The sequence below is a fragment of the Phodopus roborovskii genome, unplaced genomic scaffold (assembly GCF_943737965.1).
Source record: "Phodopus roborovskii unplaced genomic scaffold, PHOROB, whole genome shotgun sequence".
NCBI lineage: Eukaryota > Metazoa > Chordata > Mammalia > Rodentia > Cricetidae > Phodopus > Phodopus roborovskii.
In genome coordinates, this window is record NW_026126410.1 from 2,066,600 (window position 1) to 2,138,688 (window position 72,089).

Sequence of the window (72,089 nt, forward strand, 5' to 3'; positions counted from 1 at the left end):
GGAGGTCCAGCTCTGACAAGTAACTCCTGCTTCGTGGCTTTCCCTACTGCTAAAGGTGATTGGATGGCCACCTGTGAGGGTTTTTATATACACTTTTCCATGAATTTCTAATACGTTCACCATATGGCATCAAGCCTTCCATCTGTTTCCGAAACACTGCTGTCTTATACTGTGCTTCTCCCAGGACCACTGGACAGAGTTTGCAATGGCTTTTCTCTTTTCGTCCTGCTGTTGATGAGCTTTCCCTATGGAAATTCTCTTTTTGGTTTCTTTTCTTCCTTTTTCTTTTTGGTTTTTTTAAGACAGAGTCTTACGTAATCCAGATAAACCTCAAACTCAATATATATAGTTCCCTGCCCCTGCTCCTCCTTTACCCACCTCTCGAGTGCTTACGTCATAGGTACTATCATTTTATATTACTTATTATGATATTGTATATGCAAGTATAAAGTGTATGGGTTGGGCCACAGTGCATGTGTGGTGGTCAGGGGACAACTTTATATATTCAGTTCTTTCCTTCCATCTTTATAGGGGTCTCAGGAATTCAACTGACTTATGTCAAGCTTGCATAACGAACGCACTTAACCCACTGAGCTGTCTCAGCCATCCAAGGAATGTAGATGTTATTAGGTTTGGACATTCTGTTTATGAAAAATAATGAGTGTAGTTGGCAGGAGCAGATCTGTTGCACCGGTGATAGTTAATGGAGCGTTGGTCATGGGTAAACTGCTTGGACTGTCTGTATGCTGCTGTTGTTACCCAGAAGTCAGACTGAGTCATCTCTTAACAAATCAAAGTCCACTGGGCTTATGACTGTGAAAAACAGAAAGGTCAAGGTTGGATAGGTGCAAGTGGGAAGGCCTTTGTCAGCAGTGGGCCCTCTACAAAATCCCAAGGGAGCTCAGGGAATTTCATGGTAAGACAGGAAGCTGGCAAACTTGAGTCTCTTCCCACTTTCATAAGGTTCCTAGTATCCCACACTCATGGTCTCATGTAAGGGAGATGTATTACTTCCCAAGGCCTCACCTCCACACACCACAGACAGAACTTTGAGGATTAAACTTCACTTCTTTTTTTTTAATTTTTATTTTTAGTGCTGGGGGTTGAGTCCCGGTTTCATGCATGTTAGGTAGGTGCTTTATTGCTGAACTCCACCCCAGCCCTCTCTTTACGTCTCACTTCAAGGAAGGTTTCACTAAGCTGCCCAGGCTGTCCTTGAACTCAAGATCCTCCTATGTCAGCTTCCTCAATAACTGTACGACAAAGCCTTGTTTGAGGATTAAATTTCAATATACATTTTGGAGGGAATACCGAGACCAAAGCAATTGTTCAGACCACCACACACAGCTATGGTGTTCAGATTTGATTTGCTTGTCACAGAACTTTAGCAAACCATGGCTTACAGCCAGCAAGGCCCACTGTGTTTGCGGGGTACCCCATTACTGACTTCATGAGGCCCTTGAGCTCATTATGGTTTTTAACCTTCTAAAATGACCAGCTGGGTGGTGGTTGTGCATGCCTTTAGTCCCAGCACTCAGGAAGCAGAGACAGGCAGATCTCTGTGAGTTTGAGGCTCTGGTCTACAGAGCAAGTTCCAGGGCAACCAAGGCTGCATATAGAAAAAACAAAATAAATATGTAAATGAACAAACAAACAACTAAATAAATGAACGACTAAAACGAAGGCCTGGGAAGACAGCTCAGTGGGTAAGAGGACTTGCTTTACCAACCTGAGAGCCTTAATCTGAACCCTCATCAACCATGTAAAGGCTCAGCATGGCTGTGGATACCTATAACCGCAGCACTGGGATGAGACAGGAGAGCTCACTGGCCAGTTATCCTAGCCAAAACGCCCAGCTTCTAACTCACTTCAACATGCTGTGTCAAAGCAATTCGGTAGCGAGCAATAAAGATCTTTTATATCCTGCTATGGCCTCTGCATGCACTTGCTGAGGCAGCCACCTGCACACACACACACACACACACACACACACACACACACTGACTAAAATGAAAATAACAATATTTTAGACATGTGAACATCGTATAGAATTCACATTTCAGTATCCATAAACATGTTCTCCTGGACACAACAGTCTTTTTTTTTTTTTTTTTTTTTTTCCTTTACTACTGTCACATGTCACCAGCTGGCCTGACATTTATATGGCCCTAATACCTGTTACTTTCTGTGACTCCTCCCTCCCTGGTCCTCCATCTGCAGTGTGTCAACTCTTGACTTAAGGCAGGAGTTGTGGGTACTGGAAAGGATTCCTACAACACAATTGTGAGGATTACTCAACACTAGAAACAGAGAGTAGGGCTCAGCCTGGAATGTACCTGTGCTTCTGGGCTTGAACTTTCTCACCTTTCCTAAAACGGTTTTGGAGCACAGCACAGAGATGACAGCACTAAATGGACTTTGTTCTACGAGGACTGCCGTGAAGTAATGAGCCTCCCGGCAACAATGTTCAGGGATCTCTTCAAACCCAGACCCTTTCCCGTTGATTTGATACGTCCCTGGTATGCAGTACAGAACAGCTGAGTTCAATAACTGATACCTGGCAACGACATCCTCAGAAAACCCCGGGTTTACTCATCAGTGGCTCCCATGGATCCAGGTGATGAAAAGGCAGAGGGAATTGTCTCTCCTTTCTCTCTGTGTGTCTCTGTCTCTCTTTCACGCAGCTAAATTCTGAATCCTCTTCTGAAGTGACTTTTGTACCCAGGATCATCCTGTGTTCAACTGGCCACTAGAGAGCAGTTTGAGACCTAACAAAGCCTGGGCTGTGTGCCCAGGCCTCCGCTTGTACCCAGAGGCAGCCACCATCCTTGTGATGGGGGTGGGAGGCGCATTTCCTCTCTGCACCGCCATCTAGCTACCAGCAGTGGCTCACAAATGGCCATCAAGGCTGATGGATGCACTCTGTGAAGCTTAGTGACCTGTGGTAGTGATAATGAAGTATTCTGATGCGCAGATACATTTTACTCTGTCACTATGGTTTTTCGCCTCTGGTGACATCACCTAATTTGTACTCCTTTACGGCATCTTTGGAAGGCAAGCATTTTCACCAGGGTCCCAGTCCCCTTATTGCTCCTATTCTTTTCTGTCAGATTGAATTTCTCTCAGAGAGAAAATATTGCGTGATATTGATTCCAGCGCACAAGATAATTTCAGGTTCTCACTCGGCAGTTCAGCCAAAGCCCTGTTTAAAATCTCGAAGAGGTTTTCCAAGGCTAAGAGGCACAGTTCAAAAGAACAGTTCTTGAAATGTGTTTAAAAGACCCTTGGCTACATTTTCTGATAGTTTCATCAGCAGTTTGCACTGATACACTTTCCATTGTTATCACAACTGAACCGTATCACAGGGAGCTATACCAGCAAGACCATCAAGCTTTCTTAAAAAGCTATAAAGCTTTGATGTTTTCTGGCCTATTTCTTACTGTGCTCTTAAAATGTTTAGCTTCTGCTGAGCCAAATGTGTGCTTGCAAAGGCAAACGCAGTGAAAAACTCTTCAAGCATCCTGGGCACCGCTGTAATATCTAAGCGAGCAGCGGGAGGATGAATCTCCGATAGGATGAGGTGGCGGGGTGTGGGGGTCGTCTTTGTGCTATGCATCGGGAATGACTAATACTGACCTTCAGCCGGTCAGTGCAGGGGCCTAGCTGTGGACACAGTGATGAATCTGCTTTGCCGATCAGTGCTTATGCACATATCCCAAAGTCATTCCATCTTAGCGTTAGTGTTTGCATCAGAAAGAAATCTGACTCCTCCACAGATGGAGGCATTTGGAAGGCTAGGTTTTCAGGGAGGTTTCTTTGATGTTAAAAAAAAAGAAAGAAAGAAAAAGAAAATCCTAAATAATTTTCCCTCTTTTGAATATCACTTGACTCTCAAGAAAAGAATATTTCTGCATGTGAAATGTCAGCTCCATCTAATAATAACCCACTTAAAATCTGCCACGAAAAATCACTAATAGAATTTCCCACCATTTTATAAAATGAAATTCTTTCCTCCTTACTGGTACCTGACTCATAGAAGCTTCTAGAATGGCAGCTATTACAAACACATCTTTGAGATGAAGTCACACTCTGAGATGTAAACTTGCTATCTCTCCTGTTACCAACATGTGTCATTCGTGCTGTGACTTGAGAATAGCAAGGGGGTGAATTGGCAAATAGGTGATTAAAGAAGACTTTCAGGAAAAACTCTCCTCTGGGTTTCTCCCGGAGCCATGAATACGAAAACATGAGATAAGAGTTACTTATTGTAAAGATGTTCTTGGTTTTCAGCAGTCAGCCTTCATTTTTAGCAATTAGTCTCTAAGTCATATACAGCCACTTTCTTCTTCAAATCTGACGGGTGGGCTACTATATGCTCTTGTTTCTCTATTTCATGGGATGTGTTTTGTGTGGGTGACAAGACAGTAGTCATTTATTTAAAGGTAATGTTAGCTCTGGAGTTTCAACAAGGCAGGAATGAGACAATGTGTGTGTGTGTGTATGTGTGTGTGTGTGTGTGTGTGTGTGTGTGTGTGTGTGCGCGCGCACGTGCATGCATGTGCTTGCTTGCTAGCTTGCTTGCCCGGATCTGATAGGGGATGTTATTCTGTATATATATTTCTCTTACTGGTTGATGAATAAAACACTGATTGGCCAGTAGAGGCAGAAAGATAGGCCAGGCTAGGAAACGAGGAAAATGCTGGGGAGAGAGGCAGAGGGGCTGCAAGGAGACACCATGTAGAGATCAGGAAGATAGGATACACCAGGTATTCTCTGGTAAGATAAGGCCATGTAGAAATACATAGATTAGTAGTTATGGGTTAATAAGACAGAGCTAGTCAATAAGCCCTAGCCATTGGCCAAATGTTTTTGTATTAATATAGCATCCATGTTTATTTGGGGCAAAGCAGCTGTGGGACCAGGAAGGATAGAAACCTCCATCTTCGGGGATCTCTATGGTTCTTAGGAGCCCTGAATATGTTAAACACTTACCGAGGTTTCCTCTTTAGATAATGCAGAGATGGTACATGCAGCTCTTCGTCTGGGGTTTGTTCCAGAAACAAATACAGCTCTCTGCCAACGGAAACCCTTTTCCTGAGTTATGCAGGCACTCAGTAGGACAACTTTTTCTTTCAATTATTTTTATTTGTCCTTTTTCTTCTGAAACATGGTCTTTCTATGTAACCTAGGCTGGCTTTAAATGAATTAAATAGCCCAGGGTGGCTTTGAACTCATGATCCTCCTGCTTCAGCCTCTTGAAATTATAGATATGAGCCATCATGGTTAAAAAGCAAACGCTCTGTATGTCTGCTCAGGCTCCTATCCTTTGTGTCTTGTATATTTTATACATACCCGCTCCCCTCCAATGAAGGTGGCCTATGTACTGGTTCAGATATTGAGGAGAAGTGATACTGAATGGAGTAGGGACAGCCCTGTGCTCACAGCCTACTATATAGGTAGGCAGTAGGGGCTTTATTTTTAAGGCAGAAGACACCTGGACCTCCAAATAATCCTGCTGTTTTTTTTGGGGGGGGGTACAGTTCTTTTACTGTTGTTTTACATTGTTACTTAGTCATTAATATTGCAAACACATTACATAGTTTTTCTCTTAGACAAAGAGAGAGTGAGAGAGAAGCTGATGTGACCTTCTGTTCCTCTAAGTCGTCCCGTGATGTTTTTCAGTGAAGGGCTGTAGTTTGATTCTTAGATTCTACGGGAGAGTGTGTGGTGGAGGAAAAAAATCTTGCCAGATCAGTTGAGTGGTCTGCAGCAAGCCAAGCGATCTTCCAGGGCCAGTATTTCCTCATCTGTAAAAAGAAGGGGCTGGACTCAGTGATTGCTAAGGTTACTTCCAGCTCTGTAAATTCTATGCTTTTAAAAAGCGCCAGGTTCCTGAAAGGAGAGCATCTTCGGTTTCTGGACAATGGAGCCCAGGGTGTATTTATGTTTGACCTCCTACCACATTCTGACTCTCTACTCTAATGAATCTGGGTTTATTCTTCGCTAAAATGGCTCAGCTCCAGGAGCCCTTGGTGTGATTCTAACCCTGTGTAGATATTGATTTTTCTTGCAGGATAGTGGTTACTGTAACCACCACACTATTACATTTCCACTCGTTTTCGTTTTTGTAGGGATGATTCCACAAGAGCCTTGTCACTGCCTTTGGTTGATATTTAACTCTCAAATATGGCGCTCATTTGAAGGCAGCATCACTGGGATCATAGTATCTTAAAAAGCTTTGTGGCTGACAGCTTTTCACCTTGCACCATCTTAGAGTTACCTATCAAACGCTGCAGCAGTCAGAGGTGACCATAGATAGGACCCAGGCTCTGTTGGCTATGTTCTCTGTCCCCTTCTGTGTCAGAGCTTAGCACTTCTCACTGTGAACAGGATCAACAATTATTCAAGTAGAACAGGCTCCTTTACCATTTTGTTTGTGTCTTTTCAACCCCATCCCGCCATGGCATTAGTTACCTATTGTTCTTAGGGCAGGGTCACAAATGTCCCTCTCAACATAAACCTCTATGGGGAGCCATGACACTGAAATATGGATTTGACTTCTGCCTTTCTATTTGAGAAGTTTACCCCCAGTGAGGTCTCCAGTGACTTAAGAAAAGGCACAATGGCCTTCTAATTGAGACACCCTACCGGACCTCTGACAGTGGAACCAGGATGTATTCCTGGTGCACGAAAAGACTTTGGGAGCACATTCCCCATGGAGGGATGCTCCCTTAGCCTAGAGGAAGGAGGGAGGGCCTAGGCTCTACTCCAAATGACTTGACAGATTTTGATGATCCCTTTTGGAAGGCCTCACCCTCCTTGGGGAGTGGATGGAGAATGGGATGGGAGGGAGGGTCGAGGGCATGGGGGATGGGAGGGAGAGGGAACTGGGATTGATATGTAAAATAAGAAAATAATAATAATAATGATAATAATAATAATAAAATAAATTGCATGTAAATTAAGACACTGAAATGAGAGAGAGAGCTAAAAGACACGGCACAATGGGAGAAGAGGTTATACTGGCCATGTAAGCACTAAGTCAAATTTAACAGGGATTTCACCCACAATAATTTTTAGGCTTTTGCTTTGTTATTCCAGATAAAACACACAACCCATGATGTAAGTGGTGAGTACAATGTCTGTAATGAACTGTATGTCTGGAACCATATACCTTAACTATTACCTTTCAGGAGATTCCACAGTGACCCCAGAGTAGAGGGTGTATTTAATGGGATTGTGGGATTGTTAATATTTCTATAAAACCAGCAATCTGATCAATTCTCATCAGGAAAGGGACTTCTACAGACGCAGCCTAAGTGGCGGGTTCCACACGAAGCATTATCTTTTCTAGGTATGACACCAAAAGCTGGCATGCTGCTTGACAAATCTGAATTTTAAAAAGTGGAATGATTGGCACTCAGTAACTTACACAGAAGTACAAAGTGCTACAAGAAAATTGCCCATTTCTTTTAGATTTACATTTTCTGTATTTTTTTTTTTCCTTTAAGAAGAGATAAGACATGTAATTTCCCTCAGCTTCAATCAGTCATGTATGAACGAGGCTACAGGTTTAGGTCTGTAGAGAAAAAGTAAGTAAGCCACCAGGAGAACTGGCATCATACAAGAAGGCAGACAGCCTTCATGGCTGCCTTCACTTCTGGGGCTACAAATGGCCAGTTTGGGGCCAAGAACAAAACTTCAGATTGGATTTTTTTTGTCTTGCAAACAATTCTGTTTACCCTTTGTTGCCTGTCCCCCCCCAGCCCCAAAGTCTCATCTGCCTAATGTCCCTCCATGTGCCAAATTACCCCCCCCCCGTTACACACAGAAAAGAGAGGAATAACTAAAGCTTGCAAAGTTTACTTTATGTGTTGGAGACTCCATGTTGTTTGGCATAAAACAATTCTTTTCTACTGATTTATTTAGTCAGCCAATACTTACTGATCAATATTTCCTGATACACACACAAAAAGAACAAAGTGGATGCCTAATAACTGTTGTAAATGAAATCCCCTATTAAATTTTCTTTAGGAGTTAAATGGCTAGTGCAGCCTTTTGCTGCAACAGGAGTAAACAACCCAGAGACTGACACTGGGGTTCAGACTTCAAGCTGAAGGTCTGAAAAGCCAAGTAACGGGTAGCTCTCACCACTACCTCAGGCTGATCCTGTTGCCTCTCAGTGTGGCTGGAGAACCCTGAGACTGAATGTCTTCCCCTCCTCAAGGTGGCTGGAGAATGAATGCATGCCTCCTACTGAATACTGAAGAGCCCGCTTCTATCTTTCATACACCCCCCACCCCCTCCACACACACAGTGCTGGGATTAAAGGTGTGCTATCTGTTACTCTTTTAGCCTGATTCAATCTTGTGTATCCCTGGGTGGCCTTGATCTCAGAGAGATCTGTCTACCTCTTAATTCTGAGTCCTAGGATTAAAGGTGTGTACCATCACCTCCTATTGGCTGCTGGGATTAAAGAAAGGTGTGTGCCTGACTTCTCTGGCTTATAGCTGATTTTGCGTTCTGAATCCTCAGGCAAGCTTTAAATAATATATTATTTAATATAAATAATAAATAACATATTAGCACATCTTGTCACATTGTACCTTTCCTTAACTCATTGGAAAGACCTAACAGAATTATATACCCTATGTACAGGATATATTGTATATACTTATTATATAATATATTGTATATTATACATATTATATTGTATATAATATATATATATATAGAGAGAGAGAGCGAGAGCAAGTTAATCTTTCTCCACTGACCATCATGGTAATTATGAAACAGTAAAAGTAATTGGCAACCTAGAACTCAGTTTATTTAAGGTTTTTATTTCCGATAGGAATATTCTGATAAATACATATGTATATTTCTGAGATCATATACTGAGTTGATATATTATCATCATGTAGTTGTTTTTTTCTTTAACTCTTGGAGGCCTGCGACCAAGTTATTGGCTGTTCAGCTCTTTATTAGTCCAATCAGGTGTTTTAGATGGGCAAAGTAACACAGCTTTACAGAGTTAGACAAATACAACATAAAAGAATGCAACACATCTAATACATCTTAAACTAATATTCCACAACATCATCAACCTTCTTGTCACATAGGAGATAACACAGTCTTCCCTTACGTAAGGTTTAAACAACCTATTGTAGTTTGAACTGCAGCATGGACACATAAAATAACTAATCATTCGAAAAACAGTAACACTAGTACTTCTATCCACAACCATGGAACCGTGAATGTAGTTCAGTTGGTGGAGTGCTCATGTGATTACATACCTGTATTCCAAGCACTGGGAAGGCAGAGGCAGGAAGATCAGAAGTTCAAAGTCATCTCAGTAAATTAGAGGCCAGCCTGGATACCCAAGACCCTTTTTCAAAGTACATAAATAGAGATGGTTGGATAAGGTGGTTAAGTAGTTAAGTAGATAGATACATAGATAGATGGATACATAGATACATAGATATATAGGTACATTACATACATACATACATACATAGATACATAGGCATATTACATACATACATACATACATAGGTACATTACATACATACATTCATCATGATAGATACATAAGATACATAGATAGGCCAATAGACTCCAGTAAAGACAAGGATATCCCAATAGGCTATGTAAAAACAGCATTTACATGTTAAATGGGCCAGCAGAAAGATTCATTTATTCTTCATTCACTGGGTAGTAACAAGAATTGGTTTGTTGTGATTTTTGTAACACTAGTATGAAGTAGATTTTTTTTAAAAAAATATGATTAGATGCATATTGTTAACTCAACAGAAGCTCAAGTAAGTATTTTGAAGGTCACTAGGGTAATATGAAGTAATTCATAGTTTGGCTGACTAAAGCCTATATCCTTGTAATCATAACAAACTTTATGCATATACTGACTGCTTCCCATACTCCTGTCTCTGGTTCTTCAGTTAAAAAGAATTTTCCTTCTTGGCAAACAAAAAGGAGAATTATTAGGTGGTATTTTGGTAAGGCAAATATCTATGAATCAAAGTCCTTTCCAGAATAGCCTCAGCAGAGTTTTGACTGGCCTTTTAATCTGCCCCCTCCACCACACACACACACACACACTTCTGAAATACATTCTAAGTAATATAATACACACAGATAACCTGACGTCCCATAAGCATCAGAGTGAGCCAAAATCTGACAGGAGCCCTTGCAACCATGCTGATGCTGTCCATCCCTTATGACATCTCCTCACATTGCCTAGGGAGGTGAAATCTAGACATGGCTGAAAGTATAGCAAACCCCCAAGCAAAAGCCTGGCTATAAGCCAAAATGAAAAGTATTAGTAAGAGATTTAACACTTAACAGTCACACTTGGAGTTACAAGGTGTTAATAAACAAGGCATGCATTTTTCTCATGTGGCTGTCTGGTTTTACTGATGGTGCAGAAAATTTGAAACCTCTAGTTGTGAAAGTATGAGTCAGGAGTGTTTCTTTATCATGAATGATACCATCTCTCTAAGATGAGAGGCATTCAGGGGAAATACAGGAACAGTGGGGGTAACTGTTTTGGGCAAGCAGGATCCTCAATTTATTGCACTGGGGAGTGTGTGTGAGCTAACCAGATTGATGAGAAGTAAGTAAATTATGTATGACAGTCTTTACACGGCAGAGGAGGGAAGAGAGCTTTAACGATGTTGTGGTTGAAGGGCCAGCAGCAACTGGTGATGTATTAGTTGTATGTTGGTAAGAAGAGAAATTACTCCAACAAGACCCAAGGACTATAGATGAGGGTGATGGAGACCAAGCAGTGGGTGGGGGAGAAAACACTTGCTCAGGACATAATGAATTTTAGTGACGACATGATAGTCAACCAAAGTTAACTCGACATTAAAAATCATCACTTTAATCTATGTGGCTCTTTCAAGCCTGAGTTTTATCATGGCAATAAATAAATAAATAAATAATCTATAGTTTACAGTGAAATATTTCCCCCCTTTGCTTTCCTGGCATCCACCAAGAGCAGTACATAATTTAATTATGGAATCTACAGGCTGGATCATGGAAATAAAGAATGATGTGTCGGCACGAGTGAGGAATTAGGTAGAACCAACTATTTATTCTCATCATTCTTCTTCGTCTGTGAGACAAATTAATACAGTTAACAAGCTTTTGTTTGGATTAGCAGTTGAGATACGGGATGTGCAGGTCAGAACTCATATGATTACAATAGCTTTTATTTATGGAGCGAGTGTATAGAGTGTGGGTAGTAGCCAAAAGCTCTGTTAGTAAGACAGACACGTTTGTCATTCTGTGCTGGAAGAAAAAAGTTCCTCCAGACATAAGGGTCTAACATCTGAGTCCAGTAAACTATGTGCCAGGAATCAGATGTAGTTCCTTGGGGGATATGACCTCCATAAATGTTACCAGGGGTCTGTCAAGCAAGCATGTATGTATCCTGACTACCTGGAAAAGACTTTAGCTTGCATTTCAGGGCCTTGCACAGGCCTGGAGTAGAAATTCTAAACCTGGTCAACCAAAAAGCCAATGCAAATGAAGTTTCGAAGTATAGGCCTCAGGGCACAGCTGCATGCTCTATACCCTTCCTATATGAAGCCAAAAAGCCATTGCTGGCTAGGAGGACACAGCCTGTAGGGCTTATTATAGAAACACAGCAGAAGTTTATTATAGAAACGCGAACCAGGTCCCTTCGTTCCTTGTCCCTGGCATCTAGAATCTTTGGAACTTTCGGTCACCTTTCTGTATTTATAGTAACTGCTTAAGGGAGTTGGTGACGGATTCAGAGGACTGGGAGGGTCACTCATCATCAACAACAAAAGGGCCAAGCTCTCAGGCACGCCTGTCCCTTCCTGAGCCCACGCCGGCACCACCAGTGCAAAAAAGCCCAGGGCAAACCGTAAAGGTAAGCGCAACGCTGGGTCCCCGCTGCCACAGCGGGACAGACGCTGGCTTCACGCGTGCCCAGGCAAACTGAGGACCCACTGTGCACCAAGGACCTCACAGCCCTGCTCGCCGGGGATCGCGGCGCGCTCGTCCCCGCCTACTCTTCCGCCGCGCGCGGGCCCCGCCTTCCTCCCGACTTCCTTCTCGCGCGGCGGCGGCGGCGGGAATCGGACCGTACGAGCGTGGTCTGCACCCTGGTGGAGCAGACAGCTGGGGTGTCGCCTGGTGGAGGACCCGGCTCACCCTGCGCGCCGCCTGCACGTGCGTGGCCACTCGTGGGCGGGCTCGCCGCGTTGGAGGGAGGGTGCTCCCGGAGTCTCTGCTGGCGCCTACGTGGTCGGGAGGATGGAGGCTTTAGAACCGGGAGCAGAGTTGGAGGAGACTTGCTAGGACTGTTCTTTCTGGGCTAGGTGGGACGGTTTCTCCCTGGACTGCTGACATCTCAGCCTCAGTTTCCTTGTTCTCAAGCTGCTCGTGGGTGGGTACAGAGCCCCAGGGAGTTTTCAAGCAAGCACAGGCCGCCAGGGGTGGAGGAATGTGTCCCCTTTCGCTGCCCTCCCATCCCCCTTCCAAACCGTAAATTAGGCGGGAAGCTCCAATCAGCAAGTCTCCCTGTTGAGCAGGGTTGCAGGGGCGGCTGAGCCATTGGCTGTTATTTGTGCTTCCTTATATTTACCTTTTCACTGCTAGATATTGTCCTGTAGTCCGAAGGGGAAGTTTGAGAAATTCCCACCTTAAGATTTCTCAATTGCCGTCCTTCCCCGGTTTATTTTTGAGAGGATTCTCTTAGCTGAAGTTCTGTGCCTCCCCCCACCACCCCCAATCCTCTCAACCTCTTCCTCCATTGTAGAGACCATCAAGTCCTGGCCCCGAAGCCCATGTTACAAAACCTGGTTTAAGTTTTGGCATTTTATTTTTTTTCCCCATTCCTCAAGAGTTGATTAATCGATTTATTTGGAGGAATGAAAGGGACAGATCACCTGGTTAGTTCCCGAACTGACGCCATTTCAAATGTTATTTATTTATTTATTTTATTTTATTTTTTATTTATTTACACTGGGCTTTGAGGGCAAATTTCCTGATTTCTGGGGCTGTAAGATGTCATGCTAATGCCTGCTTTAGCTAGAAGTGAGGCTCTTGAGTGGGTAGGACTCATGTGATTTCTTCATAAGTCCAGATGACATTGTCCTGGGTTTGGGGGCTGATGGCATTTCCTTGGGAAGCAGACTGACAATTGTCCTCCATGTTTAGTGGCATTTGACTTCTAGACCCAACATGAGTGACAATTCCTGCAAGAAACGAGATGACTATCTGGAATGGCCTGAATATTTCATGGCGGTGGCCTTCTTATCAGCCCAAAGAAGCAAGGATCCAAGTTCCCAGGTAAATCGGTTTTGTAGGCGGATGTTCAGATACTGGCAGAGATAAATGCAATGAACAGGTTAGGAAACAGACGCCCAGCAATTTAAGAAAATGCAGAGGTAATCTGCCTCCCTTTGTGTGGTATTCCCCTATGCTTCTGTGCAACCTCCCCAGGGCACCAAACCTTTGGGCAATGTTTCTTTTCTAGGTTGGAGCCTGCATTGTGAATACGGAAAACAAGATCGTTGGGATTGGGTACAATGGAATGCCAAATGGGTGCAGTGATGACCTGTTGCCTTGGAGGAGAACAGCAGAAAACAAGCTGGATACTAAATATCCCTATGGTAAAGTATTCTCAGATTGCATCCTGTCGTAATTGAATGCTTCATTGAAAAACTTAGTCTTCCCTTTTAGTCATCAGCAGATGGAAATGTAAGAAAAATTGTCATGAACTACCCTTCCTGATTCCTCCTCTTTTAAACAACATTTTAATTACTCCTTTGATAATTTTACCTCCTTTTAAGATTTATGTGTTTATTTTTATGTACATGTATTGTGCCTGTATACTGAGTCTTTCTCTATCTTGCCAGCCGGCTCCCAAATCATGACACAGAGACTTATTATTTATGAAGTCTCAGCCAATAGCTTAGGCTTGTTTTTAACTAGCTCTTATAACTCAAATTAACCCTTGTCATTTAACCTTTGTTCTTTTATATGGCTTGGTTACCTTTACGTTGTAAAGTCCATGGTGTTTGCTCTGCCTCCCTGATGTGTCTTTGAAACTCTGCCCACCTTGCCAGCATCCTCTCTGCCCTGAAGATTCCGCCTAGCTAATGGCCGTTCGGATTTTTATTAAACCAATACAGTGACGTATCTTTACACAGTGTAATCAAATATCTCGCAATACATAGATAGGTACAAGTGACTGCAGAGGCCAGAAGGGGGTGTCAGGTCCCTTATAAACTGGAGTTATAGGCATTTGTGGGCTGCCTGGTGTGGGTGCTAGGAACCAAATCTGGGTCTACCTCAGGAGCCGCAGTGCGTGCTGGTAAGAGCTGAGGCAACCTCTACAGCACCATCTCTTAAGTGTCAAAGAGAGGCACTAATAGAAACATGATCATTGTTATACAGGCTGGTCCTGAGATCCTGGCCCTTGCTGCCTTTGTGAATCTGGTGATCTTCCCAGTGGCCCGAGAGCCTATAGACAGCAGCAGACAATGAAGGCTACAGCCCTCTGCGAAGAGAACAGGGGTACCCGTGAGGTGACTCTCTAGGTTGTTCCTTTTCTTTGGGAAAGTAGAGGCAGCTTGCCAAGTGGAGCTTCTGCTAATCAAGCAGTGATCCCCTTGCTCTGCTGAGAGATAAAATACGTTTGGCCTCATGAGTCAAGTTCATCTCTGGGAAGCTGGTGCCAGACCAAGCTGGCCATCAGAAAGTGGAGGGCGTGGATCCTCTTCCTGTTGCTTGGGTCTGTCTTCCCACCATGGAACGTGTTCAAAACCAAAGGCAGCAGTATAGAAATGAAGGCCTTGACTTGGCTCTTTGGCTGTTTACCCTAAAATTAAGAGAGGGTGCTGTTGCTGTGACCAAACTTACAGAAATGACTTATGGGAAGAAAGTGTTTTTTTGTTCTTTTTGGGTTTTGGAGACAGGTTTTCTCTGTGTGTAGCCTTGTTCTAGAACTAGCTCTGTAGACCAGGCTGGCCTTGAACTCACAAATCTGCCTGCCTCTGCCTCCCGAGTACACTACCAGGAAAGGTGTGCTGGGAGTACAGGTTTACTGGGTCTCTCAGTTTGAGAGTGGCTTGAGTCTATCATGGCAGTGGGGGTGGCTCTGTCCTTGGCCCTGGAAGTGTAAGGTAGTTAGTGTCTGTTCCCATCTGGTGGACTAGAAGCCAACTTCTGCAGAACTGTGGGGGAGGTATGACCTTTAAAGGCCCACCCTCAGTGAATCATTTTGCTCGGTGAACCTCATTTGTTAAAAAGCTGTACACCGTTGACAACAGCTTCACAAGCTGTGGTGGACCCCAGTGCTCAAAACACAAAGCCTTATGGGACATTCTGGATGGAAACCGCCTAGCCTAGCCCCAAGGGGAATCCCTCCAGAGGTGATGTGGAGGAGAGCCAGCTTTGCTTTTCCTTTTATTTTTCTGCCTGGCTTTTTGTAACATTACACCTGGCTTTTATTTCTTAGGATGAACAGATTGACTCTGTTGGAAGCAAAGTAGATTAAGGTCATCTAAATGGGAAGGATTGTGCCTTCCGGAAATCACATTCACGGCATCCATGTTAGACCTGTCTTATTTGTTGACTCTGCTGGTAGGCTTTACCTCTGGGTATTCCTCGTGAGGAAGTCCATGTCTGCCTTTAGTCAAATTTATGTATTCTTTACTGATGTTCTTGGATCTTCATCATCTTAAGTATGCCCTAGAAGTTTCTTTATAAACTCCTTAAGGGCAAATCCTGAGTGTTTGAACGGAAAAGAAGAGAGTCACCTGGAAGTGAGTAAAAGGATAGAGAAAATTGTAAAACATATAGGATTTTGAAGGGCTTGTGGTGGTGAGTTACGTGAAGAATATGCTAGCATATTTTAAAAACTGTCACACTGGTTTTGATTCTGTGAGCCTCTGATGGGAAGAAGGGGAAATGATTAGTTGTTTTGAGGTCTATGCAAAAATAATTTTTCACGGTACAGTTCGATGTCTCATTAAAAAAAAAAGGGTCAAAGCGAAAAGGTCGATATGTTGAAGATCTACACTGAAATGTATGACTTAACTCCAGTCAATATTTCATTGCATCGGGACAGTGACGTATTGGTTCTTGCTCCAAGCTCTGGGAAGGAGGAGTTCTTCTACAGAATGTCAGTCTGGGATACTCAGGCTGGTTGCTAAAGATACCAGTGGATATAGAGCGCAGCTTTGAGGGTCCCCAGTGGTCACTGGGCACTTGTCAGAGTGGGGTCTGTGCCTTCAGTCACGGAGAACTTCGGGTACATGTTTGCAGTGATGCTCTAGAAACTAGTGACAGAATTACATTCACACACACCCCTCCCCACTGCCTGATGCTCTGTAGCCTCACAGTGACTGGCTTTATTCTTAAGCTGTGGCCTTTTGTCAAGCGTGGGCAGAGTACCTTTGGAGCGGCTTCCCAGGAGGAATTAGACCCCCACAGGCATTTGTCCAACCTCCCTGATTGTGCTTTACTGAAGAGCTGCTGGGTTTCTGAGCACTGGCTGTCTGTCTGCATTATTTTTTATCATCCATATGATACCTCTAAGTTTTCAGAGCTCTTTGCCCTCGCTTATCAATTATTCATTTTATGTGTAGCTGTGTTAGAATGAAGACAATTTTCTTCCACGAGAATAACCTAGTAATTTGATGTACCATAAAAACTGTAGAAGGTATTAAATGGTTTTTAAAAGGCATTTAGTATTACTACCATCATAATATACGTAACACTGGGCTTTAAGTCTAAATAATGATGGCTGTGTGTATGCTGTGTGCTCATTCCTGCCTTTCCAGGCCTTTCAAAGCCGCTGAGAAGTGAATGTTCCAATTGCCTGGGATCTAGGAGGATGTTAGGAGGTATTTTTTAAAACTTCTGTTTTAAGCTTAAAATTTTAATTAAAAAAAAAAAAAGGTAAGTCCATAACTGGATGTTATTAACTCTTTTCTTTCCTCACCTATGTTAATGTTGACCAAGCTTCTCCACAAGAAAGGACAGATACATGGTTCAGTGGTTCTCAACTGCTGAGCCACCGGGTCCCTAAAGACAAATTTCTGTTGTCACCTTGTTGGATTAAGAAAGGTCAGGAATGGCAGTGAGGCCCCCCCCCTTGGGTGTGTCCGTGAGGGAGGCTCTAGAAAGGACTAACTGAAAGGGTTAGGCCTGGCCTAGAATTTGGGTGGTACCTTCTCATGGATGGAACAGACACACACACAGACTGAGCACCAGATCTGCCATGATATAAACCAGAGGTTCCAGTTTCTACAACCCTGCCTCCATTCCTTTCCCCAGGGTGGCAGGATGATTCTGTCGGGTATGCTGTTACAGTAATTGGGAAAGCATCCAGTACAAAGACCTTCCTTCCTTTCAGTGATCAGGTGGCATTTGCACTTGCTTGGCAAGAGTTCTTGGACCACACCTGGTCCTTTCTAGTATATTCCACAGTACCACTGGCTTTTAAATCTCCAGCATCTGCTCCTGCCCCTTTCAAAGTACCTTCTATGGTGTTCCACGTGTAGGGTGGCATCTGATTGCTGGGCAGGGTCTGTGTGTGTGTCTCGTATGTCTTCTTCTTGAACAATTTCATGCATATAAACAATGCATTTTGATCATAGACACCTCAGTGAGGCCTCCTACTCCCTCCAGTCACCCTAAAATCCTTCCTTCATTTTCTCTCTCCTGCATCCCTCCTTCATTTTCTCTCTTATTTTTGGCAACCCACCAAGGACAGTTGGTGCTACCGGTTGGGTGATCTCATTGATTGGTCCTGTGTAGGTAGCCACAGCCGCGGTGAGGTCATGAGCGCAGCAGTCATACCATGTCCTGAAGACACTTTCCATAGCACACATCCCCATCTTTCATTCTTCCCACCACCTCTTCTGAGACAGATGCCTGCTGAGCCTTGGAGAGTGTTCCCTTTAGGGCTGAGTATCCAATAGCCACCTATTCGCCATATAGTGGTCAGTTACAAGAAGTTTCCATGGCCAAGGTTAAAGGCAGCGTTCATCTACGTGTATAAACACAAATGTTTAGAATATAGTTTGACAACATGGCTGTTTAGCAAGGCAGTAGTAGTAGGATCCTCTCTAGGGTCGTCATCTCCCTTACCAAGAGCTTTTGTCCAGGCTTCCCGTATCAGGCATGAATCCCATCCTGTGGAGCTGACCTCAAATCCACTCAAGAATGGTTGGTTATCTCCATAACCTCATGCCACTGTTTACCAGTGATACATCTGGACTGTCAGGTTGGTACAGCATGAGGGAGTTTCCCTCAGTGGGTGGCCTGTCAAAAGCTGTCTTTGCAGAGCCAGCTGAGCAGCCCGAGGATCGTGCCTGAGGGGGAGTGTGGACTAAAGAAAGGCTAGCTAAAGAGGGTAAAGGAAAAGACACAGGATAGTGTTGGGAGGGCAGATTCAGTCAATACTGAATGCCATGGGTTTATTTTTTTTACCACTGTTAATATACCTTAACCAAAAAGGGGAACCTTGTATCATGTATACAGGACAAACAGACTTTTTGTCCTCTTTTCTCCGAGGATTCAGTAACCACACTTCAGATTCAACTTCTTGTTACCTGGCCTTGAGGGTCAGGAGTAACCACATCTCAGACCAGGTCTGTTGTTATTTAGAATAAGACACCTAAGGCCACGATGGAACATCCCACTGTAGCTACACCTTTGACCTTTAGGTGTTATGACTTATTCAGGACAGTTTTCAACTCTCTGCCCTTGAGCCAAGATGGAGTAGAGTCATCTTATGGGTACTGACAGTGGCCTGCATAGAACCTTCTGGCACGGTGAATCTAGCTAGCAGGGAGGAAGTTTTTCGGTGAGTTCCATTTTGGTTTCTCTTTCTGCAACCAGGGCATGTTGTATCTTCAGCAATAAGAGTTCTAGTTTTGATGAACAGCTGAAAGCAATGACAACAGTCTGTGTTCTTTTGGGAGTCTTTTACGGGGCACTCTCCTTGTCTGTGGGATTCAGTTTCTTTAGGGTGTTGATTATCTTTTTTTTTTTTTCTTCTTCTTCTTCTTCTTTCTTTTTTGCAGTTGAGCAGATTAAAGCTTAGACACAGTTACTCCTCAGATCCAGTGTCGGGGGAGTGGTGGCCTGGCCCATCGGGAAGCTGAAAGCCACTTGCGTATGGCATATATTATCATTTTCTTCAGAGGAGTGCAGTGAGCTGTTTCTGTCTCTTCTAGAACTCATAAGTTGGCAGCCTAACTCCAAAGTGATGGTATTTGGAGGGACAGCTGGTGGGAGGTGATTAAGCCTTGAAGGTCCAGCTCTCCTGTACTGTCATCAAGGGCGAGTAAACCCTTATAAAGGGACCCCAGAGAGGGCTTGGTTTTCACCCTTTAAGAAGATGGTAGCTTGTAAACCTGGACAATGGCCTTCATCGGAAGTCAACATGTTCTTGATACTCAGTTTCCAGTCATTGGAACAATAAAAATTAAACATAGTATTTTGTCATAGCAACCCAAAGTGACTAAGCTAGGGAGCCTGAAAATCATGTAAATCTGCATTTACCAATAATAATGCAACTCAATTCTCCTTTATTCATTCTGCTAGCTCAAAGTCATCAGCTTTGATTGACACTTTGTGGGGGAGGAGGGAAACTCGCAATGCTTGTAACATAGTAGAAAGACAACCTTTTCTGGGCTGTCTCTCTAGAGAGGCGTTTTGAAAGGGTGTTTTTGTTCTCCCAGCCCTAGGATCAAAACTTCATGAAACTGTTTGATTATGGTTAAATTTTACTATGGAAAATGAAAATCCCCCTGCTAAGGAAACTGCTCTTCCATTCATTCCCTCCCCACCCCTGAAAAATCCAAAAGCTAGTGTGATGCCTGTGCCAGTCAGTGGCAGGAACAAGGCAGGCTTGTTCAAGCGAGCACTTTCCGGATGAGCAGCCATTAAAAAACCAGGAAGCAGCAAATTTATCTAATTCACTATATAAAAAGGCTCTGGAAGATTTTGATTTTCATGAGGAGGAGGTGGGTTGCTAAATTCATGATGAAGTGTTCAGCTGACGTTTTTTGGTAAAATCTGTTACAGTGAACTGCATCTCATCATGATACCGATTTTATAACATGGAGTTAAAATACTCTTGGTAATTCAGATATTGCTTATTCCTTAGGGTTTTGTAGCAAGTTTGGATGACTTTGTGGCTGTAGTAGAGTCACATTCTTTGTCTGGTTAAGCTTCGGGGAATTTTACCCAATGGTTGTTATTTTTCATGATGCTTTGCATTTGAAGCCTCTCTGTATACCGTTGGTGAAGGACTTAGTGAATAAGCATGCCTCTGCGTCGGTCAGGAAGCAGGATTGCTATGTTGGCCATGTCACGTGATGTCCTATTAGGGACCCCAGTTCTGATGTCCCTAGGAGTCGGTGGCACCTTTACTCTGAACGCATTGGGTAGAAATGGAGTTGTGGACTTCTAGCAAGCAGTATTTCCAGAGGAATACTCAGAAAAGGAATACGGTGCTGCTGAGGTTGGGGAATGAATGGCACAGTATGTAAGAATGCTTGCTGCACAGTCATGAGGCTATGAGTCCAAATGCCTGGTACCCACAGGGGAAAAAAAGAGGCAGGATGTAACAGCATACCCCTGCAATCCCCTTTCTGTGAAGGATGCATACAGGAGGTTATGGGGGGCTTGCCAGCCACCAGCCTAGCCTAGCCCCAGGTTTAATGAGATACCTTGTTTCACATGAATTAAAGCAGGGAGTGATAAATATAGCAAGAAACCCAGTGTCCTTCTCTGGCCTCCGTGTATGCACAGGCACACATACCCACACAGGCATGAGCATAGGAATGGACTCCCTTGCACCCAGAGAAAATGGTTCAGGGAGTGAAATGTTGGAAAATCAGGAATGAATTATGGTGACAGATCCACATGGCAACTTTCACCACTTTTGCCAGCATGTGGCAAAGCTTCTTTAAATTCTATATTTAAATTTAATCTTTATTTTTCACGTTTAGCATATTGTTAAGCATGCAGAGATGTCACTTTAGTGATTACGTAGCCGTTTGCCTTACCCCCTTGAACACTGACATTTTCCTGACTGCCATGCATGTGATGTATTTCTTTGGCATCCAAAAGGTTAGTTTTGAGAAACTAATTTATCAAGAAGTTAGGAAGCTGATCCTCCTTAGGCTGTGCCTTCCTCGACACTTGCAAGAGCATCTTAGTAATTAAGATGAGATTTGTCCTTCTGGTTGAAACCAAATACCCTCCGGTTTTGTTAGGCAGATCTGTGGATTTGATGACTTGCAGTCTCTCTTCTTGCAGGATTTCATTTTGTGTATAGCTTCCTGCCATTTCTCCCCTGCCTGGCTGTCCAGGAGTTGTGACCTGATAGCAGGTCTAATTGGGGGATTTTGTGCAAGTAAGTAACTACTGTAACCAATGAAAAAACTGTTGAACACTTGTGAAGGAAGGAAATCAGGGAGATTGTTTTTGTGAATTAATGGGCAGGCTACCATGCTGTGGGAACTCAGGGATGTGTTAGGATCTTTTCCTCACCACCTTATATTACCCAGCTTGAGATAAGACTAATTACACCTTTAGGTATAATTCTTCGTAAGTTGCCTTCAGAAAGGCACAAATAATTTTATTGATGTACTTGGTTTCTATCAAATAAAGTACGTATTTTTATTGGCACAGGGTCAGGTATATTTAAAGCATCAGTGACCATTTCATTATAAATATCTAGAAAGGATGGACAGTAACAAAATTATCTCTGTTCTAAAGAGCAGATGTAGGAAAAGCTAGATAAATGCCTGACTGTGATGATTAGACCTTGCCATAAAAACACCCATAATGTCTCCATATTACAAAGAGTGATTTTGAAGCCGGCTTGCCTCAGAGAAGCTGGAAATAGTAGTAGCTCTCTAGCTGATGCCCACAAGTGTGCTAAGAGGAGTTTGATACTCTGCCTTGAAATAAAAGGTTTGCAGAAAAGTTAATATCTTCAAAAGAGTTGGTTAACTGCTTAACATTCATACCACCATTGTGCCAATGGGCACGTTTTGCCAGGTTGTTTGTTATTGTCACTCAGGAGGTTCATAGCTGGGTGAGACCATTGGTGACACTGCTCCTCACTCCCAGAAGCCTTCAAAGTGCCTTCCTGCTCTGTGAAAGCTACCCTGCTGGGAGGAGGGCTGGTCAGTACCAGCTCGATTCCCCATGTCCTGTGATGTAAGGTGGCTTCAGCACTAGTCTTACCAAGTTCAAGTGGGTAGCCAAGAACAGTAGAAATAGCCTGTGTTATTTTGGGGATTTATGAGACTCCCCAACAGTGGCTCGAAGGGAGGTATTCTATACCTGGCACTGGGCATTGTGTTTTATAATCTATGGTGTCTAGGAGAAGCATTATCTCCTCCACACTTCCTCTCTCCTGAATACATGCATGTGGTGTGTGTGTGTGTGTGAGAGAGAGAGAGAGAGAGAGAGAGAGAGAGAGAGAGAGAGAGAGAGAGAGAGAACGCTTATAAAATAGGTTTCCATTTGGCCCTTTCAAAACATTTTTTGGTGTTATCCCTTGCCTCTGCCCTGCCTTCCCATCCCCCTCACCACTATCCCCCATTCTTCTCTTTGCTCCCCGCTTCATATCACCTGTGTTCTAGTCCCTCTTTAGCCCCTCCCCAACCCCAAGTAGCCCCCTTTCTAGTGTCCCAGCTTCTGTAGGTATTCCCCATGTGAGAGAGGACATGCGGCATTTGTCTCTCTGGTATAATTTTCCCAGTTCCATTATAAATGGATATTTCTGATGATAATAATTACAGCCACCCACCTCACCCCAAGAGGCAAAGTCTTGCTATGTAGCCAGTGTTAGCCTCTGGGCAACTTATGGCAGCTCTCCCGTCTCAGCCTTCAGAGTGTTGCTCAGCCTACTTTCTTGTTTTACCAGACCAGGGATGCCCCACCCATCATGGGCTGGGCCTTCCCCATCAATCACTAATTAAGACAATGCCTTACTGCTTGCCTTCAGCCTGATCTTCTAGAGGTATTTCCTCAGCACACATACATTGATCGTTCCCAGAAATATGCAGGAAAACCTGGTTCTCAGAGGGTTTTGTGTTTATGTTGCCCTTTATCTTTTACATCTCTGGGTGAGATTGTGCATGTCTGTAATGTCAGCTAAGTAAATGCCAGTTTTACTGAAAACTGACCAAATTCTAGTGAAAAGAACCTGGGCCAGCCATCAAGGAGCCCGGTGGTGGTGGGGTTTTCAGACACAGTGCTTGGCGTGTACTTCTTAGTCTCTCTGTCTCTCTCTCTGTCTCTCGCCCCTTCCCGCCCCCCCCCAGTTAAAGCCCCCACCACCCCCCCCACCCCCCCACCCCCCCCACCCCCGCCTCTGTGTGTGCGCTTGTGTGCTTTTGTGAACCGCTGGTTGATTCTCCTGTCTCCACCCCAGTAAAGCACTTACCCTGAGAATGCTGGGATTACAGGTGTCCATAAAACTGCATCTGGCTTTTTGCATCTTTTGGGTGGTTTTATGTGGGCTCTTGGGTTGAACTCAGGTTGACAGGCTGAGACTTTTCACCTCCCCGACCTCTCAGTTTTTTTTTGGAACAGATCATTGCTGAAGACTCTGCCAGTTCTATAATTTCAAGGAAAAATACTAACAATGTAACCGATTGCATGTGGTTAGTGTTGCTCTGTTTGCTGAATTCTGAAGGCCTTCTTGGTCAAGGCTGTAGGCTATGAGAGTTGTTTGTGAGTGACAAGGAGGATAGAATCAGGCTTCCTACCTGTTGGCATTACACCAGCCTGCCCTTGGGGACCTAGCAGGACATGTCACCAGCAGCAGCCAAGATGTGACACTACTGTAGCCACAGACTGCCCGACTCTCCCTGAGTGCACTGTATCCCTTATAAAATGCAAGCCCATCTCTCCCCTCCACTCTGGCCCAGAGGCTGCCTCTGAACCCCCCCCCCCAAACTTCCCATGTGAACCTTGTGGTTCAACACACCAAAGGGCACCATTAAACTACCTCCCTTCCCTTTTGCTTTAGCTTTGATCCCATTTGGGGATTCTGGGGCTTGAACCCAGGGCCTTGTGCATGCTGGGCAAGTATTCTGTTACTGGGCTGCTCTCCAGCCTTGCAATTCTAAGGTAAATATAAAACAACTAGAGAGAGGGTTTGTGAGGAAGAAGGAGTGGCTAAGGGGTAAGAGCTACCCACTAAATGTGGAGATTAAAAGGTATTAAGAAAAAAAAAAAAAAAAAAAAAGGTTGGGAAATGGCCTTAGAATAGAGGATCTGTATACAAGTGAGAGAGAATGTATTTAACTACATGAGACCTGCTTAGAGTTGTGTGGAGAACAGAGACCAGTCTAAGACCAGGTGGGAAGGACTTGAGAAACCACGCAGTGATTGTCTTCATTTGAACAGAGATGCACACTGGGCATTGGCAAACACCAGTAGTGAATGCTGACTGTGGTGAGAGCAAAGGCTAGCACAGTGGCACCCTAAGGCTAGCACACTGCTGCCCTGCATCTGAAGGGCCGGCGCAATCTTCTTTCAAATGATAGATGCCATCGTAAATTTAAAATATTGAATATGATAACTGAGTATGAATTTTTAAATTCTGCAATTAAAAGACTTTGTTGAAATGCCATTAATTTTCAGTTTAGGTGAATAGAGGGAAGCAGAACTCTGACTTTTTTTTTTAACTCCCTGCAAATAAGTTATCCCGTTTTAGAAGTTTAGATAAATACCGATGAATCATCTCTTCTTTTACCACCCTGAGATTGTCAGCTAATGAAGAGGTTATCCTCTCAAGCCGTGTTGCTTCAGTTTTGGAAATTTATCAGCCATTGCATTTTGGCAGAGTACTCTCCCATGTATCCGTTTACCCACTACACTGGGTCATCTTGCCTGTATGTTACATGTCAGGGTCTGTGCCAGTGGTAAAGAGAACACACACACACTGGTCTATTTTCCCAGCATTTGCAGGGTGAGAGTGGAGGAGGTAATGTTAATGAAATAAACTGACATTATTGACTGCCCTTTTCTGAGAGGGAGATCTGAAGGGTCAGATGGGGGCCACCAGGGAAAATGGGCAGGTTGGTGTTTGGGGCTGAGAGAGGCATCCCAGTAGGGACTGCCTGGGTTAAGCTTCCTGGTGGCATGGTGTGTGCCAAGAAAAGAAGTAGCCCAGGCTTTGAGAGCCAAGGGTGGGCTAAGGAGTTTGCATTTAAGTGGATTATTGTTTTGTGCTTTGGGTTGGTTGTGTTAAGGGGTTGGTTGATCAAGAGGGCAGAGCCTTTGGTTTGTACACTTATAAAGGGTGTTCAGTGAGGGGCTGGGGGGGGGTGTGGTTCAGGGGCTGAAGTGTGGCATGAAGGCCTGACTTTGGAACCCCGGAACCCACATAAAACCAGGTGTGGTGGTGCACATCTATCACCTCAGTGCTGAGGGTCAGAGACAAGAGCATCCTGGGCATCTTAGCCAGTTGTCTAGCTGAATCCACAAATTCCAGTTTGAGCGAGAGACTGTCTCAAAATCATTGTTACAGAAGTGATTATGGACAAGTTCCCAGTGTCAGCTTCTGGCTTCCACATACTTGAACACATGTAGGCCACACAAATTGACATACAGGCCAAGTAGAGTTAGCCATCTGAGGACCCAAGGAGAAGGTTCTGTCTATAGCCCAGGCAGGGGACCGTCTCCAGACACCGTATCTCCTGGTGCCTTGACCTTGGATTTCCCAGCATCCAGATCTGTCTGATGTTAAGTGTCTGTTGATTGGGATTTAATGGTTTGTTACAGCAGCCCACATAGACTAAGGTGGGTTTTGAGTGTGAAATGGGTGTTTGGGGCAAGAGTGACAGCAGGAGCCCAGCTGTGAGGCAGTTGCAGATGGAGGGTGCTGGAGCAAGGAGGAACAGGTGAATACACAATGTGGATAATTTGGAGAGAGCATCAAGCAGATGGCTGGATGTTGATGCGGAGTTGGAGAGGAAGAATCACTCCTCCCCAGCAGTTCCAGGCTGCAGCATGCTTCTCAGAGCCCACAGGAGGACGAGCAAGGTTTGGAGGAGGTGAAGAAAGTGGGTGGCTGTGCAGGCTCCTGGCAAACTGCATGTACACTGAGGGTAGGGAAAGGGGTCTGGGTTAGTGATGCCCTCCCTGGGGGGTTGGGCTTTGAGTGTCTCCGTGGGTCGGGTGAGAGGGGAGCGTGTGTCACCACAGGAGGGGCTTTTAGCCTGTGAGAAAGAACTCCAGCACTTGGAGGTGGGATAAGAGGAAGGGCCTGCTTAAGAGTAGTGTGCCTGTAGGGAGGGCCACAGAGCTGTGTAAAAGAGGGGTCGGGGTAGGAATGGGAATGAAGCCTTGCACTGTGCCCAGCTCTGCTCTACAGTGTCTGGTTTGTCGAGATGTTGGTGTTGCCAATAAGTAGCACTTTGAACATTGATAGGCTTCAGAGCCAAACTGGAGTAGAAGGGAGGATGGAAGAATAAGAGCGCAGCCATACGACAGAGTAGGACAAGAGCCTGCAGTGTCGTTTGTGAGATGGGAGGTCTTATTTTTAGTTTCTTGGTTTTGTTGTTTTGTGTCTGGCATGTGTTAGTTGATCAAATCTCCAGGAAGAGGAGAAAGAGGTGAGGTGTTTGAGGCCCCGGGGGCAGGGATGGCTTCCCAAGGGTCCTGTTTAGTGAGGAAGAGGGGACACCCAGGGCAGAGAGGGGCCAGGTGACAGTGGCCACAGGAGTTCTGGAGCTGCACTGGAATGTGATTTACATCAGTTCTAATGAGGGCCAGGGAGGTGGCTGGAAGCTGGAGCAGGAGCTGGCTTGAAGGGTGGGAGAAACATGCTGAGGCCTGGGGGCAGCTGCTGGAGGACCATCCTAGGAATATAGGGCAGTTTCAGAACCTGCAAGGATTGGAGAATCCGGAGTTAGAGTTAGGTCAGCTGATCCCACTCTCAGCCTGGCTGAGGCAGGGTCAGCTGGATGCCTGAAGCGGGCCTCATGGAGCTGGAATTAATGAGCTCCAGAGCATGGGGTGGATCCTGACTCTCCATGAACTACCAGTTTACCCTTTAAAAGCCGGGAGTCCAAGAGGCAAGGTTGGAAGCCTGGCTGTGTGTGTTTACGTGACGGACTGTCAGAGGCCGGTTGGCCCTTTGTTGCTCCCGGTACCTTTTAGTCATTGCACGTGTGTTTCATGTGAGCAGTAGGAAGGGAGTTGGCCTGGCTTAGCCATGGATGAAATGCAGTCATTCTACACCTCCCCCTCCTGACCTGATTGTGTGCCCGTAGCACATAGGCAAGCAATGTAATTAGAGTTCTGGGGGCTTTATTATCAATAATGGAAACACCACAGTCAGAAATGTCTTTAGCCCTAAGCACTACCATTGGGTCTAACTGGCTCCCCTGGGTGCCTTGGGTTGTTACCAGCAGCTCTATTGAGAGGCAGAGGAAGGGGGTAGGGGATGGGATGGGAACAGAGCAGCAGAGAGGGGAAAAATCATATATTCCTGTGGCCCAGGCTAAGTGTGCCACCCAGGGCTACCTGATTAGTCCTGGCTGCCCACAGGGTAGGAAGCAACACTAACCTTAGTTACCAGGTGGGTCTTGTGCACAGTGTCCTTACTGGACCCTGACCTCTGTAGGGTTCCTGGGGGGATGGGGTGGGGGAATTTTTCTCAGTTTCAATGGTCAGGAGGAGGAAGCTTATACCTGCTGATGTCCTTCAGAGTCCTGAACCAAGGAGATGGTGGGTGATGGACAGCAAATTGGCCAACATGAGGAGGATGTATAGCGGACAGGCAGAGCCAGCAGCAGCCTCCGTGAGAACTGGGGGATGCCGTTCCAAGAGTGGCCCCAGAAAGTTGCTGCAGAAAGTAGACCTTATGTAGTTCATGGATACTACACAGGTTCGAGCCTTGCTCAGAACCTGGGGGATTTGGCTGCTTTTGAGAGAATAGCTTGTGCCTTCTTTTTCTAATCCTGGATTCCTTTGCTCCATCATTTTCTAGACCTGTTCCCTGTGTACAGGTTGAGGATAGGAAATTAATAGACATTTTTCTAGCCTAGGGCTGGTTTCTCTGAATTATCTCAGTTTGCTGCTTTCCTTTCTGTATCATCATTCCTTATGCAGAATTGTGTGTGTCCTTGACGCCAGAAGGCTGTGAGTTTGAAGCCCATGATCTCCTGGAGAGAAAGGTCACTGGCTGAACGTGGGGAACATAGGGAAGGGGAAAAGCATTGGTTGGCCAGGCAAAAGTGCTGTCCTCTTGTCACCTCTGTTCATCTCTGCCATGAGGGAAGACCTTGGTGTCTATCTCCCAGGAGTCCTCACCATCGTTGGGAATCTTCTAGGGTTGAAGTCATTCTTTCTCTGTAAAGTTCTGACTAGTGGTAACAAAGGCTGCATTAGCATAATTTTTTCCTGTTGCAAGGTTTCTCCTCCCGCTTCCTGGGGTGCTCCCCAGTAGCTGCACAGAGGAAGAATAGTATCCTTAAGAAGGGCTGGGGCTTCAGATCCTTGGAAAACTCTTATAATTAATCAGCACGCTACTTTACAGTTATAAACCTTTTGCTTTAGAAGACCAGGTGTGTGGGTGGGGTCCCTGCAAGTGTCACAGCCAGCAGAGAAATGATCCAGGTGAGGTAAAAATGAAACTCAGGACAGCAGGTCTTAGCTGGTCCTGGGTTAAAACAAAACAAAACAAAACAAACAAACAAACAAAAAAAAAAAAACAAAAAAACTTCTAGAGCGGTATTCTCAACCTGTAAGTCACAACCCCTTTGGGGATTGAACACCCATTTCACAGAGCTCACCTAAGACCATTGGAAAACACAGATATTTATGTTACCATTCATAACAGTAGCAAAATTATGCTTATGAAATAGCAATGAAAATAAATTTATGGTTGAGGGTCACCACAACATGAGGAACTAGCTATATTAAAGGGTCACAGCGATAGGAAGGTGGAGAACTATTGCTGTAGAGGCTAACACCAGGTGGTTTATTGTAAACACATTTAAACACAGTACTATTTGGGAGAAAAAAGTTTCCTGATGCAATGCAGTTCCCAGTGTACTGGGAGGATTAAGGTGTGACTTCATCAAAGCTCCTTTGCAAAATTCGTATGACGGTGAATATGGGTTGTATGGCTTAAGGGTCTAGTGTGGTTTCTGACAGATAGCACGGAGGTCAGCAGGCTGTGAAGTACTTGTGACTTCAAGGATGGGGTCTATTGACTGAGAAAGAAACACAGCTAAAGGTTTGGGGAAGGAGAGTCTGGGCTGAGCATTCTGGGGGACTTGGGCGAGGCCTGGCTCTACAGATAGCAAAGGTCACCTGGTCATCAACAGCATCCACGCCCAACCTTCAGGGTGGAAACACATTCACTTCCTCTTTTGAGAGCCAGCCCTGTGTGATTAACATTCCTGGTATCCCTATCAGTCTGTGAGCACTGACACCTGCTGCTACACAGGTGTGATATTGTTTGGGAACAGTTTTGGGAGGTAGCCATAAAACGTAAGCCTTTGGCTGGGCAGTGCCCTGGATAGTGGAGGTTGTGGCGTTTTACTTCAGAGGCTTGTCTGTTGTTAATTATTGACTCGAAGGAGAGATACATGAAAGGCTGGCAGTGACATATGAGACCTTGTCAGGGTATCTTTCAATAATTAAGAAACAAGTAGTTGGAACTCCATTTTAGTTCTGGACCCGTGGAGCATTTCCTTAGATGGGTCTCTGAGAAGCAGGGTCCTCTGGCTAGGACGTTTCCATCAGGCATCCATCCTCACATTAGTGAGGGCAGAGGTGGACATGGCCGTGCTCCTAGAGATGTGCCCAGACTTAGTGACTCTGACACTCTGGTACCTCAGGAGTAAACTCACTTAGATTCTAATTTGCAGAATGGTGGCAAGAGTGTGGTTATCAGAACAGAGGTGAGACAGCTTGTTAATAATGTATATAAGTCAGCCTTAAATTGGGGTACCCCATTTCATGTCAGTTACTAATTGCAGGGTGAAGGCCAAGAGAAGAGAAACGAGGCGCCATTGTTTGTCCTCACGTCTCAGCAGGAGACTAAGGTCACTGTGGGTGACACTGACAGCAGGTTTCATGTTCAGTACTTAGAATTTGTTTAGCATCATACAAATGGGTTTTTTCTTCTTTTTCTATTTTCCTTTTCTACTTGAGTAGCTATAATAGCACTTGTGTCTAAAATAGATATTGTATTAGTCTTACATCAAATGCGATGGAAGTCAAATCTATAAAATGTTGAATCTCTTAAATCTAACAAGGATGGAGTACATCCTGTTAATTTGTCAAACTTCCAGAGAACCGCCTACGTGAGACAGTGAGGATTAATCAAGCCCCAGTGAGAGAGAATTTGAAAAATATAGTTTTCTAATTATACAATCTCTTCTCAGTGGGCCAAGGTTAATGTAGTTCTGAATTCTGACAGTTAGTAATAGAAAAAAGAAAGACAGACAAGACCGGAGTGTATGAATTGTCTCCTAATCACCTGAAGCAGGCTCTGTTCTGATCATCACACTTTCTGTGCATTAATCTGGTATTTTCAGCACTTGTTCTTTTCTTTTTACATGATGTTGGGAATAACTAGGGGTTTTTTGTCACTCTTTGTGCTTATCGGGTATCTGTGTTATTTGGGGACTTAAGTTTTTGCTTAGTGTCAGAAATGGCTAACAATGGGAAAATTCATTTTTTCTTTTTTGACACGATTAGGCTGCCTTATGAATATTTGTTAAGCGTTGTGCATCTTAAGTTCTTTGTCCTGTGCTAGAATGAGTATAAAACCTCACATACTAGGCTGGACCAGGCATGGTTGGTTTTGAGACATGGGCATGCTGTGGGCTTTGCTTCAGGTTTTAGGTGTCCCCAAGACTGTCAAGCAACTAAAACCTGATACTAAATTCATTTAACTGATTTGTGACTTGCTGGTTTGGTTGTGCATGCTTGTCATCCCAGGACTCAGGCTGAAGAAAGGATTGCCTGGAGTTGGAGACCAGCTCAGGTTACACGGTGCGTGCCAGTCCAGGTAGGACTTTATAGCAAGACGGTGCCTCAAAAACCAAAAGTACCACAGACAGACAGACAGACCACACATACACACACACGCATGCACGCACACACGCACGTACACATGCCTGCAGGTGTGGGTGGAGATGAGAGAGAAGGAAGGGTGTTAGAGACCAGGACTCCCGATCAGGAAGAGAAGAGAAAGGAGGGGGAAGTAGGAGTGGAGTTGGGGGTGGTGGCGGGGGTGTAAATACAGGGAGTGGATGTGACTAAATGCATGTATGAAAAGGGCACAGTGAAACCTATTATTCTGTATAATTAATATGCCCTAACCTCCCCCCCAAAATGGATAGAAGAAAACTAGAGGTTATATCTGCATTACAATGAGACAGTTATTTTTAAAGTTAGACTAGCAGTCGTTGAAATGATTTCTTCTTGAAAAGAAAGTTGAGTGTCTGACCTCTGCTTAAAGAATGAGGACTGTGTACGTGTTGAAGGGGGAAGGAAGCCGAGAAAGGGAAGCCCAGCACTCCACATTGGGAGTGAGGGCTGCAGCCTTGGGCTTGGCCAAGAGAGGAGCCCCTGTTTTGCTTGTGAGAGTTTGTGCTGGAGGATGGAGCAACGAACCAGAACATTAGGGAAAAGCCAAAAGCTGATGTACTTGATAGTTTAAAGATTGCCTTTATTTCCAGGCAGTAGTGGCACATGCCTTTAATCCCAGCACTCAGGAGGCAGAGGCAGAGGCAGGAGGATCTCTGTGAGTTCCAGGCTACCTTGGTCTACAAGTGAGTTCCAGGACTGCTAAGGCTGTTGTTACACAGAGAAACCCTGTCTCTGGGGGAGGGGGGATGGCCTTTACCATTTACTATTATCATTATTATTATTCCTTCTTTATATGTGTGTGTGTGTGTCTGTCTGTCTGTCTGTCTGTCTGTCTGGGTGTGTGTATTGTGTGTTATGGTTTATATGTGAAGATCTGGGGACACCCTTAGGTATGCATCTAAAGGCACTTCCTACCTCATTAGCTTATACCTCAACTGCATAGGCCAGCCTTGCTGCAGAGGGCTTCTAGAGATCTGCTTACCCCCTGTGTCACAGTGTTTGTGATTATAGGCATTGCATTGCGTCCATCATTTTGTTTTGTTTTTCCAGACAGGTTTTCTATGTGTGATAGCCTTGGGTATCCAAGAACTCACTCTGTAAGCCAGGCTGGCATTGAACTCAGAGATCCACCTGCTTCTGCCTCCTGAGTGCTGGGATACAGGCATACGCCACCACCAGCCAGCCCGTGTCCAGCTTTTATGTGGATCCTAGACATCTGAACTCACACCCTCACTTTATCAACTACTTTTATTTTGTTTTGCTTTTCATTCAAATATACTTTCCCAGAGCTGGTATTAATCATGCAAACAGAATACCCACCTTATTGAAGGCTCACAGGCCTTCTAATGGCAGGTGTGCCATTGCCTGCCAAAAACCCATTCTCCATTCTATCTGCTTTAGGTAAGACTAGCTAGTTTTGGGAGAGACATTTTGATTTCCTATCAAGGACCAGGACAAGTAGTGCCCGGCCTCTGGGTGTTAAGCAAGCTTTCTGGCCTGGAGTAGCTTTCCAGGTTTCTTGCTCTTGATACATGTAGGTGGCTGAGAAATAGGCCCCAAGCATTCCACTTGGCTGCACACTTAGCCGGCCAAGTGGACCTTTATCAAGTTGGTCTGTTGTCCCTCCTTAAGGACAGTGTGGGGCTCTAGGCCTGAGGCCCAGCCTGAGTGGTTTTCCACAGACGGATGAAACAGTGATACAGAGGCTGTGGAGACTCCGCCCTCCACCTGAGAGTCAAGTGTTAGGCCAGAAAGGCCCAGGGCAGATTTGAGGTCCTGAATGGAGGGAGTATGGGGAATTTCAAGGTGGGGGTGAGGTGGGCAGGTCCCTTGTGAGGATGTTCTCCAAGGTTGGGGCTTCTCTGGACCCCTTATGACCCAGGAGGCTAGTATTAGTCAAGTGGGCCTTGGTAGGGAAGAGGTTCTCTGGGAAAGTGTGTTGTGGTTGCTGAAGTTAAAAGGGGTGCAGGACTGAGCACAGCAGTTAGAGTTGGGTCTGTCATCTCAGAGCCCACGGTTTCCTTTTTTGTTGTTATGTCATTTGACTGTGAATGTGTAAGCCTGTGGGCTGTAAGATGGCTTGTATTTTGAGTTGTTCGTGTCACACAGACGACCTCATCTTCTCTTAATACACAGCTCTGCATTTTCCTTTCATTCTGTGACTTTTGATAAGACAAAGGATGCCTGTTTAGAATTCTGTGCCTTATTTCCGTAAACTGCCTGATTCTTGCCATGTCAGTTATTACCCAAGGTGGTCTGTTTATTAGGCCGATTTTCACGAATGAGCCTCAACATATAATGATAAACTTTGTTCCACACTCCCTGAGGAGAGTTAGACAAAGGGTAGTTGTAGTCACTCTGACAATTCTTACAGAGGAGTGCTATGTAGTAACAGATCGGAGTCTTGGAAGTTGTGAATGTTAACTCTGGCACCATTCACAGAACTCTTCTTAAGTGAGAAAGTTCACTTTTGATACTGAATAGAGGAGAAGCTCTGTTGTTTTGCAATATTACCTTCAATAATTGGGATCTGCATTTCCTCCTTTATTTATCCAATAAATATTTAACACCATTATGTTCCTGGCATGGCATTAGACTCTAGGGGGGAAGCTACAAAGAACTTAGAGGGCTTAAGCTCTGCCCCCAAGGGGGGCATAAAGGAAAACAGTTATATCTAATTGTTTTTAACATTGAGCAGTGTAAATGCTTCTATCCTGTCTTCTTGGTCACCGGGGGAGAAGGGGTCTTGTGGCCACTCCACCCCTTCCTGAATTCTCTTCTTTTCTGTCTTCCCATGGCCTTGGAGTTTATTAGCAGTGAGGCTTGAGAGAACAGGACTGAAGCCCCTCTGGCCAGCCATTGCTCTCTGATGGTCTGTGATATGATGAGTTCCAGATTTTTTCTATAGTTCCCTGTATGGCCAGAGACCATCACTTTTTCACTCACGGCTGAGAACTCTCAATACTTGGAGTTAATTCCTTGTTTGAGGATGTTAGTATGTACACATACTTCCCGAGAGACCTCTCGCTTAGCTTCCTGGTTAAACACTGCCTGGCTCCTACACATGTAGTTGCTATTCCATGCAAAACCAGGAGGCTAGTCCTTCATCCTTCTAACCCTGAATAGATCCCTAATAAATGTGTCCGACTGTATGAGCAAGTAGTGCTTTAAATGTCTAGATGGTGAGCTTAGGCCACTGTTCTGTGACAGGCTCAACTGGATATAGGAAGCTGGTGGCTAGAGATGGAGGGTAGAGGAGGTTCTTAAAGGGACCCGTATTTGCTTTCTGGGAATTATGTATGCTTTGGACTCTTGTATTCTGCAGCTGTTTGTTTTAGTATTGTGTGCATTGGGGAATCTCAGAATCCTATAGAGCTGGGCTTCCCAGATTTGTTTACACTTTTGAGTCATCTGGGGATTCTCTTAGAAGTTCCCAAGGCTAGACTATTACTCTCCAGTATGGAACAGATACTAATTTGGAAGCTCCTCTGGGGATAAATGTTGAGTGGCATGGTGGTTGTGGATAACACACCCCAGACCTTCAGTTATGCTACATGATGGCCAGGTGCAAGCCTCCTGGACAGGTCGAGGGATTCAGAGCTATATCTGTGCTGATGATTTCTATATTTCACCCCTGTGGCTAGGGAGTGAAAGGCTTAAACTAACAAAGAAATGAAATGGAGCCCAAATAAGGAAACTCCCCAAACGGAATGCAGGGCAGTCTGACTCAGAAAGCTGAACAAGGCCACTATGACTTAGTTCCTGGAATTTGCTAACCACCCACAACCTCTCCCTTACAAGGCCCTAAGATAGCCGGATACCAAGAATTTCCAAATGGTCACCCTCCCCCAGAGAACTCAAGGGGGAACAAACTGCCCCACAGGTCAGTGTGTCAGCAGATGACAAATAGGGTCCTTGAGAAACAAAGAGATAGCTGCAACTCCCGTTTGCTTAGGCAAGATTGATTAGCACACCCTGAGGCCTTCTGACCTAAACAGTGAGACCATCTGGCCTCAAAAAGATAAGGGGCATGCTAGAGCCCATGACTCTGGTCACTACTCAACGGTCAGAGGGTCACGGCCCCTCTGTAAGCTTGTGGGTTTTGCTTTTAAAAATGCCTGTGCCCAGAGATTGACGCTTCTCTCTAGCCTGTGTGCTGAGGGGTCCTGTTTGCGCAAACATTTCCTGTTCGTTAAAGCCTCTTGCGTGTTGCATCAACTGGAATGGACATTGAGTTCTTGGGGGAACCAACTGGAACGGGGAGACTTCTCATTCGGAGGTCTTACATTTGGAGGTCCCACCGAGACCTGGTTGACCCCAAACTCAATTCCATCGCCAGTTGGAGGTAAGATCGAGCTCATGACCTGTATGATTGATGTTATGTGTTTTTGACTTGAGTTTAATTTGAATTTTGAATCTGTGCCTGTGCAGGACTTGTATCTGGTAGAGGACCACAGGGTGAGACAGACATGTCCTGAGACACTTGGTCCCACCCTGGATGAAAGTCCAAGGGTTGTTTGGAGGATGGGAGGAGATGAGGTCCTACTTCTCCAGGGTACGGCCGGCCCCCGGACTCTGCTTCCCTCCCGCATTGTAACTTTGGTTTGTCGCCGTTCACCTACCACGCGTATTGTCCTTCTATTTCTACTGTTTGTGTCCGTTTGTATTCTCCCCATGGGCCAACAACTAACTACCCCCCTAAGTTTGACTTTAGATCACTGGCAGGGTGTCTTAGACCGGGCCCACAACGAGTCACTGGATGTCTGGAAGAAGAAATGGCGTACCTTCTGTTCCTCGGAATGGCCCACTTTTAATGTGGGCTGGCTGAGGGATGGCACCTTTAATTTTACAACTATCTTGCAGGTCAAAGCCTGCATTCTCCAGCCAGGATCATAGGGCCACCCTGACCAGACTCCCTATATTCTCACCTGGGAAAGCCTGAGCCGCCCTGGGTCAAGTCTTTCCTTTCACCTCCTCCCTCGGGCCCCTGCCCGGCACCTCTGCCTTCCCATGTTCCACTCATCCCCACGACCTTGACGTCTTCTCTGTTCCCCTTGACGGAGCCCCAAACTCCCAACCATAGACCCAAAGCTCCCCCCCCCCATCCTGCCGGATATGCAGGAGGATCTCCTTCTAAAAGCCTCCTCCCCTATACCCTAATCCTCAGCCAGCAGCATCCTGACCCTCAACGTCTACACCCGCCCAGGGACTCCTATTCCGAAGTTCCACTTTGGCGCCGGCCACCAGAGGCCCTTAGGGCCCGTTGCCACCATCCACCTGACTACGACCCCACAGAGATAGAATGCCAGAAGAACCCAATAGCTCTGGAGTCTCCCAGGACTTCGCTCTCTAGTCGTTGGTGTTACGGCACTTCCAGTACTGGCCCTTCACCTCTGCAGATCTTTATAATTGGGAAACCCCTCCTTCTCACAGGACCCCCCCTCTCCAAGCTCTGACAGGTCTTATTGAATCCATCCTTATCACCCACCAACCCATATGGGATAATTGCCAGAAGCTCTTGCAGGATCTCCTTACAACTGAGGAGAGACAATGAGTTCTCCTAGAAGCTCAGAAGAACGTGCAGGGACCAGATGGCAGGCCTACTCAACTCCCCAATGAAATAGAGCAAACCGGCGGATTGGGACATCAGTATGGCAGCCGATAGGGAGCGTCACCGTCTCTATCACCATACTCTGTTTGTGGGTTTTAAAGGGGCAGGGAGACACCCCACGAATTTGGCTAAGGTACGTGTGGTAGATCAGGGATCGGAAGAAACCCCCGCAGGCTTCTTAGAATGCCTGATGGAGGCCTACAGGATGTACACCCCTTTTGACCCTCAGGCCCCAGATAGGGAGGCTGATGTAATCATGTCATTCATTGGATAGCCGGCGCCCGACAAAACTACAACACCTTGAGTGGTTGCAGAGATACACCCTTTGAGACCTAGTAAAGGAAGCAGAAAAGATTTTTAACAAGAGAGAAACTCCAGAGGAGAAGGAAGAAAGATTGCGGAAGTTACAGGAAGACAGGGAGGACAAGAGAGATAGAAAGCGAAACCAGGAGCTGACAAAGATTTTGGCCATGGTAGTGGAGAAATCAGAACCTAGACCAGGCCAGACAGGGAACCTGGGGGACAAGGAGAACGAGGATGGAGAGAGACCAATGTGCTTACTGCAAGGAAAAGGGGCTTTGGGTCAAGGATTGCCCCAAGAACCCCAGACAGAAGCCCGTCCCTGTTCTCTTTGGAAGGAGAAGATTAGGCCAGTCAGGGCCAGGATCCCCCTCCTGAGCCCAGGGTAACCCTTAATATAGAGGGGCAGCCCGTAACCTTTTTAGTAGGTACAGGAGCTCAACACTCAGTCCTAACCCAGACCCATAGACCACTGAGTTCCCGAACTGCTTGGGTTCAGGGTGCTACCGGAAAAATTTACACCGATGGACAACAGAACGAAAGGTTCATCTGAGCATTGGACAAGTGACCCACTCCTTCCTGCTCATGCCAGAATGCCCCTACCCCTTGCTAGGGAGAGACCTCCTTTCCAAAGGAGTAGCCCACATCCACTTCCATCAGGATGGGACCACGGTGATGGGAGAAAAGGGGTACTAACTCTACGACTGGAGGATGAACATAGGCTTCTTGAAGACCCGTCACCCCCTTTGACACACATGGAAACTAGTTGGTTGGAAAAATACCCTCATACCTAGGCTGAAACAGCAGGCGTGGGACTAGCCAAAAAGCAGTCCCCACTGATAATCAACCTCAAGCCCTCAGCAGCCCCCATGGCCATCAAACAATATCCCATGAGCCATGAGGCTAGGGAAGGAAGGAATCAGACCACACATTAACACCTACTACGGCAGGGCATCCTCAGGCCCTTTCATAGCCCTTAGAACACCCCTCTCCTTCCCGTAAAGAAGCCACGCATGGGGAACTACAGACCTCCAGGAGGTCAATTGAAAGACTGAGGATATCCATCCAACGGCACCCAATCCCTGTAATTTGCTGAGCCCGCTGCCCCCGTGCCATATCTGGTACCCAGTATTAGATCTTTTTGCCTCAGACTGAGCCCACAGAGCCAGCCCTTGTTTGCATTTGAATGGAAGGACTGAGATTGGGTTTTCTGGCCAACTCACATGGACACGACTTGCCCAAGGGTTTAAGAATTCACCCACTCTAGTCGATGAAGCTGTACACCAGGATTTAGCGGACTTCTGGATCCATTACCCTAATGTAGTCTTACTCCGATATGTAGATGACCTTCTCTTGGGAACAGAGACTGAGCATGACTGCCTCCAAGGTACTGAGGCCCTACTGCAAAAGCTGGGAGAATTGGGGTACTGGGCATCAGCAAAGAAAGCCCAACTCTGTAAAGAACAGGTCACCTACTTGAGATACCAGCTCCAGGGAGGTCAGGGATGGAGGGGCGTAAATAGGCGGTAGCCCTGATCCCACCGCCCAAAACCCCTGAGTGGTACGCAAGTTCCTAGGCAGCGCAGGATTCTGCCGCCTCTGGAATCCGGGCCTTGTGGAGCTAGCAACCCTGCTATACTCCCTAACCAAGACTAACACCCCTTTTGCATGGACAGAAGAACATCAGAAGGCCTTTGATGAAATCAAAAGAGCCTTGCTATTGGCACCAGCTATGAGTCTCCCCAGCATAAGCCTTTCTCCCTTTGTCTTCCAGGTAAGTCAGTTGGTGCCCAAACATTGGGATTAATTGGAAGCTACATTGTGCATAGAGACCACAAAGCTCAGGACAGGTAGAAAGAATGAACAGAACAATTAAAGAGACCCTAACTAAATTGACCATAGAGACTGGCAGTAGCTCCTGCCTATGGCACTGTTCCGGGTCCGGAACACACCCTTGATACATGGGCTTACACCTTTTGAGATCTTATTCAGAGGACCCCTACCCATAATAAATATGCTCCCCGCAGATCCTAACCATCCCGCTGACTCCCCACCCCTCTAGGCCTGCCTATGTGCTCTTCAGATTATTCAGAACCAGATCTGGAAGCCACTGGCTGCAGCATACCAGGCCGGAAGCTCTGTCGTCCCTCACCCATTCCAGATTGGGGACTCCTTAAATGTCAGGTGCCACCAGTCCAAGACTCTCAAGCCTCATTGGAAGGGCCCTTACACTGTGCTCCTGACCTCCCCCATGGCACTCAAGGTGGGCAGAATCGCGGCATGGGTCCACACCTCACAGGTCAAGAAGGCTGGAGCCATCGGAGATCAAATGAAGGACAAGACACTGGGATGGCGACTGCAACGCATCCAAAACCCGCTCAAGCTAAGACTTCCCCGCAATGCCTAATCGTTTTGCTTTGCTTGCTGTTCCCCCATTTCCCAGCCCCTATTAAGGACAACCTGTATGCCCCTCAGTAATTGATCTGGCAAGTGATTTCCCAGACGGGTGAGGTTGTCTGGTCCACCTGTGGCCATTATCCACCTGGCACCCAGTGGCCTCGCCTCACCCCTGATTTTTGTCAACTGGCCGCTGGACTGGAAACTTGGGGCATCCCTACTTATGGTGTGGACTCCCTTAAGAAGGAAATGCCTAGGTCAGACCTAGGGGACGGATGCTTTGGGGGCTGTAGCAACCCCAGGACCCGATGCTACTTGGCTCAATCAGACTTCTACGTCTGCCCTCAGCAGGGTCAACCCAGGGGGATATCAAGAGTATTTTTGTAAAAAATGGGGATGTGAAACCACCGGGAGTGCCTATTGGAACCTAAGCTCATTTTGGGATCTAATAACTGCGCCGAAATTACACCCCCCCCCCCTTGGGCAGATCTGACTGCGTGCTGCCAGCTGACTGGGGGAATTGGACCTGTGATTCGGGCCTTTGCCTCCCCTTGAGAATTGACTTCACCAACCAAGGGAGGAAAAACTGTGTTGCCTGGTTGAAAGACAAGACTTGGGGACTGAGATGGTACTTGCAGGGGCCAGATAAAGGGGTTGTCTTTAAGATTTGCCTGGAGATTCAGGACCCTGCTCCACGAGCCATAGGGCCCAACCCAGTTCTTAGAAACCTAAACCCCCCCACACCTGGAGCCCCAATTTTGGTCACTACCCAGTCCCAATCGCCATCAGTCACCCTCAGGTCACTGTCCCCCGGGGAGAAGATACCCCCTCAACCGGCCAGCAGGCCTTCTTTGGCCTCAATCGAACAAGGCCAGATATGACTAACCCTTGCTGGCTATGCCTTGCCTCCGCCCCTCCTTATTACAAGGGCATAGCCACTAATGGGGCGTTTACTAACACCACCGAACCATCCTAGTATGACCAGGGGGGACACACCATAGGCTAATTCTCACCCAAGTCTCAGGAAGGGGCACCTGTTTAGGATCTGTTCCCCAGGCTCACTAGGACCTCTGTAACAACACTCTCCTACAGTCTCAGACTGGTACAAGTCCCAAATACCTGATACCTGGCCCTGGCCTATGGTGGGCCTGCAGCATGGGGCTCACCCCTTGCATATATACAGGGGCCCTTGACCTAACTAAAGACTTTTGTGTGCTGGTCCAACTGCCTTGCGTATTTTACCACCCAACAGAATACCTGGAAGAAATATATGGTTATCACCAGACCCGATACAGGAGAGAACCTATATCCCTGACTTTAGCCGTTCTGCTAGGGGTAGGGGTTGCTGCAGGGATTGGCACTGGGACTGTGGCCTTAGTTCCAGGGCCACAACAATATAGTGAACTCAGGTATGCTACGACAGAGGACCTAAAAATATTAGAAAAGTCAGTGATTAGACTGGAAGACTCGTTAGCCTCCCTAGCAGAGGTTGCCCTTCAGAACTGGAGAGGATTGGACTTATTGTTCCTAAAAGAAGGAGGACTCTGTGTCGCCCTCAAAGAGGAATGCTGTTTCTATGTTAACCAGTCAGGAGTAATCAGGGATTCCATGGCTAACTCAGGGAGAGACTAGCCCAAAGACAGAGGGAGGCTGAGGCCCAACACTGATGGTTCAACAGGACCCCATGGCTGACCACCCTAGTTTCCACCCTGATAGGAGCTCTGTTCATACTCCTTCTGCTCCTAACATTTGGCATCTGTCTCCTCAACAGGCTTTTACGGTTTATACGAGAGAGACTATCCATAACTCGGGCCCTTGTCCTTACTCAACAGTATTAGGCCATACCGAACATTGAGGTCTCTTAAGATTTTAAGATTAAAATCTTGCAAAAAGAAAAAGGGGGGAATGAAAGACTTAAACTAACAAAGAAATGAAATGGGTTCAAATAAGGAAACTCCCCAAATGGAATGCAGGGCAGTTTGACCCGGAAAGCTGAACAAGGCCACTATGACTTAGTTCCTGGAATTTGCTAACCACCTACAACCTCTCCCTTACAAGGCCCTAAGATAGCCGGATACCAAGAATTTCCAGATGGTCACCCTCCCTCAGAGAACTCAAGGGGGAACAAACTGCCCCACAGGTCAGTGTGTCAGCAGATGACAAATAGGGTCCTTGAGAAACAAAGAGATAGCTGCAACTCCCGTTTGCTTAGGCAAGATTGATTAGCACACCCTGAGGCCTTCTGACCTAAACAGTGAGACCATCTGGCCTCAAAAAGATAAGGGGCATGCTAGAGCCCATGACTCTGGTCACTACTCAACGGTCAGAGGGTCACGGCCCCTCTGTAAGCTTGTGGGTTTTGCTTTTAAAAATGCCTGTGCCCAGAGATTGACGCTTCTCTCTAGCCTGTGTGCTAAGGGGGCCCGTTTGCGCAAATGCTTCCCGTTCATTAAAGCCTCTTCTTCCTTGTTGCATCAACTGGACTGGACATTGAGTTCTTGGGGGAACTGACCGGAACAGGGAGACTCCTCATTCTGAGGATTTTAACAGGAGTAGCAGCAGCTAGCCTAATGGGACAGGGAAATGTATCAGCCTTGGTAACAAGGGAGAGAAAGGAGGGTGCTTCCTTTGACCTTGAGCTCAGGCAAAGATGCTTGCATGATCCTTTGCAATCATTGGTGGAGCGGATCTGTATGTCGAGAAATTGATTGTTCATTGCCCTTAAGTGGATGAGTGTGTTTGTAAAATAGATAAATATCTGGTTATCCACTGCCCACCCTCCACCCCCACCCCCCACCAGTGGGCCGAGCATGGTGGGGGGGAGTATCCCTCAGCTTCACTTCTTGTGTTCTTATGCCCCGGGCCCTCTTAACAGCCATGCTGAATACCCTTGTGTGTGCAGACCACTACACAAATGAGCCATTTTATGTGGGCAATTCAATACCCCAGGGTCTTGTGGAGCAGTGAGGTATTGCTCCGCTTAGGGTGGGTGGAGGTACTTGACCTCAGCCCCTCCTGGTGCTCTAGGTACTTAGAAACCAAGGCCAGCCGCTGGAGCAGCTTGCCTGGTAACCACCACCCAGAAAGACCACGGGGCCCTTGTTTTGGTAGTCTCGGTGTTGCTGTTTCTGATCAATTTATTTTCATTGAGTCTGTTCCATGCTATTTCTTAGGTGGAGAATGACTTAGAGACCCTTTCACGAGCTGCAGCAGCCTAAGCCCTGCTCTCTTTCTCTTTCACAGTGTGCCATGCTGAACTGAACGCCATCATGAACAAGAATTCGGCTGATGTGAAGGGCTGTAGTATGTACGTCGCCTTGTTCCCGTGTAATGAATGTGCTAAGCTCATCATCCAAGCAGGTAGGAACCAGGCCTTTCCGTTTGTCACATTTGCATCGGAGCCTGCTCATCAGCAGCTTCGTGCAGGTGTGTTTGATCTTAAATTGTTATTGTTTAGATCTAAATTAATTGCACTATCAACTTTGCAGGATATTTCCCGTGTTTGGTTTTTGAATGGTGCCAGATATCCAAAGACTAATTGCATCCTCTGTGATTCTTAGCATGTTTTTAATTTAGTTTGCAACTTCTTAAACTGCAAGCTGCCAAAAAACAACGCAGGCATTGCATATAATTACTGTCAATTTACCATTCTCTGACATATTGTGCATAGATTAGCGGGGAGGAAGGGAAATGAACTTCTGTCAGAAACAAGGTCAGCTGGGAGTCTGTATATCAAATTTTAATTTGTATCTAATACATGGTAGATATTTGAGGATCTAAGCAGATCTTTGCATATAAATATCATGAGACTCAAATGTTACTCTGGGCTTTTCTTTTATTATGTCACATCTGCCGTAAACCTACCACATTGTATTCTGTATATCACACCTGTATTTGAACTGTCACATCTAAGAGTGAGTAACCCTTTATCTCTGTAAAGCTCTCAGTTGGAGATTTAAAAGATTTAGCATGTTTAGCCAGATGTGTGGGTTAAAGGGACTGTTTATCATGAGCCCCCTGGGTATCAGAGCAGAAGTCAGCTGATAGCAGACCACAGCCATTGTTAAGGGGCAGTGTGGATGCCCATGAAGCTGCTACTGCTAACCTCTGTTTTCGGGGTGCTTCCTTAGCTGATCATAAGTGAAGAGGTTAGCAGCAGGTGCATGGACTCATGAGCAGTGTGTGGGCTCACCCCTTCTGAAGGGGGTTCGGAGCAGCCCTCAGGAGAAGGCCCTTGGGAATCCTAGCTGAGGTTCATGCTACCTAGGGTGATCCCTCCACAATGATACTTGATCCTAATGCTGCTTACCCCTGGATTAGCCAACATGCTCCACTCCCCACATTAGTCTCTAGAGTTGAGTAGTTGCTTAGTGAATAAAGAATAGTTGCTTACCTGCCGTAAAGAAAATTTGTTAACAACTTGACATGTTTTCTCACTTTGCATTTGTATGTTAAAAAAAAAAAAAAAAAAAAAAAAAAGCCATAAAGACTAGAAGTCAGATTAAATACAGTCCCCTCTGCTGTACTGGGAAGCCACAGATGAATAGTTCAATAACTGGACATTGTCTGGAGGCTCACTTGGAAAAGGTAATTAATTATAGGCTCTGGGCTCTGTCTCTTTTGCCTGTCTTTTGCATTTTGTGTTCATGCTTATCTTCTTTTCAGGTATAAAAGAAGTTATTTTCATGTCGGATAAATACCATGACAGTGAAGAGACAACAGCTGCTAGGCTCCTATTTAAACTGGCTGGGGTTACGTTCAGGTAGGTTGAGGAACCATTGTAGAAATACATGTGTCCTGGCCTAAAGTCTGGTGGTGCCACTCATGGTAATGTCTTTGGAAATGTGGCAGCATATGCCTCTAAAGATTATTTTAGGTATGGGGTAACGACAAAAATATCTGGAGACAGCCTGTTTAATGATTGTATTTTAATATTAGTGACTTTCTGAGGCTTAGACTAATTATGCAAGTAGCAAGAAATTTAAAAATTTACCACTTTTGTGCTAGTCCTGCCAAGCCTTTATAAATTTTGCATGTGCAAGGGTTCTAGTGGAGATGGTTTAGGATGAAAGCAGCCTGCCAGGGTGAGACACCAGGAATTCTTTTCTGAGCAACATTTTGAATTAAGAGCAGAAGCCCTTCTGACTTCTGTGATTATCTCTGCAGAGTGACGATTATGTTTTACTTGTGCATCTTGCGGTCTTTTGTGAGCGACTTGCCCTATTCACTGTGTTCTTAGAGACGTGGGATGCTTTGTTTTCTGAGACAGAGTCTTTGCATGAACAGGCTGGCCCTGAGCGTGGGTGTAACCCTGGCTTCCTCCTGCCTCAGTCTCCCAAGTGACACCACCCACCATACCCAGTTGGAAATAAGACTTTTGCAAGGTGTGTTCTTGATTGTTGTGCCTTATGTGCGGGCCCTGTTTGCTTTCTGTTGTTTTGATGAAACACTAACTGAAACAGATGTGGGGAGTAAAGGCTTTGTGTGGCTTACTGGTTATAGTCTAGCATCCTGGAAGCCAGGGCAGGAAGTAAAATGAACCTGGAGGTTTGCTTGTTTTAGAAAGTCCCAAAGTATCTGCGGTTGTTGTAGATGCATTGGAGATGAAAACACAGAGTGCTAACTATTTGCATTCATGGAACTTGATTTAGAAAATCCCCCCCACACACTTGAATGAGCTGTCTATCAGAGGCAAACAAAAGTGCACTGTGTTTGCTTGCTTTAGAGCAACTCAAGTAGGCTGCAGAGAGTTCCTAGAAAATAAGATAAATATGACGGTGAAACTGTAATCGGATATCATGTTGTGCTGCTAACTCGTTAGAAATCCTTTGACTCCCGGATAATTCATGAACTCAGACAGTTGAAGAACACACAAGCCGAGTCACCCCATGCGTCGTTCTTGTCTTAGTCTTTTCTGCCCTGTGTTCCGCTCCGTATGGGGTACTATAATTGGCTCCTGTAGAGAGAAAATATCAAGCGAGTCCCAGGATATTTCTTCTCTCTGCCCTGAAAATACAGTTTAAGCTGAAATAAACAAATTAACTACTCATTGGATAATTTCTTTATGCGTTTTGTTTTTCGTGTTCAGGAAATTCACACCGAAGCACAGCAAGATTGTCATTGACTTTGATTCAATTAACAGCCAACCGAGTCAGAAGCTCCAGTGAGTCCCGTCTCGTTAAATCTACAGAAGAAGGGTCCTCTCCTCTAAGCCGCCACCAGTACCTTTCATCTTGAAGTTGTACATAACTTTTTAATAGCAGGTGCAGCACACGTAGACATCTAAAGAAGATGTATAAAATGTCAAATCTTCTTTACTGTCCCTACTGACACATGGATCTACATCTGTTCAAGCTGTTGATTTAGTTTGATTGAGAAACTAAGGGCCTGCCCACAGGGCAGGAGTGAAGGTCTCTCCACCTTTGCAGCCTATCTGGCTGGGATGAGGGTTAGGGCAGAGTGTCGGCTCTCTTGTCATCGAAATCCAATAGCCGCTCCTCGATGCTGCATGGGTTAGGACATTCAAATAATTGCTTTGTGTTCTTAGGATGAGCAGACCCACGGTGATATGAACATCTGGCCCAAACAAAGCATACCCTGTCATACCCTTGGAAAAACAAAGAGAACCAAATGTGATGATAGCAGGGAAGTGTTTGCTGCAGACTTGAGGGGAGCTCTTGCCCTCCTACCCAGAGACGGCACATGTCCCAGCAGATGATCGGCACAACTGAACCAGGAAAATCCTCTCAGTTTTTACTCTCCTGCCACGCACATGGCATTGGCACGCCATCCCTCTGGAGGGCAGTGACCCTGTGGTTCCAGCACTTCTCCTTGGTTTGTTGGTTACATAGCCCTGTTAAATTTATCCGAGTGATAAGTGGTTCCTAGAGGAGGCAGCTTATCACTCCCCCTAGACCAGGCACTGTGTGGGGACAGCTGGAGTTGCACGGATGGATGGTGTGGGGTATCCCCACACCCCGTTTCCCCTGCTGTGTGGAAACATGTCACTCCTGCTCCACGTGCCAACATGGTTCATTTCCAAAGGCGCCCCACAACCAGAGAGTACATGAATTCCTGTCCTGTAAGAGCATTGTGGGAAACTGTTTACCTAGGGGTGGGCCATTCCAGACCACTGGTGATGGCACCTCATTCGTGTCCCTGCTGTGTGCTTTGTTTTTAATTTCATTTAACTTCTGTTAAACATGCTCAGTGCCTTTGGTAAAATGTTTTCTTTATCTTAAAGATTATTACCTTTTAGGGTACTCTTATTTTTTTCCATGGGTTTTTATTTCATCTCTGAGATTTTTCTTTTTTAGTCAATATATTCTGGGGTGTTTTGTAATTTGGCTCTTTACCAATATTATTAAAATTTTATTAAAATCTACCAGCACCAAAACACGATCGTTTTTATTTATTAAATATGCTCAGCCCTCTGCTTGTTATTGTTTCTGTATTTTCTGCAAAGCACACTGCCCAGGTTTTTACTCAGAGACTATTGGGAAGTATTAATGCCATGTTCTTTCTGGGATGGAGGGTGCTTTTTTTTTTTTTTTTTTTAAATACAGTGCAGTCTTTTAAATGGGGTGGGAGGTGTATACCATGTATACCATGCCATGGTGCACATGTGCAGACAGGAAGTAAGTTTGGGCCCTCAGCTCTGTCCTTTCACCCTGTTCTGGGGCAGGCATTTCTCTTGTTTCTGCCACTGCTCTGTGCTCTCCCGGAGCTGCATGTGCATGCTGTCATGTGCAGCTTTTTGCATGAGTTCAAGGCTTGAACAGCAACTGTTTTTATCAACCCAGCCATCTCCCTGGTCTGCAGTTCTTTTTATGGCTAGATTTCAGTGGTAGGAGAAGCTCTGCTGGTACCCGGTTTCCATGCCTGTCTCTGAGAAGCTCATCTGGTGGATTCCAGATTACTATTATTATTATTCCCTTCTATCACGCTTCAGGTCCCAAGCCCTTCCACTCTCTCTCCCTTTTCTCCGTTACTCTCTTTCTTGTGTCTCCTCAGTTTATTTCTCTCCTTCAAACCCCTTGCCCTTGGTTTGCTCCAAAATGTATAAGGCAAGGAAAGTAGAAGAAATCAGAAAAGAGACAGGGAATAGGTCTGATTTTCTGTTGCTACAAGTTTTAAGTTGTAAGCCCTGTTAACAAACTGTAATTTTTGTGTCCTGTTTACAGAGAGGTCTCATAAGTCACTAGTACATTTACATAATTTTGATACTGTTATGTTTTGTCTCAGCTTGTTACATTGATTTGTAGTGAAAAACTACATTTTCTTTTGCTTGGAGGGAATGTAGTGACAGGCAGTGGTAAGTAGGGTTTGTGGGATGCTAATGCCTTGAATGTAGGTGCACACCCTCCGCCTCCAAACTCTTGCTGAGCCTAGATTCTTGGTGGCTGGGTTGTAGGTAATTATGTCTTGGTTTCCACCACTCCAGGAAGAGTGGAATAGTCCTGTCCAGAGATTTCTGCAAATGTCAGGGCTCCAGCTAATAGAAGGTGCTTTGAACTGTTGCCTTTGGGAAGAGCATTCCAGAAGGAGGGTGTTCTGAGCACTCTTTTGCCTTGCAGGCATTGCTGGATAATTGTGGCGAAGGGAGACTGTATCTGAGAGCTGCTGGGGCTGCCTGTCATGGCTAATAAATGGCAATGAGGAAGCCATCTTTCACTGAACTACTGGCAGAATTACATTGAAAGGCAAAAGTTAGAGTAAAATGATAGGAACTGTTTTCCTGACATTTTATACATCCCCTCCCCCATTTTTGCACATGTCCCTAAAGACTTCTGACGTCCGACAAGACCTAGCAGTGAAAATGATCTAACTTTTCAGCCATGTTTCCTAATGACATGGGAAGCAAAATATGACAAGCAAAGACAGAAAAAAATCTCATTAATAAAAACAGACTCCTGTTTCCAGTGATTCAAAATCCTGGTCATCTTCTACTGTCTGTATCTACCAGAGGATTAAAAATACTTATGATGAAGCCAGATGCAGAGGCAGACCTTTAATCCCAGAACTTGGGCAGACTGATTTCTGAGTTCAAGACTAGCCTGGTCTAAAGAGCGAGCTCTAGGCCCACCAAAGCTATACAGAGAAATCCTGTCTGGGGCAGGGTGAGTGATAAATCCTTGCAAAGTTGTCCAAGAGTTTCAGGGAGAAGATTGTTTTGCTTTTAGTAGTAGGCGAGTTTTATTATTTGTAATTGATGTTTAAAAACAGTAAGTCTGCCCTAAAAATGATAGCTTGGTAAGTAATTACCAGGGCAGCCAGCCTCAGGCCCAGTAGAAGGACTGGAAGTCAGAATTTTGCAAATACATGTCATCTGAGAATGTGATGAGTTGTGCTGAGCTGCAAAGATACAGGCAAAATATCCCCAAGCCCAGAACTTAGGGGCCTGGTAACATTTACAGGGAAAGGCATCACACTGGCCTACATGAGAAATGCTCTAGGACAATAGTCAGTGCTCTTTCAGACCTACCGATGGAGTATAGTGCCATCTCTTCTGAGAGTGCTGACTGTGTGTGCATTGGATTCTCTGATGCTACCAACTTAGGCTTTAAACATGCTGATGCTCAGATACCAGAGTGTGAGTCTGATGAAGCCGTCCCCTTATCAAACTGAATGACGGGCTTCAGGTACTTGAGATGTACCCTTGTTAATGCTGTCACCTCTCAGAGCCATGCCACCCTAGAAGCCTGAATCTCAGGAAGGTCAAAGACTTTGAGAAGTTGTCTTCTTTGATTCAGTTGAGTTAAATATTTCCATAGAGAATTGGGAGCAAGGTCCTTTGTTGATCACAGGAAAAGGTGTCATCTGTTGCTGACAAAGGAAGGAGATTACTTTTTGGAACCCAAGGAACTGTTACATGGATACTTATACAAAACCATCTCCCTGTTTGTTCATCAGCTGCCAAGTCTCCATTCAAGCACTATGTGCCCTCCTAAGCCAGGTCCACATCTTGTTGCTGTCATTCCTGTTAATTGAAAAACAACAACAAAAAACCCTCTTGAGTATGTGTAGCATGGAGATTGTCATCACTGCCTTAAAGCTTGGTAGTACTGACCCCAGTTCTATGGTGCAGCTGTTTGATGCTGTAGTTCCTTGTCCTACCAGGTCCCACCGCTTTGGCCCCAAATAAACACACAGAGATGCTATATTGTAAAACTGTTGGCCAGTGTCCAGGACGTCTTATTAACTAGCTCTGTCTTATTAACCCATAACTACTATCTATGTATTTCTACATGGCCTTATCTTACCGGAGAATGCCTGGCACATCCTATCCTCCCAGTCCCTTCATGTGGTGACCCTTTCTGGTGCTTCTCTGCTGCTCAGAATTCTTGTCTTCTAGCCCTGCCTATATTCCTACTTCTATTGGCCACGCTGTTTTATACATCAACCAATAAGAGAAACATATATACAGAAGGACATGCCCCATCAGCTGTTGCCCCATCCTCCAGAATGGGATGAGTGGTTTCCAGGCTGAATGCTCTCCACATCACTCAGTAGCTCCCTCTCAACTCCTCCCTGGTCCCTAGTAGCCACCACGATGATTCCTGCTTAACTTTCACTGACTACCTCAGATAACACCCATTCAGTAAATAGGATCCCAGAATACTCCTCTGATGGCTTGTGTGGATTAGCATATTGCCTTCAGGATTCATCTGTGTTGTAGCCTGTGTTGCTATGCCCCCTCTTCTGCAGGCTGAAGAACATCCTGCTGTAGATGTGACACATTTTATTACAGATTCATCCACCTATAGACGCTTGGGTTGTTGCTCTTGTGATCCCTCTTTACCTGTGCTGTCTTCCTCAGCCCCCGCCCCCCCACCATCTTTGGTAAAGAGTCTTTAAGCCAGCATTCCCCCCCCCTTATGTTTTTTATTGTTTTGAGATAGGGTTTAATGTGGAAATTACTATGTAGCCCTGGCTGGCCTCCAACTCTAAATCCTGCTGCCACAGATGCGTGAGTGCTAGGATTATAGGGATTTCCTGTCAAACTTGTGGGTCTGTGTGCGTGTGTGTGTGTGTGTGTGTGTGTGTGTGTGTGTGTGTGTGTGGTGTAGTCAACATGTATGCATATGTATGCAGTCATGGTTGCCTGTGCATGTGTGTGGAGGACAAAAGTCAGTGTTAGATGTCTTCTTTTACGCTCCACTTTATTCTTTTTGCGTCAAGGCCTTTGAACCTGGAGCATAGCCATTTCAGCTAGATTGGCTAGCCAGCAAGCCTCCTAGATCGATTCCCCCCCCCCCCCCCCCCCCCCGTCTCTATTCGGCAGAGGTTACAGGCTTGTCCGACTGTACCTAGATTTTTATGGTAGGTTTCAGAATAGTCCTCATGCTCGCTCACACGGCAAGTCCTCATGCTCCACTAGCAATCTCCCCAACCCAACATCTGGCTCTTAAAGCAGTGTTTCTTAGACTCCCGATTCATGTCCTTTGAGCATCCATACATTTCTGTACATCTTTCAGGACTGAGCTGGGGTGCTACCTTCTCTATACATCTCTCAGACCATCCTTTCTCGCTGACTTTTTCTTCTTTGAAAGCTTGCTGTTTTATGACGTCTCTTCCATTGTCCGGAAATGTTATTGAAACATTTCATATTGTGTTGGTCTATTCCTGCTCTAACTTGATGATAAAGACACGCAGTGCCTCACTGCTCAACTTCCTGTCCTTACCATGGCTTGCACAGTTTAATCCATGTTTTTAATATTTCTACCTAAAAGTTATGAACCCAATGTTAAAGCAAAGCAGCCAGATTTTTATTTATTTATTTACTTTTTAAGTTGACTTCCTTGTGACTGTGAATGGCTTGGGGGGGAACAAAACAATTGTCATGTAGAATATAAGAGAAAGAAATCTCCCTGTTAGCATCTGGGGTTAATGAGCACATTTATCTTTGAAAGGGAAGGGAGATTACTATTTAAATGTCTTCCTTTTTTATGTTTGAGTTAAAGTGTTCTTATATATGGTTTTGAATTAGGAATTTGGCAATAATGGATGTTTTTGGCAGAACACCCAGAATGATGTTTGTGCAGAACCCCATCTGATTGGAAGCTGCCTTAACCTTTTAGTCTTGAATCACTGCAGAATACTTAACTGTCATGTGGTTCTTTATTTTAACTCTAGTCAGTGAAAATGATTGCATCTTGGTATTGCTTAAGAATTTAAGGATGTTATTTGGTCCAGGTTTTAAGTAGGCATTTTGTTGTGGAGTGACTTCTGCACAGTGCTGTGTGACCTGATGGTGGCTTTCTTTTGCCTTTTCCTGAGTGAGTGGACACCAGTAATGGGTGTGGCTGTACGCAGCAGACACCTGACTCCTTGGCTTGGACAATAGGATACTTTTCCATCATGTGATACGGAGTGAAGCTTTATGTGTTTGCCTAGAAGCAGGTCAGGGGCCCAATATGCCAACAAAGATCTAGGCTTTTCCCCTTTATTTTGTCTCATGGGCATTTACTTGATTCAAGCTTGTTCTGTGGACTCCAGGTATCTCAGTCACTTTAAATACAAGAATCTGAAGGTGTGTGTGTGTGTGTGTGTGTGTGTGTGTGTGTGTGTGTGAGAGAGAGAGAGAGAGAGAGAGAGAGAGAGAGAGAGAGAGAGAGAATTCAATGGTAGTATGTGGTAGTTAAGATTCTCATCTCTTCATGTCCCTTTGGTCAGAGAAGCAAAACTTCCCCAGAACTCCTCAGCAAATATTTTCTGTTATCTCTCATTGGTCACAGCTGATTAACTCCTAGCTGCAAAGGAAGTTGCAAGGGCACTAAGTATTCAAAGCTCTATCATGGAGGCTGTGTGGAGAAGGAGGTGAGTAACAGCTACAAGTCATGGTAATAGCCACTATATCCTTTCATGGAAAATTGGGTAGCAGTCTGATTACATACTCTTTATTCAACTTCTCTTCACATCCTCATACTTAAAAGAGGTGAAAGTGATACCTATTTCAGACTCCTTTGTGGAAAACATTTTTTTTAGATTATCGTAAGAATTTTACAGAGGCACATTTTTTTTTTTTTGAGTTTGAGTTACTTCATAGCCTTTAGTCCTCAAATATTTAGTGTCTATTTCATAAGAACAGAGATATTTTCATACATCATCACAATATATTTATTGACTTTATAAATTTGACCAAATAAGTTTTTCTTTGTAGCATTTCCAAAGTACAGTCTCATCTAGGGCTTAGTGTTGCCTTTATTGTCATGTCTCTTTAGCCTCTTTAATATAGGACATTCCCATGGGGCGTGATGATTCTTCAGAAAATTGCTTTCTCCTGGTCCCTTGTGCTCACATCCCTGGAATCAGCAGTTTTCAAACTTTTAGTCTCACGATCCCTTTGCACTCTTAAAAATTATTGAAAATACCAGTGGACTCTGGTTTGCATAGATTAGAGCTATTGGTATGTAGTGCATTAAAAATTTAAATTTTAAGTTTTAATTCATTTAAAGTAACAGTGACAGCTCTTTTTCATGCTAACACAAATGATAATGGTTTTTATGGGAACGGACTATTGAATCCTCCAGAAGAGCCGAAGGTGCTTAGTAAAAAGAGTAACATTGCCTTAGATTTTTGAAATGTTGTTGATGTGTGGCTTTTTCTTTTGTATTTGGTGTCTATCAGAGGGGCTTTATGCATCCTTCTCATTGCATCCCAGGGAGTATTCAAAAGCTAAAGATGCCACAGCCAAGATGTAGCCCTTGGGGAGATTCTCCCTCTCTCTCTGTCTGTCTCTCTCTGTGTGTGTCTGTCTCTCCCTTTTCCTTCACCCCTGATTTTGTTGCATCAGTGTCAATGTCTGTCTGCATAGTGCAAAAGGCAAACACATGTTGCTGGAGATAGCTGTGCTAATGTGGATTCTCTGGAAGAGTGTCGAGCTGGGCAGTGCAGGGTACCTCAGGTAACAGTGCTTCCAGCATGAAAGGCGTGTTAGAAATATCCACTCATGGTTGACTTTACCCCTTTCTTTCGGGGCATGTTTGCAGCTTGGATCTTCACCCACAATGGTATTAGGAAGTAGAGGTGGCCGTTATGGAAGTTAGGACTTTAGCCCTTTCTTCCTCTCTTTGCTTCCTGGTGACCATGAGGTAAGCTGCTTCCTCTCCCGCCAGGAAGTACTGCTAGCTGCCATCAGGAAGTACCACTGTGTTCCCACCAGGAAGTACTGCTTTGTCTTTGGGCCAGTTATAATGAACTAAAACTTAGGAGTGAGTGAACAAAAGTAAATTGTTCCTCATTAAAAAAAAAAAAAACTGGGTGTGTCTGTGTTCACCAATGTGCAGGTGTACATGTATCATGACCAGCACATAGAGGACAGAGAACAACCTCATATTTGTCCTGGCCCTCTGACGAGCAATGTAATTGCTTTTTATTCACTGCTGTGAACTCCAGGCTAGCTGGCCCACAGGCTGCTAGGGAGTCTGTCCTCACCTCCCATCTAGCTGTAGAAGCACTAGGATTACAGAGGGAGGCCACTATATCCTGCCTCAGATGGGTTTGGGGGATCCAAACTTGGGTCCTTACACCTGTGGCAAGCACTTTATCTGCTGAGCCATCTCCCCAATCCACCTTTCACCTTTTTAGGTTGGCTGTTAAGAGTAATGTGTGTTATAGTAACGGAAATCCGACTAATACATTTTATCTTCACCTGTAGTTCTATCTCTTGTATTATAGGGACTTACACAAAGTGTGTGGTTAATATTGATATATAACAGGCCTTCCTTTATGGCTTGTGCTGCTGAACAAAAGAAACAGTCTATCACTGATTCACAAAGTTAGAGTACCCTAGACTCCTGCGTTCACATGTTCGTAAGAGGTGGCACAGCGAGTCCAGTTACAGAGTGCATTTCAAGAGGATGAAATATCCAGCAGCCTGGGCAAACTGCAGCGCTGCTGGGCTCTGAGTTCAAATGAAAACTGTGTCCACTGAGGGAAACTTCAAGCTTCCTTTCTCTTTTCCCTTGAAAGGGGACGACAGTTGTTCTTTCTGAGCCCAGGCGAGGCTGTCTGGCCTTCGTGGTGGAGCTTTCTAATTACCCATGGCAATCCTGGAAGAGGCTTCAAGAAACAGGCCGATTAACACTGGAGCAGCGAGTGTCTGTGCTGATTAGCTTGGACAGTTAGAGTGAGGACTAATGAGACTGAGGTGGCATCCAAACTCTGCAGCCCAGGTACCCGGGCATTCCCCAGACTGTTACCCCTTCCCAGTCAGCTGCCCTGCAGATGCTCACGGCTGGAAGGGGCCAAGGAGGGGCTCGCCAGCAGTCATTGTGTTCTTTGTGTTTAAAAAAAAAAAAGGTTCTCTAATGTACCACCCCCTGCGATTCCACTCTAGGAAGATCAGACTTAATGATTTAAATTTAATTTGTTAGCCATTTGGTGGTTAGTTAAAACAAAACAAAAACAAAACAAAACAAAAAAGGTAACAATTTATTAGCATTTTAGAATAAGCAACATTTAATATCTATTAGTTTGAGTTCAAACAGATCAGCGGTTTAATTTCTTAAAATGAATCAGAAAAGTATTACTTAGAAGAAACTCCTAGTTTCTAGCGTGTTGCCTGCGTGTTTTGTGACCTTGATTCTTGTGCGTTATTAGAAGAGACAAAAACGGAGGAGGAACCAAATTTGGATTTTACACTTCCTCCAATACTACCTTCCAAGAGGGAGGGGTTGGGGGTAGGGCGCCTCTGAGTTTCCATTTACTCCTACAAACAGCAGACTAATAACACTAGGTCTTCTTGTTCTCCATGTATCCCCAAGGCTGGTGGCCAAGGCAGTTCCCTGTCACATCCAGGACAAGCAAGATGGGGGATATGCAAAGTGGTTTTTAAACAATTTGCCGCCAGTGAGCCCAGCACTCGCGATGGTGATGGGGGTTCTAGGCCAGACTGAACTACATAGTAAGACCCTAACCTCTAAAAGCCCAAACCAACCAGTCAACAGCAAAGGCAACCCAGGCCTTTGTAGCCCCATTGGAATATACCTTCTTTGATCAAGTAACCGCTTATATTTCAAACAGTGGAGGAGGGAACAAGAGGTAGAGGGCTCAGAAACGCAGTTCCAACACTAAGAGGTAGGAAGAAGCAGCCTGTGATGGGCTTCCTCTTTCCCTGGAGATTCATGGTGAATGGTGTGTGTGTGCAGAGGATTACTACGGAACGAACATATCCTGTCATCAAACCCCTTGGTTAGGCATCAACTGTGAGGGTCTAAGTGAAGAGGAGCAAAGTAGACGATGAGCCGAAGCCCCTAAGATTTCAGTAAGAGTACGCAGCAGGCTCCAAGTTACCTGGGGTCACAGCCTTGAATGTGGGTCCCAAAGCTACTACTGATCACAAGAGTCCCGTGGCTTCAGGGAAGGAGGGCAACACGGTTTAATTGATTTAAGGATTAGTGTTTTAGCCACTGGTGCTGATGCTAGTGGACTCCAGGACACTGGAGGAGCTTTGGCCCAATTAGGAAGTCAGCTGGAGCCCCCCTGCGCAGGCAGCCATGTTACCTGCTGTCTGATGTTTTGCCAATGCGCCTCAATGCAATCACTCGGTGCCACCGGGATGATGTTTCAATTTAGCCCGCTGCTCAGTCAGGACTCTTAAGAGCCTCATTGTCCCGGAGTGGGCTTCCTGCCTGTTACCTCGTTCCTCCTGCCTTTCTTTCTTGGACACAGCTGTGACGATGCTCACGGGCCAAGTGAGTTGTCAGTGTCCCTGGGTTGTGGGTTGGCAGGTTTCCACTCTCTGAGGAGTACCAGCCAGGTTTCAGGGGAGGATCGCAGCCTCTAGAAATGCAAGTCTTGGCATTTAGACTTCCAGAGTTCTCTGTAGGTATGTGTTAGGGTGGCCAGCATTCCACAGTTGTTACTGGAGAATGTTGGAGTTTAGCATCCTGTCTTGAATGTACTGGATAGGCAGATAAGAAATTCAACCAGGGTAATTGCTGACCTGGCTGTAGGAGGTTAGTGCTGGGGGCGAGGGGTGCTTATGAGAGAGATCTCAGGGGGTGCTAGGTGGAGTAAGGGAGCAGATAACAGATTGGAGGAATGCTATAATGCCTGGTATGTGTAAACCAGCCACTTCACACTCTTGTAAAGAGTCAGAAGCCATTCCTCCATGGATGGCCCAGGAAGCAAACTGGCATATATGTGCAATGTGAGCTGGTAGCCCAAAAAACAAAATACGACTACACCTGTCTATCATATTAGCTAATTAAATAAAACTCCATTTCAATGTATATTCATTCTGTCAGTCATGTTTGTTATGATAAAGCGTGAGGTGAACCTTGGTGGATCCCATGGCAGGCAAGGGTGACCGAGGCAGAGGGACAAACATGCCAGGCAGACAGAGCTTAAGTGAGAAGTTTTATTAGAAAGGGGAGGGAAGGGGGAAGGAAAGAGAAAGGAGGGAAAGAGACACAGACACACAGAGAGAGGACAGAAGAGAAGAGGAAGACAGGAAAAGTCCTGTCTGCCCCAGAGGAACAACGGGAAAGGAGTAAGAAAGAGATCGTGGGGCAGGGTCTTTCTTTTAAGGGGGTCCTTTGCACCTGAGTGCAGACTGTGCAGCCATGGAACCCTGGGCTGGATCAAGGTACTGCTTGAGTGCATTCTGCCCGGTGACAGGGGCAGGCCAGTATAATGCCTGAATCCTTACAATGTTCCTCTGCAGAGCCACGACTAACACACACTTCAAAGGCCCAGGCCAAATAACCTATTTATACCAACTAGATGCCATCTCCTAAAGGTTCCATAGCCTGCCCAAATAGCATCATGAGATGACACATAGGTACTTAGAGCTTGAGCTTATGTGGGACATTTCAGATTCAAACATAATTGTCACTAATCTCATCCTGACAACAATTTTCTTAAGACTTCATTTTACCCCAACAACCTCTCATAGCCTTTATCTCCAGATCACATCAAGGCTTCAAGCGAATTGGTGGTAGGGGATGGGGGATGCAATTCAGTATGTCCTTCCCTCAACAACATTACCCATCATACACCAAGCTTCTTGTACCCTAACCTCCATCTCTCTCTCTCTCTCTCTCTCTCTCTCTCTCCTCTCTCTCTCTCTCTCAGCATCTCTGACTCAGGAACAGTGGGCTGGTTTCTACAAGCTCCCTAGGACCCTGTGGTGCAGACATGCTGTGAGGACACACCCTGCTCCCCTGGCCCTTGTGGCATAAGCATGAAGGCTCATGGCCATGCACAGGATCCAATCCATTTGTTATAAAGAATCCATGGCCGAGCAGTCTTTCTATTATCACTTAGTGATTGGAGTTTTCAGGCCTGGGATTACTGCTAATGGGAAGCAAATGGGCTAAGAATCAAGAAATAAGCACTCAAGCAGCCAGCACCACTCAGCAAGCAAAGAGGCTATTATACCACTTTATGTGGATAGAGATCGTCATTTGTGGAAAGGCGTGCAGAAATCTCAGCAGCTTGTGGGAACACCGCCTCTCTAGCACATTGTCTTGCCTTTCCTGCCCAATGCAGCTAACCTGCCCAAACCACCTGGGTGGATAGCCTTCCTGCAGGATGGTTGCCACCTGGGGCCAGCCTTGTGCCCGGGGTGGGAGGGGTGAGAGAGAGCCTCCCTTTTGCCCTGGCTGTCTTCTTCCTCTCTGCTATACAAAGCTCATAGAAGCTCTCAGACCTCAAAGCAAAATTCCTGACCCCTCCTCACACCTCCTCCGGATTTCTCACCCACCAAAGCCCAGAGTCCAAACGGTGACAGATCTGGGATGGTATGGCTGTAGGTGAAGAGCCCAGAATGGTGGCAATGGTTCTTGACTCAAGGAGAGGGAAGTGGCTTTGTCGAGTGATGCTTCCTGGGGTTTACTGACCCCTGGTCTCTCAGTTAATCTTGACCTTTCTTCTCAGTGGGGTTGTGTCAACCATCATACATTTGCATAAGGGACCCTTCCCCCACACATCACACACCACCTTCCGGTTGCTAAAAGGCGATTTAATATGCAGAAGCTCTGCTAGACAGCATTAGGTTATGACACGAGAAGCTGGGCAAAAAAATCCAAGCCCCAACACTGCCCTTCAGTTGTCCTCTTAGAGAGAGAGAAAGAGAGAGAAAGAGAGAGAGAAAGCCATTGTTGGCCAAGGGCTGGGATGCTGGGATAGAGAAGACACCTGTAAACTGGGGGCACTTCAGTTTTCTTCAAAGTGTTGTCAAAACTCATGGGATTTCTCACGTTTAAGTAGTTCCAAGGACTCAAGCATTCTTCCTTCACTGAGCAGCAGGCACAGGGACCTTTCCAGACAGGGAGCGAAAGAAGGGGACATGAGCTCTCATCAGCTTAGCCCCTTGGAAAGATGCCTTCACTCACCGGTGACTACCTCACTTAGCCATTAAATGTCACTGCTGCCCGTTCACACGGGAGCGAGAATCTACATCTCACAGTGGAAAAAAAAAGTGATGAAATGAAAGAAATTGTGAAATGACATTTTTTTTTCCAGTAAGTTTGTCATATCTCCTGCATGGAGGAAAATTGCATTCTGTAAATCTTGGTCCAACAGAACAAAACACCTATTTCTTTCCAGTTGGGGAGACAGCCATTCTCATCGGCATAATGAAGGTATTGTAAGCTGTGACTTTTACAAAGTCGGAGGGAAAGCAATCTGCAATCTTGACAGATATGATCTTTCCGGAATGCACTGTTCGTTTACAGCAGCGAGAGACCTCAATTAATTTATGAGCGAGGACAGCAGGATGTGACCCCATGCTCGTAGTCTAGGTGGAGCTGTCCCTGTCTGAATTTATGTTCTGGTAATTTAAAAAGATTTATATTAAGCTATTCTTTCATTTGGAGAGTAGATTAAAATTCTAATGGAAACCATTTGTATGCATTTGTTGAATTGAATAGTATTTATGGCTGTGTAAAAAAAATACGGCAAAATTCTGCCGATAATAAAGTCAGTGAAGCAAGAATAAGTGTAAAAACAGGAAGGAAATACTCGATAGAAACCATCCTGTATTGTACAAGCATAATGAAGGGGAGAAGCCGAGCAGAACGGGGCAGGGATTAGGTCCCCTGGATGGGATCCTTTTCCTTGTTTAGTGTAAGGATTTTTATTGCCCTTTTATGACTTAAAACCAAATTTAAATTTCAAAATAAGCCAGACCGGTCCTTACAGACTCCATGGCCCTGTTGCCCTTTCCTGTCATTCTTGAACTCTTACTGGTGTCCAGGACAAACAGTCAAGAAGGAAAAATTCAAGCTGCACCTCTGAGAAAATGTGTTGGTGGGAAAAGATGTGTTGAGCAGGAGGCCAGGGGTCAGTGAGGAAAACCAAAGCCAGCTGCTTTGGGTGGGAGGCAGGTAGTTCATGCACCTGGGCGAGACCTGGGAAGTCCTAGTACCTGGCCCAAACATCCTTTCCATGGCCACCTGGTTGGTGGCTCTCCTGGAGAGCTGCCTCTGTCACTACTATAGGAAAGGGCAAGATGTATGGCCACAGCCCTGTGAGTGGCCTCCCATCGGGCCAGGGAGAAGTGATGAGGGCAGGCCAGACACTACTATACATGACAACAGTGTCTGTGCTATAGCAACCAGGAATGGATCTCGATGTTGAGGTGGACAGGCAGGAGTGGACGCTGAGGACCTAACTGTGTAGCATGAGCAGACAAATTTGACATGATGTCGGCATACATGCCAGATGTGGTTTGAATGAGAAATGCCCCCATGAGGCCTGTGAGTGTCACGTGCCTGAGTACATGGTCTTCAGCTGGTGAAGCTGTTTCGGAAGATTATGGAATCTTTAGGATGTTCCATCTTACTGGAGGTTTTGTAGCCGAGCCCTGCTTCTGTTCACATTCTGCTTCCTGAGTGCAGCTACAGAGTGACCAGTCAGCCTCCTGTCCCATCACTGCGTCTTCCCTACACTGATGGACGATGCCCTTCCGAAGCCGTTAGCTGAAATAAATCCTTTCTCCTTTCAGTTATATCTGTCAGAGTGTTTTAACACAGTAACAGAAAAGTAAGGCACTTGGGTTGAGCATTTTACTGGGAATCTCACATTTTCTCAGGAACATCACACATGATAACATCTCACAGCCTGGAGGCACCAAACATGACACATGGATGGCAAGTGGAAACTTCCAGAGAGACCATTGCTGTTCCCATGCTGTTGCCTGCCTCTGCACACGTGTGCATGCATGTTGCTGACCAGAGCTGCACAGATGTCAGGGAACATCTTGCAGTACAGGAGAGCAGAATGGTGTGTCAGCACATTTCAGACATGAAGTAGTATTGCTGCCCAGGGTCTGCATGGAAAACAAGGGCCATCTCGTGAAAATAACCCTTTCTTTTCAAACCCTGAAATGCAGTCAAACAGGCCAAAGAGTTTTGTGAAGCAAATAGCATCTTCCTGTCACCCAGAGACACATTTCCCTCCCAGGCTCCAGTCGGGATTTTTACTTTCTGTTGTTCTTCCCTTAAAATGAGTCTGTCTGGTGATTTGTGGACCCTTGATACCCCAGGGAGTTCTTGGGGTACAGTGAACGCTTCATACATCTGTGTTGCATGAAACAAATATGCCCCAGAGGGACACACTATGAGTGAGACAAAGCCCTGCCAACAGAGTCCAAAGGGCTACGCCAGGATGGTGGCACTCAGCTCTAGAGTCTCAGCTTGATTTGAAGTGACTGGGGACAAATTTTCAGTAACTTCTCTTCTGTGAACTGCTCTTCACCCCCAATATTATAAAACACAGCTTTATGTGATTTAATGAAATTCCCACCATAAGCCAAGCACTAGGCATTTTACATATTCTTACCCTTATTAGATTCCCAAATTAATCCTAGCAGGCAAGCGACATCCCTGTCATCCGGTTCCAAGATGAGAAAAGAGGCGGTAGAGGGATTTGAATCCTTGCCAATTTCTCTAACTGCCGAGTGGGAGGCGCGGAGTTTGAATTCATATTTTGTTCTAATATCAGGCCTCGTTCCTATATAATCAGGTGTTTCTCAGCTACTCACTAGCCACTTGCTACACATGACAGAGTGCAGGGTATATGTGGGAAGGGGGGATAATTCATTGTCTGTGTCCTGCAGAAATATTCACAATCAAATAGCTGAGCTGGGATATAAAGTCCAGTCTTGACCACAACTCAGCACAGGATAGAGTAGGGATAGCAGGGTTTTCCAGAGAAGAGAAATTTACACTACCTGTTGTAAATTCTTTCCCTAGGACAACTTCATGAATACCAAGGGTTTTGAGAGTGGTAAGACGGAGTTTGAATGTCACCGAGTCATTGTGGCTGCCTCTGTCTCCCTCACATGCTTTTCACCTCCAGAAGACCCATATTTTCCAGTCCCTGTAACCTCTGAGTGTATAAATTCATGTGTATACACACACACACACACACACACACACATATATATACAGGTGTATGTGTACATATATACATATGTACCACACATATACATACATATCTGTGTATATATATATATTCATATATATGTATATATACACACACATATATATACATATATATATATATATGCATGCTCAGGTACACACAGCTACTTGGGAAACTGAGTCAGGGAAGTGATGGGGAGCTGGACATGCAGGACAAATAGATAGGAGGCTTTTTCCTCTATTTTGTAGGTGAGGAGCAGGTTGATGGGTTTTTCATAGGGCAGCGACATAATAGTGTTTTCTTATAGCCTTTTAAGACCTTTAAAAATGAACTGATTTAGGCAGGCCTAGTGATACATAATCCCAGCACTCAGGCGGAGGCAGAGGCAGGCAGATCTCTGAGTTCCAGGCCAGCCTGCTCTGCATAGCAAGTTCCAGGACAAGCAGGGCTACACAGAAGGACCTTGGTCTCAAACAGAAAGAAGACCAACTCATATGAGGGCCCAATGCAGTGGCAAATGAAACTGAGTTAGGAATGTGTTAGCAAAAATATTTAGTTTTCTTTTTCAGTATTAAAATTTGAGAAAGAGGCAGAGATTTTCTTTTTAATGTCAGTCTCATTGATGGAGTTGACCATTGTTACTATTTTGTTGTGTGTGTAAGGTTTTCTTTTACACCTTTTGAACTAGGTTTATATTTTATATACTTACTGAACTGGTTCCCTTCACCTCTTAATGTAAACTTCCCAGTACCATTATATATTCCCCTAAAATGCCACATTTAGAATAACATAGACCCATGTTATTCCACCATAACTTTTGATTTCATCTGTTTTCTCACCGCATGTGTATTTCATGCCCTCGATAATTTTATTCTGAGTAACAATCATAGCACTGGCATAGAGCAGGCATTCAGTACTTATTGAGTGAAAGAATAGATGAGTATTTCAGAGAATATTTTCAGATATAAATTTATGTATGTGAGTCTTTAGTAGGAAAAAATTCTTGCAAGCAAATGGCGTTGAGTATTATGGTATTATGTTTGTAGCGATTCTTTGGCACAGATGCTCAAACTGCCTTTGAAAATGGTTGGAACAGAAACAGTCCTCCAGCAAATATATGAGCATGTCATTCCAGTGTACCGATGTTGTCATTATAATGTCTAAAACCTGTATTTGTGCTTTAGAAAAGTTTCTATGGGAACAAAGAAATAGTGGCGAAGGGAATCTCTTGAAGTTCAGGCAGATAATGGTGAGATCCGGAACTCTAGCAATGGAGTTCTCCAAGAAAGGAGACAGATCTGAAGGCTGTTCAGGTGTAGAGTCTATAGGACTTGAAGGCAAAAAAGATCAAAAGAGGTGTTGGAAGGATCCTCAGGTTCCTGCCTCAGGTAGAGTGTTAGTTAGGATTCTTTGTTGCAAGTGGCAAGAGACCAACACTGACTTAATTAAGCTGAGCTTCTGTGTAAGGATCTGGGGCAACGCAGAGTCAAAGCTAAGGCACCTGGGCTGCAGAAAGCTGGGACAGATGGCAGCATTTTAAGATGTCAGAGGCTGAAAGGACTGGACAATATCTCTTCAGGACCCTGACCTCTGGGTGTGTCTATTTTTTATGTTACCTTACCTTGGGTTCAAATTCCAGGGAGAAGGGTCAGTCCCATGTACTGTGGGACAAATGTCCATCCTATGGCTAGTGGCAGGGGAGTACTTTGATTCGCAGTCCTACTGAGAAGAGGAAGGGGTCTATACTATTACTAGAGAAGACCAATTAGATAACTGCGCAAATGCAAAGGTCCATAGCTGACCTCTCCATAGGGGCAGTAGTTACGGCATCAGGGAATGTACAAATGGGGTATTTTGGATAAAAGGAGTGATCCCAAGCTCACAGAGGCACCCCACTTAACAGTTCCTACTTGCATCTCGGCATTTGGTTGGACACAGAAGACAAATGGAAAGAAACAAGTCCCCCTTCACATCCACACTGAACTCCTGGCATAGATCCCCGTTAGTAAGTCCTGGGCTGAGTTTCCAGCACACTGCCTTTGCTGAACCCACATGTGGCAGTCAGCCAACTGACCAGTGACATTTTAAAATTGTTTTATCGTGCCATGAAGTTGCTTCTGGGAGCAGCTGCTGGTCCTGACACAGTCTGGATTTCCAGTCCCACTGGCATTGAGTTGTGGCTGTGAGACTGTGTCTCACTCATGGGAAAACCTATGCCTGGGTGTTTTCAGAAGCAGATGTGCTGGCGTCCCAACATTACCACCTGGGAAGAGCTGTGTGCTAACCAGTGGCTTCTCATTGGCAGACAGAGGAGAAATAAACTTTGAACACATTGAACGTTGAAATGTTGCTCCATGGCTAAGTAATGACTTCCTAAACACTTGTCCATACTTGCTTAAATAAAGGGCTGGACGAATTTCATGATCAATGGATGAAAATGACCCAGTAAGATTTCAGAGAAGCATGTTTCCCCCACCAAAAACAAAACAAAAAAAAACAAACAAACAAAAAACACGTGAGAAATAACCTAGCAAGTCTACTCCTGGATTTCTGCAAAAGGTTGCGCATGAATGTGCATAGCCACATAATATATGACAGCCTCCCCCCCCCCCCCCGTGGATACCCAACTAGCCATCAGCTAATGACTGGGTTAGGAAAATGTTGTAGATCCACAAAATACGGTTTGGCAGTGAAGAGGGACAAAATATTAAGGTACATGACACAGCAGTTGAACTCTGAAAATATACCAAGTAAAAGAAATCAAAACAAAACTCCATGTATTATATATGTGACTCCACAGCAGTTGAACTCTGAAAATATACCAAGTAAAAGAAATCAAAGCAAAACTCCATGTATTATATATGTGTCTCCATTTCTATAGAGTATTCAAGGCAAGTGAATGAATCTTCAGGAGAGATCAGATTGGTGCCATACTGTTTGGTTTCTGTCATCTTGACACAAGCTAGGATCATCTGGGAAGAGGGAGCCTCAATTGATAAAATGCCTCCATCAGACTTGGCCTCTAGGCAAGTCTCAGGGTATTTTCTTGATTAACGATTGATACGAAAGGGCTCAGCCCACTGAGGAACTGCCACCCCTGGGTGGGTCATTCTAGGTTGTAAAACAAAGCTGAATATGAGCCAGTAAGCAGTCTTCCACGGCCTCTCCTGCAGCCCTGACTCTGTGTCCCAGCTCTATTGGACTGTTGGTTTCCCCTGCTGATGGGCCTTAAGCATCTTAATGTGAATAAACCCTTTCCTCTCCACATTGCCTTTGTTCATGGTCTTTATCAACAACAATAGAGAGCAAATGGGAAGAGGTGGTTTTCCTAGGGCTGTCAGGGAGGAAAGCAGGAATAACTCTAACATGTGTGTAGTTTATTTTGTTTAGAGTTATGAAAAATTTCTAAAATTCATGGTCATTAACTCTGGGGATATACTAGAAGCATCAGATAAGGTTTCACTTTATTTTATTTTTTTTAATTAAGCCATACTTAATAAAGCTTTTTTATTCTTGAAGAGAGAGGAAAACACAGAAATCAAAACAATGATAAGAAGAAACAACAGAGCCTGATGGATCTTTCTTGTAAGTCCTTCTCTCACAGGTCAAAGAAAATGCAAAGTGACAGGTTCTAAGTGAAAATGGGGAAGTGTTTCAGCTTTCCTCCAAGCATCTGTTTCACAGGGACAACAAAGATTCTGGATCCCATAGACAACCAAGCTTAACTTCCACATAAAGTAGGACTATTGCAGATGAAGGGACAGGTGGCCAAGGCCAGTACCGAAAACAGAGCAGCCATACATCCTGTTTGGGAAACCTTGGATAAAGCCATCAAGCCAAAGATACCTCACTAGAAACTGAAACACTGAGAAAAATGACCTTGTCAGTCTCAACAGATCCGAAGGGGATCTGTGTTGGAATGGAGACATTCATAACCTGGTTAGAAATAGCTGAGCTGACCACCATCAGAAGCTAGGGAGAAGCACCATCTTGAAAAGCACAAATCTTCTCTATGGCAGATGAGACCAACATCTGTGAAATAATATTTTCATTTGAATGGAGAGAGAAAGGCCAAAGAGCCTTTCAAATGCCCTGAATATGATCATACTTTGAAAGGACACTAAGAAAAGTACAAAGTACATTCATAGTGACTAATTAAAAACATCATGGCAGGAGACACAGTGGCTAGGATGCTTGTTGCCCTTCTGGATGACCTGAGTACAACCCCTGGGAATTCATAATTGCCCTCAGACTTCATATGTACTATGGTGTGTGCACATATACACAGATGAGCAAGCAATACATATTCAATAAAGATTAAAAATAAAATTGTATCATTAGCCTGACAAAGTGCACTTAACTTGAGTGTCAGCACCAGGGAAAGCTGAGGCAGGGGGAGTGTAAGCTTGAAGTCAATCTGAGCTACATTGTGAGTTCCTGACCAGCTTGGGCTACATCTTGAGTTCGTGGCTAGCTTGGATTTTATACAAACAAAAACACAAACAAAGATACACCTTATTTGACAATGGAGGAGGAAAATGCTAAGAAAATACTGACATTTTAATTTTACAAGGAATGGTTAGTTTGCACTCTTCATTGTAAAGTGTCCAGACATCTGGGCTGCTCTCAACTCTGGACTTGGGTTTCTGCAACCCAGGCCAGATCTCCTGAATTCCAGTTCCTCCAATACATTCTCCTGTGGTGTTCAAGAATTACCACCACATTATTCCAAGTGATGGAACCTGGACAGAAGCTGCTGGCAAGTTTCCATAGAGAAAGAGTACAAAGTAACCTCATCCCAAGCTTAACATTCAGTAGGAGTCAGAAGAGACAATGGTGGCTTGTGCCTAACAAGCACAGGATTTTATGAGTTCTGGAGGTGTGGTGTTTTCTCCCTTCAGAAGCAATTTATCACTATGTTCTCTTGAAGAAATTCTCCATTGCATCATGAAGGGAAGAAAGAACCCAATGCTGGGTGAGCCCTGTTAACTCCTGCACCGTGGCAGGGCAGACATTATTTCATAGACGAGGACACTGGAATTCAGGAAGTTTCTTTCTTTCCCAAGGACTCTTGAAATGAGGGAGTGCCTTGGGGACTTCCAAGTTCACCGTCTTTCCATGGTTCCCCATGGTCTCCTGAAGAAAAAGAAAAATGGCTTCCCCTTCAGAAACAATGCACTTCCCTTGTCTTCCCAAGGGGGAACATGGTGGGGACAGCATTACCAACTGTCACTGTGTTTTAGTGGGCAGTTCATGCTGCCTGTCACACTAGAGTGTTTTGTCTGGGTCAGGTTTTTGACTTCCAGCCGCTTTAATCCACAGTTTGTTCTGGCACCAGCTGAGGTAAAGTTGCTGCTATTTGTCTCTGGCTACCTCAGTGCTGGCCAGGCAGGAGCAGAAGGGAGACTTCTCTGTGTGGTGGGACTCGAGTTCAAAGCTCTTCGATGGGATACAGTGTTGTACAGTCCTTTAGAGTTTGTGAGCAACTGAGGTGCTAGAATCTGGTTTTTCTAGGACTTGAATCTGTGTGAGAAGATAGAACCCATACTTTGTGTGAGAGGATGGGACCCTCCTTGCTCAGGTTTGCAGCTGGCCTGCTTGCAAACAGGAAAAAGGGCCACTTAGAGCATAGCCATCAGGTCTTTCTAGGGATGCTTTTTGGGCCTTCCTATCTCATGACATTTCTCCAGTGTGAGGAGTTATTATTCTCCCCTTAGCCATTGCAGACTACTAGCCTCATAGAAGCTTTATTAGAAACCAGCTTTAAAGCAAGTATTATTAAACCATTTAGTCTTAAGGTGAGAGACTCTGTCTTTTAAAAAATGCATATATGTAGTGAAGAAGTGAATGAAGAAGGCATTCCAGTGTCAATCTCTTGTCACCTTATGTGCCCCCACACACAGGCAGGCGCCACACAAGTGAATAGGATAAGGGATGAGACTAGAGCTAACCTGGGTTACATACAGATTATCAGGAAAAAATAAAAATGAAAAAGGAAAACTAACAGCTGAGGTGAGGGGTAGAAGGTTTTTCCAGCATGCACAGAGCCCTAGGATCAATCCCAGCACCCCCTCAAACTGTGTATACCTACTATATGAGCATTTGGAGATAGAGGCATGAGGAACAGAAGTTCAAAGGCATCCTCAGCTACATAGTATGTTCAAGGTCAGCCTAGGACACATGCCAAGGAAACAAAAACAAGTCCCTCAGCAACAGATGCACCACAGCACCACATTATCCAGCTCAATGACTTATGCATACATATGCAAAAGAAATGAAATCAGCACATTGAACAGATATCTCTATGTTCATGTGCATTTTGGTCTTATTCAGAGTATTTAAGATACAGAATCACTATAGGTACTCAACAATAAATGAGTGGATAAAGATCGTGTCTTTGTTAAGAGACACCATGATCACACCACTTTCCTTACAAAGGAAGACATTCAATTGGGGCTGGCTTACAGTTCAGAGGCTTAGTCTGGTATCATGATGGCGGGAAGAATGGTGGCATGCAGGCAGACATGGTGCTGGAGAAGGAGCTGAGAGTGTGCTATATCCTGATCCGCAGGCAGCAGAAGGAGGCTGTGTTTAACCCTGAACAGACCTCAAAGCCTGTCTCCCCAGTGACACTCCCTCCAACAAGGCCGTACCTCCTAATAGTGCCACTCCCTATGGGCCAAGCATTCAAACACATGAGTCTACAGGGGCCACTCCTATTCAGAACGCTACAGATGGTATGGTATATATATACTTACTAGGATATCACTCAGTCATAAACAAGACTGAAATCCTACTGTTTGAAGTGAAGTTGATGAAACTAAAAGACTTTATGTGAAGTGAAAGAAGCCAGACACTGGAAGATACTTGTTCTCGGTCATATGTGGAAACTGAAAATGTCAACCTGTGTATACAACTGTGACTGCCAGAGACTGGGGTGGACATGAGTAAGGGCAGGGTGGATGTAGGGGTCTGGATTTCATAAGTGCCTACTCACTGCATGTATGGGCTGAAATGGTTCTCCAGGTCCCACTAATATGCACAAGTTCAACATGCCATTCAAAAATAAGATAACTTTAAAGGTTATTTATTTTTCATGTATGGTGTGTGTGTTTATGTGTGTGTGTGTGTATGTGGATGTGCATATGTGTGCATATCTTTGGAAGTCTGACTTCAATATCTTCTTGAATCTCTCTCTTGTTGAACCCAGCGCTCACCAGTTGGTTACAGTAGCTAGCCAGCTTGCCCTGGGGAACCCCTGTGTGCCTCTCATGTGCTGGGATGTACAGGAAGGCCACCACACTTGCCTGAAAAGGTTGCAATAAAGACAATTTGCAATAAAGACTGATTGCATTTTTGTCAATTTTATACAAACTAGATTTACCTGGCAAGAGGAACCATTGAGAAAATGCCTCCATCAGATTGTCTGTTGGCAAGTCTGTAGGGGCATTTTCTTCATTAATGATTGAGAGGGGAGAACAGAGTGTGCTGCCACCCCTGGGCAGGTGGTTCTGAGTTATATGACAAAGTAGACCATGGAGAACAGTCATTAAGCAGTATTTCCCCATGGTCTGCTTCTCTGCTTCAGTTCCTGCCTTGAGTTTCTGTTCTTACTTCCCTCAGTGATGGTCTGTGATTGAGATGTATGAGCCAACAAACTTTTTCCTCTTGGTGTTGTTTTGGTCATCGTGTCTTATTTCAGCAACAGAAAGCAAACTAGCATGGATGGGTAAGACAAAGACATGTCTTTGTTTAGTGAAAAGACAATGTTCAGAAGCGAATAGAGAAACCTTGCAGAATGTGGGCATGCGTGTCTGGTAGCTGAGAACCTGGAACGTAGCTGCTGATGCCTTGAAACAAATGTGTTCCCGGTAGAAGGCCTTTTTGAGCTTGGGTTGCATCAAAAGCATTTGGCACGGAGGGACTAACAGGGTCCCTTTTGCATTTGCTTCTTAGTGCCAGTTTTGAGCTAAGTGTTTTGATCACCATCTCTATCCCCTGGTATTTATTGGAAACATACTCTGTGCCAAATTCTGGGCTAGCTGCAGGGGGATAAAGCCAAAGGTCCTAAGAGGAACCTCAGCTCAGGCTGGTGGCAGTGTATGGCCAGGACACAGGGAAGGCATCCCAGGCCACTCTCAGGCCTGAAAAGTGGGTACTAGCTTGCAGAAGAGGGTAGGAGGGATGCGGGGCAAGGTGGGTGGATGGGGAAGGGCTCTGCAGGTAGAAGAATGGTGTGGGCAAAGATTTAGAGGCTGGACAGTGAACATGCTTATTGGTTATTTTGCTTTGCTGAGACAGAACAACACTTGGAAGAAATGTTTACTTTGAATGGTGATATCAGAGGTTCTTAACCCATCATGGTACAGAAGACACAGTCAAGTTCATGGCTGCTGGAGTGTTCATTGCAAAGATTCCTCACATTATGGTAGACAGGAAGCAGAACATAGCCTCAACTAAGGGTCTGGACTACACTAGGGCCTGCCCAGGCCAGCCCCTCTACAGTCTCTCAAAATAGCCAGGGAACAAACCTGTAAAAGTATGTCTGAGTGCCCTATTTCAGACTCAAACCATAATAACACTAAATAAGATAATTGGCAGAGTATTTGCCTAGCATGCATAGAATCCCGTGTTTGATCCCTGGCCTGGTATAATCTGCACTTGATGGTCCATAGCTGTAGGCCAAGCACTTAGGGAAGTGGAGGTAGGACTATCAGAAGCTCAAAGTCACCCTCAGCTAAATGTTGAGTTCAAGGCCAGCTTGAAGTTCTATGCAACCCATCTTTTAAGAAGTGTTTTCCCCTTTACATCAGTCAGCCCAAACAATAGAAATCAGAAGTCTGTTTAGCTTTGCCAAGAAATGTGTCTAGTCCACATACTAACACTAGTGACTGATCCTAAGTTGCAACCCAGATTCCTACCCAGAAGGAAGGCTGGAAGCATGACTAAGCTTCATGAGAAGTGCTATTTTATTGTAGCATTTCCCTAGTTCAAGGCATTTAACAACTGTCAGTTAAATAAGCTTCAGAAGGCACCAGAGTACAAGGTACACCGTCTTCAATACAGAGGGATGGTTCAATGACTCAGCAGGATTCCGCTAGACCCCATCTCTGAGGCCATCAAGCCCAGGGTTCTGCCTCAGTGTGACTGTGCCTGTTGCACATTTTCTGCCCTTGCAGCTTCTGCCAGGTGCTTAGACATCTGCTCTCATGAAGAAAGAGACCGCTGTGTCTTGCTCAGGTACTCATGGCAAAGACCCAGTAACCAGCAGGGTCAGCCACAGCCTGGGCTATTGTCCTTACACTGGGGTTTGCCTCCTTCTCCTTCTCCTTCTCCTTCTCCTTCTCCTTCTCCTTCTCCTTCTCCTTCTCCTTCTCCTTCTCCTTCTCCTTCTCCTTCTGCTCTCTCATTCCCACCCCTTCCCTCTTCTCCCCTCCTCTTCTCCCCCCCCCCTCTCTCTTTCTCTGCCACTTTGTGGAGATTGGAATATCCCCTAGTTAGGATTATTAGTTATTGCCAAAATGGACCAGAGTGCTCAGGTGTTGCAGGGGAAGCATGGAGAATGCTGGTGCATGGCCAGTCATTCAAGGACCTGTGTGATTTGAGCTTCCTGTCAAGGGCATAAGTGCATAGAGAAGGCTAAGGTTAGAAGGAAATGCTGGGGGGAATGCCCAGGAAGCTGTCCGTGTGAGTCCCGGAGAAGTTGTAGAACACCACCAAGAGTGATGCAAGAGTGATGGCTTTTGCCATTTTGTCTGATAAAGGCTGTCAGCTGGCATGAAGTTTAATTTCTGGTTCACTGGAGCAGCTGTCTTTTGGATGAGGATGACAACTGAGAACTACCCAGTTCCTGGGGGCTGTGCGCTCGAGTGTGGCAGGCAGGATCATGCCCTGCCAGAACTCAGTAGAGAGCATGGTGGTCAGGTGTAGAGGTGTCCTTTCAGGAGAACGATACATTGTTCTCCATTTGGCTTCCAAGTTGCCAGAGAGCAGGTAGGTCTGCCATCCCAGGGCAAGCCTGGCTGAAGTGGGTCACCCGCAGGGTTCTAATGTGGCTGCAGACAGGCTGCAGAAGGCATGGACTCCAGGGGCAGGGAAGCCAGACAGATAGCACTGGGCCTGCTACTGCTGATAGCTGGCAGCTCTCCTACCTCTTGCCTGCCCTTGGCTAATTGCTCTGTGCTCTTGCAAATGGTCCTTCACTCGGTACCTCTCCAGGAAACATGCAGGTACAGAAATAAAACAGACA

The 72,089-nt window shown here is 45.2% G+C and overlaps 1 protein-coding gene across 1 annotated transcript; it reads left to right on the plus strand.

The window, feature by feature from the left end:
* The first annotated feature begins 12,163 nt into the window (after window positions 1-12,163).
* Window positions 12,164-45,884, plus strand: Dctd (dCMP deaminase). Its single transcript, XM_051182411.1, has 6 exons — window positions 12,164-12,216; window positions 13,207-13,338; window positions 13,526-13,661; window positions 42,707-42,823; window positions 44,129-44,225; window positions 45,552-45,884. The coding sequence occupies exons 2-6, from the start codon at window positions 13,231-13,233 to the stop codon at window positions 45,628-45,630; spliced, it is 537 nt and encodes a 178-aa protein (XP_051038368.1). The 5' UTR covers window positions 12,164-12,216; window positions 13,207-13,230; the 3' UTR covers window positions 45,631-45,884.
* Window positions 45,885-72,089: the final 26,205 nt, after the last annotated feature.

Bases quoted from the DNA above. Each gene is read 5' to 3' on its own strand.
- Dctd (XM_051182411.1), top strand. From the start codon at position 13,231: ATGAGTGACAATTCCTGCAAGAAACGAGATGACTATCTGGAATGGCCT. The intron at 13,339-13,525 runs GTAAATCGGTTT...TTTCTTTTCTAG, and splicing joins GCAAGGATCCAAGTTCCCAG to GTTGGAGCCTGCATTGTGAA. The intron at 42,824-44,128 runs GTAGGAACCAGG...TCTTCTTTTCAG, and splicing joins TAAGCTCATCATCCAAGCAG to GTATAAAAGAAGTTATTTTC.